Below are 72,089 nucleotides of genomic sequence, written 5' to 3'. Positions count from 1 at the left end.
TTTTAATTACAAGCATCTCTTTAGAAAACTATATTGGTCGGTCCTATATATAAATCCTCAATTTTTAATTCAATGTTAATCAAATGGGAAAAAACAATAATCGACAAGTTCATCATATAAATGCATGTAAAATTTTTTTTATAGATTTATCAAAAATTAAATTTTAAACATTTTGAATATAAAAAATTCTGATATCATGTAATGATATTATGTTTTTTAAAAATTTAAACTAATAAAAAAAGATAATATAAATAATTATATTTCTATTAAAAAGAGACAATTAATATAACTAGACAAAATTAAAATAGAATTAGTTATTATTATGAGTTGAAAGAAAAAGCTAGAGTCTGTTAAAAATGATTAGGCTTTTTAATTAATTAGTTAGCATGAATCAAATAATTAGTTAGATTAGGAAATGTGAAGCAAGTAGTATATTGCGGCGTCACTTTTCTCTCGGCGTTAAAAGAGATTTTATCACAAAATCAATTCTCATCATATTCTCTTATCTATTGTTCTTCATTCTCTACTCTTCACTTTTATAATGATACAAATTTCAAATAGAAAAGTATATGAAACTAAAACTTTGAACCACTCAACTTAAACAATATTATTTAATAATGAATTTTTAAACTTTTAAAAAATCAAATTTTAAATAATTAACATTAATTAAATTTTGGGTAATTAGGCTTAGAAAAAAATAACTTTTTTAGGAGTCTAAACACATTTTTAATAATTACTTCTCTTTTTGTTTGAACCTTCCGTCACCCAAAACACTGCCTCGCCACTATAAAATTGCGGCACGCACATCGCTGCTGGAGGGAGCTCTCGCGTGAATGTTGTAGCCCCTCCATTCCACGATTCGTAGAAGCAAAGACGACCACCGCAACCCCTCTCTCTCACGTTGGCAGCAGCACTGCTGACCACCGCATCGACCTCTCTCTCGCGAGTCGCAGCAGCGCCGCTCGACCATTGCAGCCCTCCCCCCCCCTCCCGAGATTCGAAGTGACACCGATTACCGCAGCGCCCTTTTTCTCCCTCTCGTTTACACCTTTTCAATCCTTTCTACTTTTTTTTTTCAGGTGAACCAATTCATATTCTTTTAATTTTTCTTTTCTAATTTCCTTCTTTCTCCTGCAATTTAATTTAAAATTCAATTATTTTTTATTATTAATTTTGATATTTTTGTGTTCTGTTGTTGTTGATGTAGATTTAGGCATGTCATCATCTTTAAAAATTTCACATAACAACATCATGTAATATCTAAAATTCCAAATCTTTTAAATGCTAACTCTGACAATGATTTACTTGTAAAAAAATAAAGTTGTTTAGTTTTGAAAATTATAGTACTTTAATTGGATGTATGATTTCAGATAATCAAACTTTTGTAATGATTTTGTTGTCTTTTCTTTTGATCAACGGAATGCAGGTCATTGATCTTATAAGAGTGTCACAAAATCTTGCTTATCTTGCCAGTGATGCAGATTTGGTCATCTTAAAAAGGATGGTAAGTTTTTTCTTGGATATTGTTGAAAATTTCTATTGTATTGATCAATGCTAGATGTATTGTTGGGCTTTGATACTTGAAATTAAGTAGGATAATAAGAAAAGTAATGTTTTGGTTAGAAGTTATATAATGATATCAGTCTTTCCTGATTTAAATTAATTATCAATTTACTATATAATGTAATAAGATAGTTCTTTGTTTAAAGAGAAATTTTGCATAGCTTAATAAGCATTTGGATGATTATATTTAAAACATTGAAAACCTTATTTTCTTTAAAATTTAATGTTAGCGGTGTGTTAATTGAGTTATTTGTTCAGGCTATTTTTTTTTGTATATTTTTGGATGTCTTTTTTATATGTACATGTGGATGAAAAATTATTAAGCTACTGCTTCTAAATTTTATTTTTTTGCATACTATGATCTTGTTCTATTCCATTAAAAAAAATTAAAGGTGTAAGAAAAAAAGGAAGAAAAACTTATGTGGCTTCTTATTCTTGTTATGGTTCATATTTTCTTTAAATTCATTTGAATTGCCTCTTTGAAATAAAATTATGAAGATTTACTTATTAATATTTTGGTTACTTATGTATATACCTTTCTTTACTAGTTTTTGGTTGGTGTCTAGTTATCATTATATATTTTTCTTTATGAGAATTCGAAGAGTTAGAATTTGAAAGCACCATAGCTTTTTACTGGTTGAGGACATATGCAGAGTAAAAGAATTATACTTTGCTCTTACATTGTGACATAAGCACCAAGACAAAACCAAGTTTCTAAAAATTTGTTCTAGTTGTTATGTGTTTTAATTTATAGGTTATTTTTGTTTTGGTGGATGTTTAATTTGTTTTTAGCTGGATATTTCTTTTCATTTTATATAAATTTTTCTGCTAATTCAATTATGTTCTCCATGTTATGCATTTTGGTTGAGGTGTTTGTAGCTTGTATGAAAATTATTAAATAGTTTATTGGTCTGTGATATATGTATCATGCAGGGGATTCTGAACCTATAAAGATGTTTAAAAGAACAAATTTGGCAAACAATCAACTCATTCATTATCGACATACATGTCTCTGTAGAAAAATGATTGATCTTAATTAGTATTGCTCATGGTTTTGCTGAGGTATGGTGCTTTGCATGTGTTATAGTAAGTAGGCAACTTGGTTAATTACATTTAAACTATGCTTATGTTTTTTAATTTAATAAGAGGAAGATCAACAAATTAAAAAAATGAGTTGTTAAGAAATCACAACAGCTCCATTTATTCTTCATTTTTACTTTTTGCAAAAGTAATGTATCACATCATCAGAAGATACGCTCAAGGATTCCAAGCTGCAAGATTATATTGAGAAACAAAAAATCTACTTTAAGATGATTGATGAATTTGAACTGATAGACGAAAAATTTGAAGTAGTTGATGAATCGGATGAAGTGAAAAAGACGTGATCTAAGTATTGCAGATAGAAAGTTGTTCTTTGTTTAGCTAGTTGTATAGTAATGATATAACAACTTTTTAAACGATGTATCTTCACCCTCCTCTAACAAAATATATGGTTCTTGTATTATTTTTTGTCATGATGAATTCTTGATTCTACAGTGTTGCAAATTATATGAATAAGTTGAATGAATATTATGATTTCTTTCATTTCATCTTAGCATGATGACAAATTTATCATTATTTATGTAGGATAAGCTATTTTGATTTGTCATTCACATGGCTTCTATTAAAATAACATCCATTTAGTATTGAAAAAAAACATCCGAATGCTTGCCAGAAAAACATCCACTTAGATCTTTATAATAATAATCAGGTATCTACACGAAGAATCATGCCGAGTAGGATTTAAAAAAAAGGCCATGCAATTCTTAAACAAATACAGTCATCCACAACTGCAACACAAGAAAACTAGGATAATATATAAAGAAACCTCCATTTAGTCTAAAGACGAAAGATGCTGCTCTTTAACAGAACAAAAAACTACTTATATCTTGGCTAAAAAAACAAGGTACAAACACCAAAAAATCTGTCGAGGATCTGGATGCTTGCCAGAAAAACATCCACTTAGATCTTTGCAATAATAATCAGGTATCTACACAAAGAATCATGTCGAGTAGGATTTAAAAAAAGGCCATGCAATTCTTAAATAAATACAGTCATCCACAACTGCAACACAAGAAAACTAGGATAATATATAAAGAAACCTCCATTTAGTCTAAAGACGAAAGATGCTGCTCTTTAACAGAACAAAAAACTACTTATATCTTGGCTAAAAAAACAAGGTACAAACACCAAAAAACCTGTCGAGGATCTGGATGCTTGCCAGAAAACATCCACTTAGATCTTTGCAATAATAATCAGGTATCTACACAAAGAATCATGTCGAGTAGGATTTAAAAAAAGGCCATGCAATTCTTAAATAAATACAGTCATCCACAACTGCAACACAAGAAAACTAGGATAATATATAAAGAAACCTCCGTTTAGTCTAAAGACGAAAGATGCTGCTCTTTAATAGAACAAAAAACTACTTATATCTTGGCTGAAAAAACAAGGTACAAACACCAAAAAACCTGTCGAGGAATATTGGAGAACAGAAAAGACACTCACTTCCTAAATAAAATAGAGGCATCCCTACTATTTAACACATATAAACTCGAAAAACTATATATGTAGAAACATCCATTTAGTAAGGTAAAGAAACATCCTAATTCCTAGCAAAAGCAACATCCATGTAGATATTGGTATTAACAAACTGGTATCTACACAAAGAAACCTGTCAAGTAGGTTGATTGCATAAATAGGCCATACAATGCTTAAAAAACTAGATACATCCACAACTGCAACATAAGAAAACTAGTAAAATATATAAAGAAACTTTTATTTAGTTTGAGGATGAAAGATGCTCCTGATTAATAGAACGAAAATCTACTTATATCTTGGCAAAAAAATAATGTACAACACCAAAAAACCTGCCGAAGAATATTGAAAAACAGAAAAGACATTTAGTACCTAAAGAAATAGAGGCATCTTCTACTAATTAACACATATAAACTCGGAACATATATTCAGAAACATGCATTTAGAAGGGTAAAGGAACATATATTCAGAAACATCCATTTAGTCGGGTAAAGGAGCATCCTGCTGCATAATAGGAGCAACATCCACGTGAATGTTGCAAAAAACAAGCAGCTATCTGCACAAAAACATGTTGTGTATAGCCTAAAAAAGTAAATACTTTAAACAGTATCACAAGTGTCTCAAACGGATATAAAATCATGATTTTTCTAGGTATCTTTCATCTTCTGTTGTCTTCCCCCCTTCCTTGGCTTTTTCGTAGGTAACTACGCACGCTGCAGCATGGTCTTCGTACTTGGTTCTATAAAGAGGGTTCTCAATTCCTTAAGTTTGTTTCTGGGCTGGTTGTGGCATACAGATGGTCGTTCAACACCAAAAGTAAAGCAGCTTTCAATTCCTACCCATTGCAAACAGCAACATCGAAACTCTAACAATTGCAACTTCCTTTTCCCTAATTTTAGCAACATCCAAATTTCAATTACATAAAGTCACCAAAATAAAGCAATTTAGAGAACAACATCTAGCAATTTATCAAAATTTAATCCTCCATATAACACACCCTAATTAAAGACGTTCATTTACAAAATCAATCAAGAACCATCCACATACACGCTAGAACAAATATATGTTTAATATGATCAGCAATATATAAATAGAAAATTTGTAGATAAAATGACTCTGTTTCACCATGTGTAGATAACTGAACCCTTTGTGTTTTTCTATTTAAATTGCAAACCACGATGTTGATACAACACATATGAGCATGTACATATAGAGTAAACTAAGTAGTAATTAATCGCCAAAATTTGAACACCATCGAAGACACCAACACTTAAAATAAACAACATCCAACCTTTTTAATGGAAAACAAACGGAATTTTGTAGCAAAAAAATAGTCAAATTTAAAAAAATGTACAATCGAATCTCCACACACATGCAACTCATCCAAATCCAACTCATAAAGATAAAGCAACTTCCAATCTCTTACAATTGCAAATAGAAACTTCAAAACTCTAACAATTGCAACTTCCAATCCCTACTTTCAGCAACGTCCAAGTTCCAACAGTATCAACTCACCAAAATTATGCAATTTAGTGAACAACATCCAGCAATTCATTAAATTTTAATCTATCGTAGAACACACCCTAATTGAACATGTACATTTACAAAATCAATTAAGAACCATCCACTTACCTATTACAGCCGTTTGAGAATGCTTGTAGAACTGAAGTCGGTGACTGAACTGAAGGAGACCTGTCCACGCCTCCAGCCAGCAGGGATGGCCTTCACGTGGCGGCGTTGAGTGTATCAGACAATGGACAACTGGTTGACGCAAATGGTTTTTGTTGCATGCGTGGCAGAGACGCAACTGAAACCTCTGGAAAAGAGCCGTTGAGGATGCACCGTCGTCGTTGGGAGGGTGTGCCGTCGTTGGGGATGGTGCTCGCGGTGGGTGTTGCGCCGCCGTGTGGGATGGTGTTCGTGCTTGCTAATGTGCCGCCGTGAGAAAAAGTGTACTGAGGTAGAGGGTGAGAACCGGTGGGAGTAGAAGGTGTTAGTGTGCAACGATAAAATTTGAAAAATTAGGGCTATAGTTGAGTAATTTGGGGGATGATTTTTGATAAATTGGACTTTGGGGTCCAATCCAAAAAATATTATCAGAAGTTGACTGATCCCACTTTTGGTTTCCTAGTAGAATTCTTTTCAAATATCATTGGCCTCAAATAGTGAAAAAGGCCAGCTACTTTCATATCAGAAAAACTTTGTTACTTCATTTAATTAACTCACGAATTTTTTTCTACCTAATAAAAAAAATAGAATAACTTTTTATGAACTCAGTTGAGAATAATTTTGACTTAGTTCATGGTTTATAGAAGTAGAAAATGCTCTAATAAAAATAAGCTAATAAAAAAACTATATAAATTAATATATCTCTAATATATTCTTACTTTCTAATGTTATGTCATAAAATTATTTTTATTAAAAATTTAAATTAATAGATAAAAGACATTTTTAAAAACTTTCTGAGCAAAGATGGGTTATTTTTTGTTATTAGAACTCTATTAATTTAAAAAAAATTCTAGAAGATATAAATATATATTGTTAGAACTTTTTTTAGTATTTTCTGTATTCTATGGACATCCTGTGTCTTGGAAAAACAAAACCCATATCATGTAGCATTTTACTTGGGATAAAAATTCTAATATATATTTGTTAATCTGTTGATGCTTATCTAATTTTGATTCTATTTAATATCATTTGGAAGACTTGTAAAAACAAATGGTCGGGTGATGAGGGTGCTTTAACATATGTAAAAAGCATTTAGACTATGTTCAAGACATGGATTTTGGTGTTTGTATTTCTGAAGTGATTCTTATTTTGCACATGAGAGTTTATACAATATGTTATTACTAGTAAATTATTAAGAGCTAAATATCATATATTTGTTTAGCACTTAGATATATGAATTATGTTATAGGGGCTATATTTGTGTTGTGCATGGTAATATTTACTCTTTATATATAGATATATGAATTATGAATTAGATAAACAATGAATTAGATCTATGATTGTATAAATATTTTTTGATGCAAAAAGTTTTATTGAAAAGGAAATTTTTGATTGATGTTATAGTGTTTATATACATAAAAATTGTTATTTAGAATAGAAATAAGTTTTATGATAATTAATAAAAAAAAATGTTGATGTTGGAAAGATTATGATAGTTTACAACATTCACTAAATATAAGAAAAAGTAGTCACACAAGTTATAACTTAGTGACAGTTTAAAATAGTCACTAAATATAAAAAAATTGTCACAAAAACTAATAATTTAGTGACGGTTTTAGATTGTTGCTAAAAATTTTGTAACAGTTTAAAATAGTCAAAAAAATAAAATAAAAAACTGTCACAGGATTTAATAATTTGACGATGATTTTAAACCGTCGTGAAATACAACACAAAAACATGTAGACAAGTGTTATAAATTAGTGATAGTTTTATAGCTCAAAAATCGTCACAAACAAATTAGTAACGCTCCTTACTAACTGGTGATCCAAAACCATCATTATGTTAACTGGTGATGCTCAAATCCATGACATTTTTTTTAATCGTCCCGAAAATATTTAGCGACGGTTAAAATTATCGTCAAACATTAAAAAAAACTATCGCAAAAATACTGTTTTATTATAGTAATACGTGTGAATAATTATATCTGTAGCAAACTAATTATAAATGAAATTTTTGTGCATCGTTTTCTAAGAGGAGGGAAGTAATAAAAACTTAGAAAGAAAAGAATTTGTTTGTTAGATGTATAAAAGTTGACATGATATATAGAGGGAAATTATCTTTATAAAAAAAACCCTTAAATTTTCAATATCCAAAGAATAGCAAAAACAATTTATTACTTAAAAGTCTTATATTTAATTTTTATAAGGATATTTTTTATGGAAATTTAATAATAATATTTATTAAGATACGGTCCACTAATGTAAATATCTTACATCAAATTTGAACCATAGAAAGTGAGGATGTATATGTATGAATATATCAAAATACGTCATATCTTTTTTCTTGCATGTGTGAACGTCTAAAAGTTCCTCCTTTTCCTATTAGTGTTGGACTAACTAACTATTGAGTTGAGTGCATGCAACGTAGATAATGTTTGCCAATAATTTCCATTCACATCACTATGAAGCATTACTATTAATTCTTCTATATATGTGTTGCTGAATGATTATATATAAAGTTTGAAGTGATTGCTTGCCACCTTATTAGTCATTAATAGTAGTAAGAATAGTAGCACATTTATCGTATTTGTTTTCTGGTCATATTGCTATGATTCTTCAAGTACAACGTTATCTGTTGTGGGTCTCTTATTGGTTGATTTTCTGGATTCACCATGCAGCATAGTGTGGTCACTTTGATTTCCCCTTATGCTGCAATGATGAGATATTTTGTTTGTTTCTTTACCTAACTTAATGCTGAAAATCTTGACCCTGTACAAGTCTTAAGTCTATTGCCATATATTTTGTTATTTCTAATATTTGAAATCAAAATTTAGGGTTTTTATCTAAATAAAATTTGGATATGTGAAAGTTTTTTTCCTATATTTATATAAATCGTTTTAATCATTTGTACTTTAGGTTATTTCGCAAAAGGAGGCATGCATCTTTAGACGATTTATAAATTAAAATCATTTCGAAAAAGTACATAAATCGTTCTAGAATAATGAGCTTTAGAAAATAAATATAAATCAACTTATGACAAGTCGACTTATATTTGAAAAAAAAAAACAATTGACTAGAACGATTTATTTGTTTTAGACTTTTAGTAAATCACAAAAGAACGGTATAATTTATTCGAAGAGAGTAATCACAAAAGACTGAGACGACTTATGTAAAGAGAAGAATTATAATACTACTTTGCAATTTACGTTTGAGTCATTGATCTCCATTGTCACTGCCATGAAGTTTGACGAGAAAAAACTGAGAAATCGAAGAAGAAGGAAGAGCGGTCTTAAAGGCGGCAGAGACTGGTGGAGCACGGCAAAAAACAGAGCACAATAACAGACAGGTCAGTGACACTTAGAGAGAAAAATGGCTAGCAGTGAGGGAGAAGATATGTACTACTTAAATGGTATTGCGCATATAGTCGAATTTATCAACGAAGAGGTTAATTCTCATATTTTTTTTCTATCTAATTTACTTTATAAACTTAATCGGATTTCATTTTTTTTGTTAGCGATATTAAGGCTTCTAATTGAGTTATTGTATGTTAATAATTTAATTTATACAATATTTTTAATTATTCTAATTATATATTATTTGTTCTTTTTAATAACTCGAAATATATTTTATATATGTAATTGATTTTTACTGTATAAATAGTATAATTGTATAATATATAATAATAATACATAAATGCATAAAAAAATTTTAATGTTATTGTCGCAACAATAAATTCTACTTTTATCTTCTTAATATTCTTAACATTACACCAAATATAAAGAGTTGTATTCATAAATCATAATAGCTAATAATTGAGAGTAAGGTAAAAATTTTGGATTTGGATTCTCTAAAGTTTGAATTTCACTTTAGAGAATAAAGTGTGATCTTTCACCATTTATTTTATAGATATGACCAAAAATAAATATGAGAGAGAAATCATTAAAAGATAGAAAATCACACTTTATCCTCTAAAGTATAAATTTAAAATTTAGAAAATCTAAATAGAAATATTTTATTTTTGTTTATAAAATTTTGGGTTGGTTTGCACTTTTTGTTCATTTGCCTCGCCCATGTAAAAGTTGTACACTAAAATGAAAAAAAAAGGCCCATTAAATAACACAAAAAGTTGGATCTATGTCCCCTTTGTATCACTATTTTCTTTTTTGTGATAGTGTCTAAACACCAGGAATGCCAATGAGCCTTAGCTCAAGTGGCACTTCTCCCCTCTCCCCACCTCAAGGTCTAGGGTTCAAACCCTAGAGAATGCAATTGAGGAAAATTGTGAAAATATGTGAGGAGTGTGTGGGTGAGTTGTGTACCTAGGATTGGGGGTTGTCCAATCCATTGGGGTACCTAGGATTGGGGGTTGTCCAATCCACCGACCAAAAAAAAAAAAAAAAAAAAACACCCTGAATAATTTTCAGGAATGCGCTAGTTTGGACTTTGGATTGACTTTTTTAGTAAAGAAAATTACTTTTTTTAAATAAAATATTTTGATTCAATTTAAAATTTAGTTAGATATATATTTAAAAAAATATTTTTATTAAAAAAATAAATTATTTATTTTTTCTAAAAAGTAGTAATATCTTACTTTCAAACAAATAAAAGCAAAAGATGTTTTTAATATTTAAAATTTTTTTTAAAAGGTCTATTTAATATAAAATAATTTTTGTTTGTTAAAAAAAATCTTTAAAAAAAATATTTTTTTTTCAAAAACCAATCTTGTATTGGACTAAAAGGCAACAAACTATAAAATATAGAGGTATTTCCTTTTTATTATTAAATTTTTGTTTATATATAAGGTTCAAAAGATATTAACACAATGGCTTTATTTTAAGACTTCTCTTTCTTTTTTTCCTTTTTTTTTAAAGAAAAGAAGGGACAACAACATGTATATAGTATAGACACATAGAATACATGAGACAGAGTAGTTTACATATTCAATGAGATTAACATGAAACCATCTCTAAAATAAGAGTGTGTTTGTAAAAGATTTGAAGATTGTTAAAATCTTAAAAATGTCTCATTTTAAAATCTCGAGCCACAAAATAAGGCATTAAAAATATGAAATAACATTTTTCATTTCTGTATGTTTTCCGTAAAAATAAAAATAAAAAATCTAAAATATGTTTGATTTCTAAATTTTTTAAAATATTTTTAAGAAGACATATGGAATACTAAAAATATTCCTTTTGCGTTTCTATATTTTTACTTGGTTTTAGTGTTATTGATTGAAAATATATAAAAAAGGCTATTTTTACTTCTATAGTTCTATTATAGTTAAATACAATTTGAATTTTTTTTTATATGAAAAAATTTCAAGTCCTGCAAACATATTATAGGTTTGCTCTATATAGACTTAACCTATGTTGTTAAAGGATAAATTTTATCAAAGAAATAATATTTTAATTTTTTAAACTTTATTATAGTGTGCTTTAAAAAATTTTAATTTAATGGTTCAACTGAATATCAACTAAAATATATTTTAATTTTAAATTGATACTACATTTTAAAAATAAAACCAACAAAAAATTATATTCATTATTTCCTTTTAGCTTTTACAGAGATAGAATCTAGTTTAACGAATACGAACCAATTGTTTTCTCATTTTAAAAAATTATAAACGAGAGTTATTTTTAGAAAATAAAAACAAAAAAATTACAAACCAATTAGTTCTAAACCACCCAAACTAAAATAAAAAACATCAATATATGACAATTTGAAAATTTAAAGATTAATATCTAACAAATAAAGATGATATAGACTAAAGTGGTCAATAAAAAGAATGAAAATTAATTTAGAGTTTTACTTAAATAATAATACCTCAAGAGAATTTAAAATTAGCATTTTTTTTAATTATATTGACCTTCAAATCTCTTATAATTACTACAGGTATTCAAAATCATATAAAAGATCGAAAAATTGAATTTTTCTTGTTTCTTTGTTTAGGTTTGAGTTTTGGTTCAATTGTAAAAAACTTAAATCAAATCAAGCATAGCAAAAAATATATATATAAAAAGATAATGAAAAAATTAAATAAGATGAATAATAAAATAAAAAAAATTAAAATTAAAATTATAAATTAGATTATTAATTCATTATTTTTAATTTTAGATTTTAAATTTAAAAAAATAAGAATTTATAATTAAACCAAATCGCACTTTACTAAATTACTCCCAACACTCTGACGTCGCTGCACTTCTCAGCTGTTTGGTCCGATGCGACTCAGCCTCTTTTCATCCCGTTTGCGCTACGTTGCGATGTGACATTGCGCCGCAACAACCCATGCATCTTCTTTTCTGCTGTTCACCGGCTGCCAGCCGTACAGGTCTCATAGCAGCCTAACCGTGTGCAATAGTGTCGTCGACGTCTAGCGCCATACATTCCAGAAGACACAAAGTAGTACGCGAAGTACGAAACAAAAAGCCGAAGTCCAACCTGTAGCAGAGTCTGAAGACATTAGGGGCGTCGGTGACACGAGGAGATGGCGACACTGAGCATGAGGTTTGGATTAATAGAGTGTGATTAGGATTAAAAGAGAAGAGATGGTTAAAATTTCTTATGATAGAGTTAAAAGGTTTTTTTTTAACTTGAGTTGGAATTTTTTCCCCTTAATTTTCAATGAATTGAAAAATCAGTTTATTATTATTTACATTGTTGAAATTCATCATTGTTTATCTAGCGAAATTAATCTAAAAAATATCTCCTTGCATTTTGTCCCTGTTGTCGTCTATGTGGATCTCATTCCAGTCTCTGTCGTTTTTTTTTAATTATTTGTTCTAATGTTTATTTAGGATTTTTTATTATAATTTTGTATTATAATGTTTTATTATGATTATTTATTTTTAGAAAAAAGAAAATTTTTGGTAACTAATTTTATTATAGATATATCTATATATAAATATATTGTAATTATTTAGTAACTAATTTTTATTGTGCTGAATAGTTTAATACACTAAAAGATATATACTTTTAAAATATATATAAAAAAAGTTATATATAAAATAAAAAAATGTGATTATTCTTGCCGGAAAAACAAAATGATGACCAATCTAGTATAACCTTGCAATATCAACTAGGGTTGACATCCCAAGATGCTAGTAACTCGCGTGGCACATGTAGTGAACATTTAATAAATTCTGTATAGATGGCAATGAATGGCATTCATGTAAGTCACGATTAACAAGTTTAGTCACTTCCAAGGACAGATTCAAATTCCTCCAATATAACTCAAATCAAAATGAATTAAATATGTACCATTTGGTTAGAGAAATAGATCCTCTCTAATTTTTTTAACATTTGAAAAAATACAGTGTAATCTTTTACTATAAACTTTATAAGTGGAGACAAATTTAAATATAAGAAAAAGCATTAAAGAGTGGGAGATCACAATTGATACCATCCAATTTTTTTTTTATCGAAGAAGATCCACTCCCTTTGATTAGTGTGATTATAATGCCTATAACTTTTGTGGATCCTGTTTTGTTAAATTTTGTTGATAAGGAACTCACACGAATCCTATTTTCTATTAAGAAAGATATGATCTAAGAAAGTGAACCTAAAAAGAAATATAAAAAAAATTACATTGACCTTCTTTAGAAATATATGTACCCTTCCATTTAGACATAGAGTAGAATATACTGGATAAATTTTATCAAATTTCAGTTTTCAAATGTTGAACTTCAGAAAGAGAAAGTATAAGGAGTCAATGACCTAAGCGTACAATGCAATGAAGGTTTAGAAAGTATTAGAGATATGATTATTAGCGTTAGCACTACTCCTTCAGAAATTAGTTTTTTAGGCTATTGGCTCCTTAGCACTACTCCTTCAGAAATTCAAATGTGCTCTATCATCATTTTATCATTGCTTAATGAGCCAATTTTAGTATGATTTGTATTTTAAATTATTTAAGTTTTAAGTTAGTCATTTTAATAACTTCACATCAAAACAATTATATGCGAGTCTCCAATATTATATTCGAACTCGTGACACTTGTTTAAATGGACGAATTAGCTAATCACTTGATCAACCCAAATTAATATAATTGCTAACCTTTTAATGATAAAAACAAGGGTTTAAGCAGTTTTTTTTTTGTTGGACTTGGACTATGCCCAAGAACCCAACCAAAACTACCCGACCCAGTTTCTAAAATGATGTTGCCTCAGTCACGAGCTCCCTGGCCGCCGTTGCTGTGAATGAGACTGAGGGATGTATACGGTCCGATCCGGTCCAAAGATTCAGTTTGGCCTCGAAATGCTTTTGCAGATCTTGAACTGATTCAGAAGTGGCCTGAGACTGTTCCCGAAAAACAGTCACTTAAGAGAATAATTCAACCGGATCTGTGCCAGAGTTCAAATCACTGGACCTGGCCCAGTAAGAGTTCGAATCTCTCTCAATATTAAGGCACGCATAGGCACCACCGGCCACCGTTCAGACACCCACCGGCCACCGTCACTGGCCTCCCTGTGTTTTTCCTCGGAACCGGCGCTGCTCTGCTTCTGCTGGACTGCTTCTCAGAACCGGCTGCTCTGCTTTCGCGCTGCACAGCTTCTCTGCGCCGCATTGCTCGCCGGAGAACCTTAGTCACGACGCCACCAACAGCGGCCGCGAAGTGTGAAGGTCACTGCTCTGCTCCTGCTCCTCTTCTCCTCGGCGCTGCTCCGCCTCTTCTTCCCCTGCTCCTTTTCTTCTCGGCGCTGGTGCTCTTTTGGTGAGGAAGGTCACAAGCCCCTGCTCAGCCGCTCTTCTTCTTCTCGGCGTTGGTTCTGGTAATGCTTCTGAACTTTTTTTTTCTAAACTAGGATTACGGGCTGAGCTTTGTTATTATAATTTATAATGCTAGATTTGTTCAGAACTTATTATTATAATTTATAAGGTTGATTTGTTGTTCTGAACTTCTGATTATTGTTGATTTGTTCTCTTTGTTTGGTTCTGATCTGTTTTGATTTTAATTACATATAATGGTGATTTGTTCTCCATGTTTGGGTCTGATTTGTTCTGAATTTATTAAAATATGTTCTGATTAATGTTGCTTTGTTCTCCTTGTTTGTTTTTTATTTATTCTGATTTTAATTAAAATATGTCAATGTTTAATTATTGGTGATTTGTTGCTGAATACCATCTTAGATTTTCTTTTTTACCAGCACTGTTCTTCTGATGTTTGTGCGTTGCTATTGATGAATTCAAGGGCAGCATGGGAGAATGAAGTTAGAGACAGAAAGTCTCAAAGATGGTAAATGCAATGATGGAAAAGAAAAAGAGAAGGTTCACTTTCTGTGCTGTTAAAGTGATTCTGCTGGTCTTGTAAGTTGACACAGTTACACAACTAATTCACAGATACATGTACACATATATTATTATGGATTCTTTGTTCCTTCCTCGTTCATCCGAGATAAGCCTCAATGTAGTCCCTGAAGTTGCACTCGAGCCTTAAAGTAGTCCTTGAACTTAAAAGTTCCTTAGAGTCATCCCCGAACTTGCACTCCGGAACTCAAAGTGGTCCTTCCGGCCATTTCAACACACGTGGCGCAACTGGAAAGCTTAGCTGGCAGCGTCGTTGACACCTGGGACTCACAGAAACGACGTCGTTTTGGCTGTGGCGCCAAAATGACATGAAACGACGTCGTTTCAGCTCACTACGTGCCTCCCTCAACGTTTCCATAACGTTTTGTCTCCCTCCTCTCTACACACAAAACAAACACAACACAGAGTGTGGTTTCTTCTTCTCCCTCCGTCAATCTCCAATGGCGCATGTGCTCCTCCATTAACCGGACCGATTTCAGTGGAAGACGTTGGCTCTGGAGCATCGCTGCTTTCCTTCATACACAAAGTTGGGCAACCTTGTTTCTCTGAAAGAGGTAAGCCAAAAATAAAAAAAAATATGGTTCCTCTGTTTTTTGATGTTGTTGTTCATCTAATATTCAAAGTTCAGGCCTTTTTTTTCGATTGTAATTGGTGGGTATGAACGCCTCTGTTCTGTTCTCTGTGTTAGGGTTTGATCACTACTGGCTTTCGTAGTGGTTTGGCCAAGCAAAATTGTAGAGTAGGAGTGTTTCTTGTGTTTTGATGATATGAAAACGTGTTCTCTATGTGTTAGGGTTTACTGCTCTTAGTGGAGGAGTTTCCAAACTGTTAATGTATTTGAGGAGAATGACTCTGATCAATGTATTTGTTTAACAGAGTTTGCATGATCACAGTAGAAGTAAAGATTTTTAGGGAGTTGAAATTTTTGTAACTCTGATAATGGATTCTGAACTTGACTGATTAGTGAGAGTGATGATGAAAATTGTAGAAGAGAAAATTCATGAATGGTTTTAAATGATGATAAGCCATTATCTGAAGTTTAGCTAAAATGTGCTTCTGTGCTTTATGTGTTTCATTTAACTATTTTTCTCTTGGAATACACAATTATGATACTAGTTAGCTTTTCATAGAAGACTTTTGGAAACTTTTTTTTTTTGCCAAAAGGTTTTCAATGACTACACTTTTTCGAATAGAAAAAAAAGGTCCTAATGTATATTATTACTATTCTTGAATGTCTTGAAGGCGTGAGGAAGCATTGCCTATATTCAAGAGGAGACTCTTAGGTGCCTTGCTGGAGTTTTCTACTCAAGAATTGCAGGTTCAGGTACATTGGTTTTTGTCAATGATCTTCTTTTCAAATATTTTATTTGTGGCATGTAGGCACAATTGTATCCTTTTGTCTTCTGATTCTATTTTTCTCATCAATCATTTTGGTTCCGAATGTCCATGCTTATCCAAAAATAAATAGCTTCAGTCATAGTTAAGCACACCTCGTTAGTGTTTGAAAATGGTTCCTGTGATACAAATATAGTCAGCACTTATATAATATCAGCTCCATTATCAAATATCTCTAGAGTTCTATTAAAAATGTCAAAAATACTCTGATAAATTGATAATAAGTTATGAGTTAGCCTCATATGATCGCATGACTTAAAGCTAGCACCTCCATTAGGAAAGAACCTGGTGAAAGCATGAGAGTCCATTTTAACTATGTAAAACTAAGTAAACATTTATCAATAACACTAGAATCTGTGGCGATTGGCACTTTCAATACTCATAATTTTCACCTTACAATTTTCAGTCGGATTTTTTAAACCAAAAAATTTATTCCACAATAATTAGAAATTAGGTCAATAATAGTAATTGATTGTCTTTAATGACCAAGGTTAACTTTTTGAACTTTGATGTAGCAGGGTTTGAATTGCCTTGTTAATTTATATCAATTCTACACTTGTACCCATCTGGTTTAGAATTTTGCAACCTCCATATCAGGTTGGGCATTGTATCGTTCCTAAGTCATCCCTCTTATTGTGATTTTTTAGGTAAAAATGGTGAGTTTAAGTATATAGTTACAACATAGAAACCACTAAAAATATGCAAAAGTAATCATAAAATTAATGTATGAATTTTTCTTTTCGATTTCCATTTCTGGAAGCATGCCGCTTTATACACCAATATATTACCTAGCCAAAGTACAATTCAAAGTATCAGCTAAAGGTTCCAAACAAGGCATATTTAGCAATTTAGTAAGTTAACCTAATTTCCATAGAATTTCAGCTGCAGATCAAGCAACATGCAAAGCAACATGCTTTTTAGCTTTATGTGCTTCATTTAACTATTTTTCTCTTGGAATACACAATTATGATACTGGTTAGCTTTTCATAGGAGACTTTTGGGAACTTTTTTTTTTTGCCAAAAAGTTTTCAATGACTACACTTTTTCGAATAGAAAAAAAAGGTCCTAATGTATATTATTACTATTCTTGAATGTCTTGAAGGCCTAAGGAAGCATTGCCTATATTCAAGAGAAGACTCTTAGGTGCCTTGCTGGAGTTTTCTGCTCAAGAATTGCAGGTTCAGGTACATTGGTTTTTGTCAATGATCTTCTTTTCAAACATTTTATTTATGGCATGTAGGCACAAGTGTATCCTTTTATCTTCTGATTCTATTTTCCTCATCAATCATTTTGGTTCCGAATGTCCATGCTTATCCAAAAATATGAGTAATTTTTTTATGTAATTTTTTTGCTGCTATTTAATATTATTGTACTGCTATTATTACTTATTATGAGTAGAAATTATTACTTATTATGAGTGAGAACTATTACTCTTCTTATTTTTATGAGTAAAAAATTGTGTTTTGTTCCTATCACACACATAATGGCTTAACTCGCTTGCTACAGGTGAAGCGGAGCTGGTGATGGATTTTCTTTTATAATAGTATACATTATTCTGTTTTATGAGTAGTGTTAGGAGTGGTTGGTTTATCTTGTGTGTGTGTGTGCTCTTTTGTGTGTCATAGTTGTTGTGGTTTAAAGTGTAATTATTGTGATTTGATAAAATCATGTGATTCGTAGACATTATCCAAAGAATGGATAATGAATCAAAGGTTTTTTGTTTTTTGGTTTTGGGTTGAGTTTGTACAGACTATCTAAAAAAAACTAATAATAGTCTAATAGGTTTTAGTTGAATATTCCATACATATATTTACTCATATTTCCAATCTATTACTAGCAGTGATGTCTGATTTCAAACAATGGGTGTGATCAATTAATTTTTTTTTGTAAATATTGGCAGATGGGTGATCCGTTAATTACGATTATATTTCACCATGGAGGGTCGTTTATCACAGAGGCCGATAGGAGTATGTCTTACAACGGTGGAGAGACTTGTGAGTTGCCGGATATTGATACAGACACGCTGGATGTATTCTTCGTCCGAGACTATCACAAGAAAATTGGGTATAACAAGGTTAGCCAAAGTTGGTGGCTGGTGCCTAATCGGCCTATGCAAACTGGTTTAAGAGCAATAGCAGATGATAATGAGCTGATGGAGATGTGTTACCTGGCTCAGCAGAACAAGGGGTTATTCATGTGTACTACGAACATGGAGTATCTGAGCCTGTGTATATTGAGGAAGCAGAATCAGTGGTTTCTGGCAAGGAGCTGATGCTGATACCAACCATTATCCCCACCCCAAAACCCACCACCAATGCCACAGCTGAACCAATTCCCAGCACAACACCATGCAATCCAACTTCTGAACCAAAGAATACTACTGAATCCACAAAACCAAAAGAGCCACATATTGGCTGCTGGTAACCGAAACAAAGCAGGAAAAAGTCACCATATAACAGACCACAAGCACCAAAATTTAGAAACAAGCCCGGACCACTCAAGAAAAAAAGAAGAAAAGATGCTGATGAGCAGCCAAGTGGGAGTAAGAAGTTAAAGACGAAGATGAAAAGAATATATAAAAAAAGTCGATGTCGTTGTTGTGGCGAAGCAGAACACACGAGAAGGAACTGTCCAAAGAGGACTGCTGCCGAAGAGGCTGCTGCAGCTGCAGAAGCTGCTACTGTTGAGGCTGCCGCTACACAACCCACTGCTGCTAATGGTGGTGAAGGTCAGGCCAACTCTGCTGCCCCTGTCCCAGAAGCCCCAACCGAAATCAATCTTGACCAAAGTCAACCACCCTCGGAAGCAACTGATGACTCTCAACAGGTTCACGAGCTTATATGATTTTAAATTTATCATACTCACATCCTTACCTTGTTTACTAACTATGTTACATTTCTTGGCTGATAGGTTCTACCCTCACCTATTAGGCCGCCAAAGCTCCCTTTAAAAAGAAAGTTAGCCAAGGGTTGTGAAAAACCAGCTTCAGGAAGTATCAATCCACCAGTAACTACCCCACCTGCTGCTACCCACCAGGAAGTAGTCATACATCAAGGAATCCCCTACTTAACCCTATGCAAGGTGCAACACAGGGAACTGCTACAAGGCTTGCAAATTTCATGAGGTTTGTGCCCAATCCTGGATTCAAGGCACCCAGACACAAAAAATGAAGATTAGGATGATTATGTTTAGGGAAAGCAGGCTGTTTTTTTGTATCTATTTTGCTGATGTTGTTTACAATGCCTAAAACATTGTCCCAGTGTTGGAGATTTTAGGGAAAGCAGGCTGTTTTTTTGTATCTATTTTGCTGATGTTGTTTACAATGCCTAAAACATTGTCCGAGTGTTGGAAATTTTAGGGAAAGCAGGCTATTTTTTTGTATCTTTTTTGCTGGTGTTTTGGCTCTATAATGCCTTTTTTGAATCAAACATTACCAATATTAATATGAATTATGAATTATGATTTTATTCAATTGAGTTTTCTCAGCCTTTTCTTTATATATTATCCTCTGTTACAAATCTAAGACTAGTTCAAGTGCTGTCCATTTCTATTTCATTGAAAAGAGGTCCAGGAACAGAAGTATGCATATAATCAAACACTTTAATTTTCATTTCTTTCAAACAAAAATATAGGAACAACTACATGAACAAGGAATGCATATAACATGCATGTCATTTGTTTTTTGCTAGATACAGTTGACCCTGCTGTCTATCCAGCTTTAATACAAGAACACCAATTACAATCAGCAGCATGAACACAAACATCAAAATTCCTCCCATTTTTAGAACCCTAATTTTAGCTTCTAATTTACCAAATTTTCAAGCCATCTTCATCTTCCATTCTTCATCATCAACTGAATGTCTTGTTCTATCATCACATGGCATGGCATCTTCCAAAACTTTATCAACCCACAAAAACAATCCACACCATTTCTTCCCAACGGTCTGCACATCAAAGAAAATTCAATCAGCAAAATTTATATCCTCCAATACAGCATTCAACAACAACAACACTTACATTGTAGTTTGGGCAACCCAGGAACGGTCTCCCTGGATTAGAATCCGTCCCTGACCACCGGAGCACCGGTCTCGACCCGCAGACACACCATTCTGGCAAACGAGCTTCTCTGTTTCTGTTCATTCTCCTCATGATGCTTCCAAATGATCGTGGGTTGTTCGAGCTCCCAGCTGCATTGCTCGTGGTAGCCATAACCGGCGGGTTTCAGAGAGGAAAAAGAGAAGAACACAGCACCAACGAGAAGAGAGTAGAGTGAACAATGTGGCCTTCAAATTTGGGGATTAGGGTTTTAACTAACCCTGAGGGACCAAATTGAGTCGGAAGAGTTTACTCTGCCACATCAGCTAGCCGTTGTGAGTCCCACGTGTCACCAAGGCTGCCAGCTAAGCTTTCCGGTTGCGCCACGTGTACTGAAATTGCTGGAAGGACAACTTTGAGTCCCGGAGTGCAAGTTCGGGGATTACTCTGAGAAACTTTTAAGTTCAGGGACTACTTTGAGGCTCGAGTGCAACTTCAGGGACTACATTGAGGCTTATCTCTCGTTCATCCTCAAGTTTGTTCACATAAAGGTTAGGAAAAGGTTGAGATGAGTGAGAGAAAGAAAGGCCTAGAGAATTCAATTTTGGGATTGATATGACCATAGTCGTAAAAATCGGACTGGACCGGCCGGTTCGACCGAAAACCGGTAAATGGATCATTTGGCCGGTCTGGTTGAGTGAATCGACCGCATAAGGAACAAAACCGGAGAGAACCGTTTGAACCTCCCGGTTTTGAATTAAAACCGGAAAACCGGTGATTTTGTGAAACCCGACCGGTTCGGAATTTTTTTTCCCTTTTCTGAAAAAACGCTGTCGTTTTGTTTCTTTTAAAAGAAAGAGAGAAAAAGCCCTAACCCTGCCTAAACGGCTACCCCTCCCCTGCTGGACCTGGAGGCTGGAGCTCTGGAAGCCTCTCTTCCTCACCTCATCACACCAACAATCTCGAGTCTCAACTTCTCGAGTCTCTTCCTACCCTCATCACAGCAACACTCTCTTCCTCGCAGTCTCTCTCAGTCTCGAAGACTCTCTTCCTCTGCTTCGTCTCGCCGGCTTCACAGTGTGTCCGAGTACGTCGGGTTCGTGGCTCCGTGTCTCTCGTCATCGTCGTCGCGTCTCCTGCGTGCTGCTGCGGTGCTACCTCTCCGTCGCGTCTTCTCCGTCGCTGCTGCGGTGCTGTCTCTCCGTCGCCGGAATCTGCCTCATCCAGGTTGGTCTCCAAACTGTGAAATATGTTCTCTGTTTTTTTTAGTTATTTAGTTGGATTTTAATTTGATGAAGGGAGTGAATAACTGATAGGTTAATGGCAGATTGTTGATTATGTATATATTGTTGAGTTATAACTTGTTATATTGTTGAACTAGTTAATGGCAGATTGTTGATTTTTTTTTCTGATTTGTAGTGGCTATGGTTGTTTTTGTTGATGTAACATTGCTATGCCAGAATCTGTCTCATCCAGGTTGGTCTGCAAACTGTGAAATATGTTCTCTGTTTTTTTAGTTATTTAGTTGGATTTTAATTTGATGAAGGTAGTGAATAACTGATAGGTTAATGGCAGATTGTTGATTATGTATATATTGTTGAACTAGTTAATGACAGATTGTTGATTTTTTTTCTGATTCGTAGTGGGTATAGTTGTTTTTGTTGATGTAACATTGCTGTGCCAGAATCTGTCTCATCCAGATTGGTCTGCAAACTAGATTTTAATTTGTTGAAGGGAGTGAATAACTGATAGGTTAATGGTAGATTGTTGATTATGTATATATTGTTGAGTTATAACTTGTTATATTGTTGAACTAGTTAGTGGCAGATTGTTGATTTTTTTGTTGATGGTGATGCCTTTAATAATAATGTTGCTGCATAGTGTTGAAAAATTTATTGTTGGTTTTGAAATTAGAAAAAAGAATCAATAGTATAATGTGATTTTGAAAGGCTTTTAAGACTTTAATTTGAATAATGTGACCATATATATGAACTAATAACTATATGACAAGGATAGGATTATTATTATTATTATTATTATTATTATTATTATTATTATTACCTGCTATAAGTTGGATGAACATGCCATGATGATGAATTCAGGAGTGATTGAATATTGTCCGAGAACATTAATTCAATTGTAGCAGTACAACTAATTTTAAAGATTATTATTTTTATTGTGTCAAATTAAGATATGTATTTTAAACTTTTTAAATTTTTGACTATTTTATATTTTTTATTTACGTGGGACCAGTAAAGTGATTTATCGGTTGAACCAGTAAACTAGTAAACCAGTAGCCTGACCGGTTTGATCATCGGTTCGGTTCTTACAACTATGGATATGACTAGCATTAGCGTTTACATTTTGTGTCTCCTAGCATCTGGAATTGTGATTCATGGAGAGATTCAAGTTTTTACCCGGTATAATTGTAGCCCAAAATGTCTAGGTTTCATCGAGTCTAGGGCCAGGTTAGGGTCTGTAAAATACGTCCGGTACATATTTTGGGCCGGGTTTGGGTTAGGGCAAACTCCGTTTCACCCGGCCCATGTACACCCCTCACTCCATCCTTGGGAGTCCCGTTAGACCAAAAGCATATGCATATCTTGAATTATTGCCCATGCTCTGCAGGGCCAACGAGCCCTGCGAAGGAAACCCAGGAACCCAGACCCCGATCCGGTGGTAAGCGATGTTGAGAACCTGAAACTGAAACTGAACCATGCCGAATCCAACCGGTTTGAATTGGTTCGGTTTGTTTTAACTGGTTCAAAAATTGAATCCGGTTTGTGGAAAATTGAACCAGCGAGTCCTCCTTTTACACGAATAAATTTACGCCCTTTTCTCCTAGGGTTTAGATCGCGCTTAACCTTCATATATCGAGTTTGGAATAGCCGCAGATCACTCTCTTGAAGCAAAGTGCTTAGTCCTTGGAATCCAAATGATCACAGTACAATGCTATTTCATATTCGTTTTTCTTTTTCATTTGTGTTTTCTGCTAAGTTAATCGTGCTGCTAAATGTTGTTCTTGACTCATTTATATCTTCAGTTTTTTTTTTCTTTTATAATTTTATAATTTTTGTTCCTAATTTTCTGCAAGCTGGAAATTTTGGAGTCATCTTTACAGCGAGTTGGTTGTTCATTGATACCTTTCTCGTGTCTGAGGATGACGAAATTGTTTCAGATCCGTTGATGTTATTTTTCATTGGCCAAGGAATGATAATGGAATGTCAAATTCCTTGTGCTTTTATTGCCAATGGTGCATTTCACAGTTTCACTGTCTTTCCTGTACTTTGTTCAATTCATTGCTTTTTGATACAATCCATTTTTTACCTTGGATGCCGAGTTATGTTATTTGTAAGCACTTTTTGTCTCATACAGCAAGCTGATGCACATTTTTCACTATCAGATGAGGTGGGAGATTTATTTGATATTGTTTCTCCACCCAATCTAAGTGCAAAAGAATGTGGATATGCTTGATGTGTGTGACATTAAGTGGTGAAAAGCATTTCTATGAAGTTCTTAATCTCCAATGCAGTAGTGATTTGGCTGAGAGAAAAAAGTCAAAGACTCATTCTAAACACATGATATTGCTATTTACATGTGAGCATTAATATACCCTTGTGGTTGTATTCATTGGCCATTGAGGGGTTCTTTATAATAATAATGCTCAAATTGAAGTTCTTTTGGAATTAGTCAGGCTTCTTGTACTGTTATGAATGTGCTTGGAGTTTGGAATACATTCCCACATCTCATTTGTCAGTCTCTTTTGATGGACAAGTTTTTGTTTTTGTTTTTTGTTTTTAAACACATGATATTGCTATTTACATGTGAGCATTAATATACCCTTGTGGTTGTATTAACTGTGCATTGAGGGGTTCTTTATAATAATAATGCTCAAATTGAAGTTCTTTTGGAATTAGTCAGGCTTCTTGTGCTGTTATGAATGTGCTTGGAGTTTGGAATACATTCCCACATCTCATTTGTCAGTCTCTTTTGATGAACAAGTTTTTGTTTTTGTTTTTGTTTTTGTTTTTTTTTTTTTTTTACCTAGCAAGCCATATATTTCAAGACTTAAGAAACACTGATATGTTAGCTCTCTAGCATAAGTGCACGAGCCAATTTTTGTATGGATTGAATTGGTGTCTTGGAATTTGCTAAAGTGCTTAGGGAGATTGGTTGATTTTTATATGGATGTCAATAAGCTTCAGCATACATGTTTCATGTGAAATTTGGATTTTCCTGTTGTTTTATGATGCTAGATGAATATATAATGGCATAATGCTTATTCCACCTATGTTCACCAAAATGGAAATTATATTACACATTTTTGTCAAATATATAACAGTTTTTTGAAATCTGATTGTTGTTGGATTGTTTGACATTCTGCAACATGGTTATCAAGCTGGAGAGTTAACATATATTTGTTGAGCTACTGCAGACTTGAATTGTGGACTCAGTCCTTATGCCGGATAGAATATACATTGACAAAAGCATTTGTAAATAAACATAATTATAGTACATAAAATTTTCATGATTTAACATTTTAACTTTATAATGAAGAGAACAGAAGACATAACTTACTAGCATCTTAATTGCTGCCTAGCAAAATAAAATATCTTATATTTTAAGCTCCTACGGATGCCTTCTTCAAAACTGAACAGAATACAACTGATAAACATTAAAACATATAAAAGTATAATAATCCCGATACATGTTGAACAAAATTAACCAGTACATTCCTAAAGAAAAACTATAGGTAAAATTAGACTCCCAAACTTGTGTATAATTGAGTTTGATATAAAGACAATTTGTACACATTGATTTGCATTTTTGCTTTTGTTTTTTTTTTTTTTTTTTATTGTAGGAAAGCACATATCTTTTCTCTCCCCTTTCCATGCAACAATTAAGGGTTCATATAATAATTTACTCCCCAAAGGCAGGAAAGTTGACTGCTCCAACCATTGTAATTTTCAAAGTGAGTCTGCACTTCAAGAAGTAGAGTTAAGCGTTTGTGGGAATTTAAACTATGTACCCACAGAGCATGTTATGCATGTTGTGCTCTGTTCTTTGGAAAATGTATGGCATCTTGTCAAACTACATAAGTGAATCCTTTTACCACAATAAGTCATCCTTTTTGTTCTGAATCATTTTTCAACTTAATTTGAACCTTTTTCTTTGTCAACACTTGATTTAGGCTTGTGAGTTACTGTTCTTGATATCAAGGCTGAGGGTTTCTTATCCTTCATGCTCTTATCCTTTTGTTTGTGTTTATAATTTTATTTATTTATTGCAGTTCTGTTCAAGGTCTTGATTGGAAAAGTTGAACAGAAAATAAACCTACTGCTTCTTCAGTGTTGATGTGGCCAAAGACATACAATTCTGTTGTAGAGGATTGTGTCTCATCTTAATTCAATTAGCTGGTGCTGTAGTAACTCCAAAGATCTTAAGTGAAACTTTTTGGTGGTACTTACGTGTACAGGTTAGGTCTTTTTCCATGTGAGCTCTTCTCTGTGTGTATGCGCACCCCTTTTATTATATCCAGTAAATGTCTGATACAACTTTTAAGCACTCGTTAAACAATCAGAATTTTAATGATTTATTTTAGAAAATGCAAATGGTGGTGTGCTTTGACTGAACAAACACTGCCTATATTTCATAGTTAACTAGCCTTGAATAGATATCCCAGTAATTTCGCCCGAAAAAAATGATGATTATTAGCATGATTATTGCCTTTTCTTTTGGGATGAAAAAGCAGGAACATTAGTATGTCTTTTCAATTGGCCAAGTTGTCATCTATGAACTATGATGCAGGAGCTGAAAACAAATGGCATATGTGATTCATTGATCATTTAGTTAGTGATTCTCTAATCTTTCACCTGTTTCAAATTTGTGGTGTTACTCAGTTTCTCCATGAAGACTTGGAGGCAATTTATTGGACTGTGTATATATTTGTTGGTGTGGAGTTCATTTATATCATCTCCTGTAAGCTATCTCATATCCTCTTAGTTAATTTGTCTCTTACTCTCTTCACTCTCCAATAGTATTTATTTTCCTATCAAAATAAAAAATACATTACATGTTTGTTTAGTGCAATTTAGAATTTTAGATCATACCTATACAGATTTGTCAGTTGTGCTTGGTCTATTACCTTCTTGGTTTTGTACTTTTGTACCCTTTAAAGTGAGAATCTTGTAAATCAAGGAATGGGATCTACACTCAATGCAATATATTTATACAAATGGAAACAATTTTTTTTTTAATTTTTTCAGTGTAAGAATTCTCATTGGAGAATTCTAGTCCAAGTCACTTCTGATAGACAAGCAATAATCGAATTTTATGATTATTATCTTTGATACACACAAGAAAGAATTCAATGCAATCATGCTCGTGCTCATATGGACACCCACATCATGCCCTTGTTTTCTTTTAATTTTGGCAAATTGTGTTTTGCAATTCTAGATTGTGGATTCTGCAAATTCAAACTTCAACAGTGGAAATGACAGAACCTTTCATCCCATCAAGAAATTTGTGATGCAATCTTATTTTGACAGGCACATAGAATTACATGATTCAGTTTTTGATAATTTTATATCTCAAGAAGACAATGCTGGTTTGTGTCAAGTGCTTCCAGAAAACCATGATTTTGTGCCAAGATTGTCAGTTCTGAAGCGAGAGCTTATTGGCGAAGTTCTCATCGTCATGTGTCTACATTACTAAAATTTCAAGCTCGGCATCAGAGTCTTCGTAACTTTCCTCGTGTGACTTCATAATTATTGAAAGACTACCTACCGGTGTTTTTGCTGATCCATTTGAACTACAGCGACTTGATCAGCGTGGTGGTATGTACTTTACATGCTTCAGAATAAAAAGGAAAAGAAATTCATAGTTTCAGGACTATCACTTTTTTTAAAAAAAAACCTAATTTTTAGACACAAAAAAAAGGACTATCATTCTTTCATGCCAATGAACTTTTTTCTTTCCCTGCAGTCTTCAATGATGTTGATGTCTTTGGTGATACAAATCTGGAACTTCCTTCCTTCTTGTCTAATCGTTCTGCCGTTGAAATACATTCGGTTGTTGACCCAAATAAATTTCTAGAGCCAACTGATATGAAGATTGAGCTTCCATTGCATGCGCGATATCAAGTAAGAGGCTATTAAGTTCAATTACCCTTCTTTTTTAGTTCCATTTTCAATTAGCTCTGTGTAGTTATATATTTTTTAATCTAATGTTTTAAAAAATAAAAGCTTATAGTCTTGCATTTGCTATGATATATAGATGGGAAAGTCATTGTTTTCTATTTGCTTCTGTTATTCACTGGTGCTATATGCGGTGCAGGGGCGAAGCTAGGTTGAATTTTCAGGGAGGGGCCAAAAATTAATTTTGCAACAGAGAGTAAAATAAAATTCTTAAGGGGGGCTAAACTAAAATTTGTACACAACTTAGAAAGAAAATTCTTCGTAGTTGTACATGGAAAAGAACAAAAATTAGTTTGCCTTGAATATTAGACTATTCTTGTGTTGCCTAATTTTCTTTCCTTCTCCATCTATTGCAGCCTCTAAATGAAAGTGGCTACTCCACAGTTGAACTTGGTATGCCTGATATTCTGGTGCGCTGCAGCACAAAGGAAAGGTCAGAAAATCAAAATAATTTCTTCAAATTGACCAACAATGATGCTGATGTTATATATGAAGCTGATGTTCTTTGGAGAATTCCTTCTGGGAAAAAGGCACATTCTAACCTAGTTTTTGTCATTACATTTAGTGCAGCATTGTTATCAACTCTTGTAATTGTTCTCTCGTCATTAGAATATTCTAAGAGCAGAGTGAGAAAAGATTCCAAGCAATCTTAGAATTTCAGAAGTTCTTCCGCCAAGAATTCTGGGTATTGACTATAGTGTGTCTTGTCCCTTCTTTTATGGGTATTGACAAAGTTTAGGTGGCTTTAGTATTGGTCAGTCTACCAATGTCAGAGTATATGTCTGTGCTTATGAAAAGAGTGTTCATAGCAATAGAAAGGACTCTAATCCACATTCTTTTGAGATATGTTCTGAACATTGGCTTCTTTGCTGACTCTTGTTGACAGTATATCTGGTCTATAATAACCTCCCAGGCACAATGGCTAGGATGGATTTCTATGTCTCTTCATCCGTGTTAATTCTTTGGGAATTCTTCGGCGAAGAGTGAAGATTCTAACTAAATTTGTAGACGATTTTTTTCTATTATAAAATGAGTAATCTTCACTCTCATTGAAAGGTACAATGCACCATAACATTATCCTAATTCCTCCCCAAGACCCCTATGAAACACGACATAATGAATTGTCTATGGCCTGCCTTCTTATGCTACTTGTTCCAAACAAGGCCTAAAACTTTCGACTTACAGCAATATTCTAGTTGATGAACTGAATTTTATTAGGTTAGTAGTGGTGGGTCCTGTAATATGACAATCACAAAACTAGAGGTCACATTGCATCAAGAAGGTGTGCAAGTTCATGTATAATCCCATGAAGTCTCAAATGTTGTTACCAAATAGATTTTGATATTGTTTAGGCATCTTGACCTGTTGCATTATCAAAAAGTCAATTTCAATCTCTTTGGATCTCAAATCAATTTCTGATTCTGATCAATTTTGGGGGGTCAAAGTCTAATAATAGGTACTCTATTAGTTGCTTCTAGATCCACATCAAAGAAGCGAACTCTAATACGAAGTCTAACAAATTAAAAATGCTGAATTGAAATATCGATTGTCAATTAGCTGTTGAATTAACTTGGACTCAAGTCAGCTTAGAGTGTCACCCGTCTAAAATGTCTTAAAATGCACCACGTGAAACTCATGTACGATAATGAAGAATTAAGATAATAGAATGATTCACTGTTACGGAGTAGGTACTTCAGAAGCAAAATAATAGTGCATTATTTTCCATATTTCATGAAAGTAGCAGACCTAGGGTCTTTTCTTCTTTGACCTCTTAGGTTGAGGGAGAATCAAGATTGGTTTCAATAAAATAATTATATTAGTCATTTGTAGTTTTTATTAGGAAATTAGTTATCTATTATAAGAAGTTATATATATGCTCTCAATTATGACTCTCTCATGCATAATTTAAACTGTCACTTTCTATTAGGTCACACTCTATTATCTGAGCTTTTTGGGTATTAATCTCATTTTCAGCCTATATCTAATTATCGCCTTATGGCTTATACAAACGTTTCGCCCCCTATCAGATCTTTTATTATGATTCTATGAATTTGTTGAAACAAATTTCATTATAAGATTTTGCAGAATTTTACTGTTGTACATCTTTTGGAGAAAATGTTTTAAATAAAAGAAGAAAAATCCTAAGTGCTTTCTTTTAAAAAATGCCTTTGAAATATTCAATAGCAAAGCCAAACTAGCTTGGTCTATTTATGTATTGAAAAATATGAATTATAAGAAAAAGAATACTCAAATCTTTTCCAATTCTTGAAGCACGTTGTTATTTTACCAAAAAAAAAAGTGTATAGAATTTCATATAATCTAAATTTTACGAGAGAAAGAATAGACAAAATACATATGAATTTTCACGCGGTAAACTAATGTATATTTTAATATTTTAATTAGTTATGTGTACACACTAATATCAATTTCTTTTAATTATTTTTACTCTTTTGTTGCCTGAATAACTTTGCTGGACTGTCAGATAGCATGTTATTTGTCATGGTGGCTTTGTACAATGCGTGACTTGGATTTAATAAATAAAAATAAATACAAGATTAAACGTTAAAATGAAATTTCTTAAAATCTTTTTCGCGTTAGTTTATATTGGAGATTTGTAAATCCTAACGTATCAAAATGTTAAAATACCAACGAAGAAAGAACATACCTTAAACTTGTGTCAGTGCTTGTGGTGGCTCCTCTTCTGCGCTAAAGAATAGAAAAAAGAAGTTCGACTACAACAATGACAAGTGTTTGCATGGACTTGATGCAGTGGTGCTTGAGTCTGCGACAGAATGGAACTTAAGGAGATTGTTTTTTCGTTGTCTATTATAATGATTTCTTATTCTGTTTATGATGATAAATATTATGTAACTTATGTGAAATGTTCTCGAATTTATGAATGACAAGTTAAATTGAAGTGTAATTTCATTTGGGCTAATGAAGTTGATGCTAATAAATTAAAAAATTTAGGAGAATAGTAAAAAAAAGCAAATGGAAGTATTTAAAAAAAAGCAAATGAAAGGATGAAGAAGAGATGAAGAAGATGTTGCAAACAGTTTATGAGATTAATCAAGAATTGAAGAATATTATAAAATGAGATTACACAATGCATGGAACCACCATGACAAATAACATGCTACTTGACAGTTACTACTGCCTGAAAAGTTACTTAAGTGATAGAAAGGTAAAAACAACTAACGGAACTTGATAGTGGTATTTATACTTGACTCATTAAAATAGAGTGTATATTAGTTTATTGTGTGAAAATTTATGTGTATTTTTGTCCATTCGTTTTTTCACAAGAACTTAATATTTCGTGCAAAGCATTTAGATAGCGAAGACAACACAACGTTATAATACTAATTTAACACACAAAAAACAATACATAAATAAATTGAAATTAATACAACCACAACACCCCCTAAAAATATACCATAAGTACCTCATCTACTCTAATTTAGATTTGTTTATTTCAATTATATTATGTGTATATAAAAAGATAAATATATAATGGTTAATTTGTAAACTATTTATTATGCATATGCAACATTTTTAAATTTTTTATTTAAGATGTGATATGGATACTATAACTTGGCCTCTACAAGATATAATTCAGAGATTGGATAAAAAAAACGTTAGAACTTTCACGACTCATAAACAACCACCATTCACGTTGCGCATAATTCAACCGCTATACCTATACCTCAACCACTACTTGATTCATTTCATATTACTCGATAACGGTAACATAATTCGAAAAACAAGTCAAACAAATAAATATAATCATTTAAGTAAAACATAAAAAAAATTTCACACATCACTCCTAATTGCTCGGAAAAATAATAAAAACAGACATTGAAATTTCAAATATAATCGCATTATAACCCACTCACGTTTTCACTAATATCTTGGCAACCGAAAATATTAAAAAACGGTCACTATATAGGATAAAACAAGATAAAAAGTAGAATACATCTCACTCTTATTCTTTTTTTTTTTTGAATTATTAATAGCTTGAGTCTCGGATTAACTTTACATTTATCTGATATTTTTTGGAGCCTGATATATACCCCAATCCACGTTTTTTCTTCTGTGACGAATTATAGTTCGAATAGACCCCTTACTAGCAAGTACAAGATACATTATTAGTTAGGACAGCAATCACAAGACACAGGGTGTTTTGTTCCCATCCTTATACTTCGTTCCTTATCCTTATATTCGCTTTTATTTTTATTATTATTATTATAGGCGAAAGAACCCAAGATTGAGAAGTTTAAAAGTGGTAAAGGATACGATTTTTTTAAGAATTCTTTTCAAGATTTGAACCTTTATAAATGTCTCTTGGGAAAAAAATTAAATTTCTGAGAAGTTGTATTCAGAGGAATTTTCTCACATTTATAAATATGGTTTTTTCCTTAGTGGTACTTTTGTAGATCCAAGCAATCTTCCCAGCCTGTTGAAAGAAAGCACGCCTTAAGAAGTAATAATAATGAGTAGTTTGGAATGGTTAACTAATATGAGTTTTCGGCTATATAGCCAATGGAAAGAACATATGAAAATGATGATGGTCCATGTCATGGAAGGCCAAATTCTTTGGTTCTGGACACCTTATGTATAATATTTTTTAATAGTGGCTTATTGGAAACCAAACCTAGTGATCACTTTTGCTATGCACACTACTTAGACCATATATGGAATTGACATATTCAAGTAATTTTGATATTTCTTGGATAAAATCCCACACATGACACACCCCAACAAAAAGTGAAATAAATAAATAAATAAATAAATAAATAAAAGTGATGGTGATGTTACTCATACATATGCATTAAGGATTCATATAGAAGGACAAATATGACACTTGGTGTCCTAGGAAAGCTGGGTATAGCAAAATCTTATCAAGTTTGACATTATTACATTATTAAAACTCATATTTCATTATTTAAAAACACTTTATACTGATGCTTAGAGCTCTAGAGTAGGATTTTAGGTGTACTAATTAAGAACGATAAAATTATTTAAAACAAGTTCAAAACAAGTTTTAATTTTTAAACCCTTCTTTTTAGCCATTTTTTCTTTTTAAAAGGAGTGGGGTTTGAAATTCTATATATTACTTATGTGATTGTTCTAAAATAGAACAACTTCATAATGAAAATTGCCAATATGCTAAAAATTGTTTGAAAAATTAATGATATTAAACTTTATAACTTCACTAAAGTTCTCGTTTTAGTTAAAAATCAGAACGAAATACATTGTAAATTAAAGTACTTTACCACATTTTTTTTGTTAATCCAAATATCTTCATTATTTATATGATCATCAAAAGTTAACTACAAGGGAAAACTAAAATATATAGCATTCCAATTTCCTTCTCAACATCACTGAAAACCTAACCATTCTTTTTTTTTTAGGTAAATGAAAACTTAACAATTTGATTCATGTATGTATGCATGATTTTGTTGCAAAAATTACAAATATAAATTAACACTAGTGTTTCATGAGAAGTAAAGTTGTATAAGCAGAAAGATGCCAACTGGGAAAAGAGAAAGAAGATTCATCCAAGATTTGGTAGCAGCACGTGTGGAAGACAATTTGACGGCGTGTCCCTCAAAATCTTAATATCATAATTATATATTCATTTTCAACCACAGAATATCATTAATAATAATTTTTCTTTTGGAGCACCGAGCTAGCAGCACTAACAAATGCAACAGCAACTAGCACAACAGGAAAATAAATAAATAAATAAATAATAAGAAGATTTTAACAAGTTTGTCAGTTGTCACTATGAATATATTTGATCTTTTACACAGGATAAGATATTGAGAATAAGAAGATATAAATAATAAAGACAAAAAAATAAATATTTTTATATTTTATTTGATGATAAATTAAAATAAATTATAAAAATTTAATTTATTTATATTTTTTATTTAAAAAATTATAAAAAATTAATAAAAATAATAAAAAAATAAAAAATAAAATATATTTTTATTAATATTTCTAAACACAATATTTTTAACTATATTTTATATGTTAAATATAATTTTGTTAGTATTCCATGCCTATAAACAAACACCACATATAGGTTGTTATGTTGTGCGCAATTTGTGTTTTCTTAATTTTTTTTTAATTCTAAAAGTTTAATTTCTGTATAAGTATAAAAATAAATAATTTTACACTATTTTTTTAATTATTTAATAATATATTAATAAAAACATTTAAATCAATGAGTGTCAAATATTTTCGTTAAAATAATAATAATGCGTAATCAAATATTTTTATACAATGAAAGATTTATTTTTTTTTTCTTAAAGTTTTTGGGACGGGAGTGGATATATAGTGGCCACAGAGCACACAAGCAGGTAGTAACCAGTAACCACAAAGCACGCTTCCTGCTTCTTAGTTGCCACAAAAGTCATCAATAGTGTGTCAAAATCGAAAATGAATTTCTCTCACCATTTATTTATTGATTTTTATTTCTTAAAATACTACACGTTTATTTAACTAGTATTCTAAGGACAATATTAGTTAAACGAAAAATAACTAACTTTAGTCAAATAGTTTATTCGTCTGTTTAAATAGTGTTATATTTTAGGGAGCTATTTTGATAAAGACGATTAAAACGTTTTTTTTTAAAGATATTTTTTAATAATTAAAATTTAATACATATAATCGATTAAATTGTATTATTTTTGTCAAAATTAGATTAGATAAATTAACTTGACCAAAAAATAGTGATCAAATTTTCAATCGGTTTAAATTAATATTATTTTTTACAAAAAATGACTATATATAATACCCCTATTATATAAATCACTAAAATACTCTTATTATATATATTAATTTTGAGAATCCTAAATTCTAGCATTTTTCTTCACTGTCGTCATTTAGGTAAATTACCCTATATATATAGGGTAATTTACCTAATTAAATAAATTGTGTGAATCGTTTACCCGTATACACAAAACAGAAACTTCTTACGTGTATGTGTAATTTCATTTTTATGTAAACCGTGGGAACCTACCACGGTTTCTAGTTTCAACGTAAACCGTTGAAGGCTAGGAGGGTTTATGGTTGGAAGAGATTGGGCATAATCCGTGGCTACCTACCACGGATTAAGAAGAAAAAAACTTAGGCATAAACCGTAGTTGCTTCCCACGGTTTATGAAGAAGGAGGTCTTGAACGTAAATCATTATTCCAACTCTCATTTTTGTTTATCACTTTGATCCATAACTACTATTGTATTAATTTTCGAGTTATTAAAAATTTGCTAAAGGAATTTTTTTTCTTCTTTGATTTAGATATCTAGATGTATACCTATTATATAGATCCTTATTATTTTTCAGACTTACTTGTTAAGTCATATTTTATTGCTTTCAGACAAAATTTAAGATATCAAATATTCAGATTTTTTGTTAATCAAATTATAAAATTTGCCAACAATTATAAAAAAATAATATCAAATATTTTATATCTTCTTAAAAGAGTAATATTATATGGACACTACTATTTTAACTACTATTAACATATACAATTGAATATAAAAATATTATATTATTGTTAAATATCTTTCCTATTCTTAACACTTATTTGTAATAATTCTTAATATTTTTCTAGATCTAATATGTCAACTTCTATGTCTCCAACTAATAAAATTATTAAGATTTTCTTAAAATTTCATTTAATTTCAAAACAAAATTGTAATTTTATATTTTTTATTTTTTTAATATTTTTAGGAAATTAATTTTTATGTTTTTTAAATTATAAATTTGAGATAAAAAATAAAAATTTTAATAACTAATAAATTATTAATAAATAAAAATAAAAATAAAAATTTTATAAGTTATTTATTTTTTAATGTATAGAATAATAAAATTTAAATTAATTTAAGTATGATACTAAAATTATTATGTTGTTATTATATGTAACAATTAAGATAAAAATTTATAAATATTTTTAAATTTTTTTATTTTTTAATTTTATTTAATTTGAAACAGATATAAAAATTTAAATTTAAAGAACTATTTTTCTTGCATAATTTTAATTGCTAATTTTTTTTAATTTTATATTTAATATGTTAAATCATATTTTGTTCTATTATTTTTTAAAAAATTTTCATTTTCATTTTTATTATTTTTTATTATTCTCCATACACATATTTATCATTAATTTTTTAATTAAGTAAAATAAAAATAAGTAGAGAGTACTACATGTACTTCATAGAACAGATAAAAAGACAACATGAGTAGAAGTTATGTGTAGAATAAAAAAGTAACTTTATAAATAACAAAAAAAATTAACTAATAATTACATTTTTGACCAAATTTAAGTCAACAATTATATTAAACACTATTTATCAATAAGATTAAGATGGAAAAATAGAAATTGGACACCAAACTCTCTTATTCACTTTATATATTGTTGTAGATTGTTATTGTTAATAGAATTATTCCTGTTGGTATTGTTGCTATTTCTATTGTGACATTAATCTCTTCACCAGCTTGAATCTCACTCACATATATATAGAATTTCTTTTCTCATAAACCGTTGCAGCTAACAAAGATTTATGCCTACTCAAACTCCTTCATAAACCGTTGCTGCTTACCATGTTTTATGTGTATTTGTCTCTCTTAGTAAACCGTGGTAGCTTGCTACAGTTTATGATACATTCCATTCACAAGTAAACCGTGTCTAGTAGCCACGGTTTATGTATTAAATTGAAACCGTGGTTGGCTTTAACAGTTTACATAAACATAAAAATGCACATGCACGTAAGAAATTTCTATTTTGTGTATATAGATAAAGGATTCACTCAATTTATTTAATTAGGTAGATTGTCCATATATATATATATATATATATATATATATATATATATAATAGGGATATTGTAGTCATTTTTTATAAAAAATATTAATTTATACTGGTTCAAAATTTAATTTATTAATTTTTTGACTAAATTAATTTGTCCAGTCTAATTTTAATAAAAATAACACATTTTAATTGATTATATACGTTAAATTTTAATTTTTAAAAAATATCTTTAAAAAAAGATGTTTTTATCTTATATATACAGTAATTTATCGACCAACAAATTTTTTTTAATAGAGTTTATATTGCAACAAATTAATCTTTTATTTATAGGTTTTAAACTCGAATTTTAAAATTAAAAAATGATAGAAATACTTCTATTTATCTTTTTTTTTATGCTATTTAATTTCTGTAGTTGATTTGATTATTCGGATAATAAAATGCAAATGATGATAATTTTGCCTAAATAAAATAAAAAAAGTGTATTACATTTTGTATAGAGTAAATCAGTAAAAAATTAAAATATTGAAAAAAAAATCTTTAATCAACTAGCAAAACCCTAGCTAATCATCATGCATATTCTTTAAGCTCCATTGAAGGCACTATATCTTATCATCATGCATGCATACTCTATAAATTCCTCGAATATCTTTTTGATCTCTTGTTTCCTAGTTTAATTTTCTGTCTTTAATTATTTGTTAGGAGAAATAATATTGATGGATCGCTAATTCAACTTTGCTCAATAGTAATACAATCGGTGAATCTTACTTTGTCACATCAAAATTAATATGTCAACTCAATTATTTCCTTGCTATAATTAGTTTATTTATTTTTCTTCGAAATTTTCAACATATTGAAATTTTTGTCTAAATAGATTAATTAATACGATTTAAGTCATTTGGACTTTGAAATTGTTGGAAGAATTATTTCATCACGAGGAAGAATAATCTATACTGGTGTAAGTGCAAGTTAAAGAGTCAAACAATTGAAAATTGCATAACATATATTATGTAAATTGACATTTTAAGTTTGGATATCCTCTACTTTTCCATTCTATATATATGAACAATGATAAAATATATGGTGATAATCTACAAGAAAGCGATATATAATGCACGTACCAAACGCACTTAGCTTGTGCCACTAAAATAAAATTCTTCACAAGAAGTATATAAATTTTGCATCAAAATCTCTGGAATTCGTATAAATTAGGGTTAAGTACGATTTCGGTTTTTAAGGTATGAGTTGAAATTTTTTTTTTAAATTTTTTTTGCATATAAAATTGTCATTAAAGTTCAATTTAATTTTAAAATCGTCTTTTGGACAATTATACCCTCACCTCACCCTATCACCATTTCACTCACCTGTCCCTCTCGATCCTGCTCTGCTTCTCGGCTTCTCATCTCCCTCTTCCCCTCCCTTCTTTCTTTCTCTCCTTTTCAAAGAATCACACAAAAAACAAAGACGAACAACAAATTCCAACTTCAACTTCAACATCTCCAGCAACCAATTCATTGGCCACTTTCATTGGAACTACTCTCCAACAATGGAAGTTTCAAAACAAAATCCACAAACAAGGAAACAACGAACAACAATGAAAGTTTTAAATCAACAAGCAGAAATAAAACAAAAATGAACAATAAATTTGCATTTTAAAGAACAATAAAATTAACAAATTAATAAGCAGAAATGAAAAAAATTTGCAGTTCACAGCATCAACAAGAAGTAGAAAACAGAAGCAACATTAGAAGCAGAAAAAATACAAATAGAAACAGAATTGAAAATAGAAGCAGAAGCATAATTAAAAACAGAAATAACAACACAAATATAAGCAAAATCTGAAGCATCAAAAATAGAAGTAGAAGAAACAGAAATAGAAGAACAATATATTAACAAAATCAGAAACAGAATTATAATTGAAAATAATGTGATTAACAATGGATTAACATAATCAGAATTGGAAACAATAGATTAACAAAATCAGAATCAATGTGATTAACAATGTAAATAAAAAACAGAAGCAGAATTGGAATCCTAAGCAGCGGTACGGAGTAGTCACCATCGAGTACCGTGAAAGAGACGAGAGAGCAGAGCGAGAAAGGGCAAAGAGGAAGAACAGATCGGAGAAGGAGAAGGGGGCCGCTGCGCCATCGCCGAGCTTCTAACGCCGTTGCCAAACCGCCGCCGTTGAGTTTAGCAAGAAGAAGGACGACGAAGACAGCGAGTTCGTTTGGGAGAGAGCAACCTAGGGAGAAGACCACGCCGGAGTGGGAGATACCCTTTCTTCTTCTCATTTGCGTCCTTTCTTCATCCTTTTTCTTTTTTTTTTCTCTTTTTCATTTTATAAATCTTCTTAGTTAGGAATAATTTGAGAATAAAATTTAAAATTTTTGTAAAAATGACAATTTTAAAACTAAGTTAACTCTTATGGACAATTTTATATACAGAAAAAGGTTGAGAATGAAAAATTTTTTTAGCCTATACCTTAGAGACCAAAATCATACTTAACCCTGCAAATTAAGTAATTCAATTATATATATATATATATATATATATATATATATATATATATATATATATATATATATATATATATATATATTAAACATGATCTATTATTAACAAATTTAGCAACACTACAATAAAATCACTTTTAGTAAAGATAATATAATAATTACTAAATGTCTTATTTTACTTATATTTTTGTGTCAATTATATATTTATTATTATTATTATTATTATTATTATTATTATTATATGTTATAATGACAATTATATATCTTTTGAGACTAATAAAAAGATCTTTGTCAATAATTATATAATTATTGCTAAAATTTTTTAACAACAAAATATAAAATAATTAATATTTAATTGTCGATAAATATATTAGTGATTATTTTTATTATTATTAAAAAAATATATAAATAATCGCTAAAAGTGATTTTTTTAATAGTGATAGCTCAATTAATTATCCTAGAATATATTATGTAACATGATCTATTACTAACAAGAATTCAAAAAGTAAAAATAAAATCTTCCCACAAGACTAGATAACCATGATTTTTTTTCTTGTTGATAATGATCTTATCTGCTCAAATGGAATTTCTTCCCACAAAATTAGCTAACCATGATTTTTTTTTCTTTGTTAATATTGATCTTATCTGCTTAAATGGAATTTCCCCATTTCGTGCAAATTATTCATGTGCATAGTAGGACCGCACTAATCTTCAATTTCTGAAGTAATGAATATTATTGTTTACTCCTTTAAAAAATAAAAGTTATATAAAGTAAAATAATTGTTATTTTAAAATATCTTTAATATCAAGATGGAGTTAATTATTTTTTTCAACATCACCCATATTTGAATTATCATTAATTATATATTCATTTATTGAAGAATAATTTTGCTTATTAATATAATTATAAACCTTGTCAAAATAAATTTATTAGTTTTCTTAATATATGTGTTTTATAAATAATTATTTTTAAACAATAATGTTAGGAACTAAGATGATTTCAGCTAAAAACCAGCTAAATGCTTCTCGGTGAATCTAAAACCTCTATGTGGATGGTGTTTATGCTAGGTATTAGGATATTTTTTTTGTAAATTAGATGGTTCTGAATCTATTTTCTAATTTATCATGTTTTAGGCATTTAGAGAGAGAAGAAGAGTGAAAAAACGAAACCTAATTAAATCAGTTTCCGTAATTCACATTGCAATGTTACTGAACATATCTCCTCTAAATTTGAATGTGATAAAATATTTAATAACCAATATTTTAAATTATAAATAAATAAAATTAATTACTATATTTATAATTAATTAAGTTGTTCCATTCTTGACTAATTTAAAGTTAGTTCTATATATTTTTCATTTTTAAAACGAATGAAGTACATAACAAAAAAGACATAGCAGGTTTGACTTCTTTAACGAGAAGAGATATAGAGAGATAACAGTGCCCTTAATTAGTTTGTTGTTGTAGTTATTAAACTCATTGACCCAATATAATGGAGACATTCCATAAAGGTATGTTTTTGCACATGAATTGAACTTTGCTATAAAGTTCATGAAAATGATGATACAAAGTTCAAAGCTTCAAATAATAATACAAATAGCACCTTCATGCTTCAAACAAAGGTGCTTTAATTTTCATCCTTTGTCTCCACATTTATCATGGGAAAGTTGATAATACTCATTGCTCTTCGTGCATGTAGCTAGCAACAAGTACTGTAGACACTTGTCATTCACATATTTGACAAAATTAATTAACTTCTTTTCTCTTTTCATTGCATTATGTTGTCATCTCAACTAATTTCTATTTCTATGATTCACATTTTTAGCCCCCTAAAAATAATAGGCACATACCTAATTAAGTTATTCTTTTGCATTGATTATTCTTTAATTTTAATACACAATTAGTATACAAAAATTTTATATAAATAACCAACCGTGTATTATTACATTAATAAGAATAATTAATTTTTGAATTTATTACTCAAAAAGTGATTTAAATGCTTAAATTTAACTAGATAATCGAATAAAATTTTTTATACGATCAATGTATTAAAATTAATTTCTTTAATTTATAAATTTAAATGTTGAATTATAACTATTAATAAAAAAGAGAATTATACATAAAGTTTTAAGGTTTTAATTGATGTTTATCCAAAGTAACATAATAATGATCTCAAATCTCAAACATATCATAAAATATTTTATGCTAACATATATAAAACGTTCATCCCTAAAATATTTTTTCATATGCATTATCTACCAATAGCTAATAACCTAAACCCTAGTAACTAATAACAAACTATTTGATCCTGCTAGAAATAATGAAATATCTAAATAAACTAAACTTATTTGTTCATTTGCATTATTATGTCACTGGCTATTAGTTAGTGAACCAACTTGAGTTGGTCAAGTGGTCAGTTTATTCGTCCGTTTAAGTAAATATCGGGAGTTCAAATTTTGCCTTATATATGCAGCAACTTATTGGCCAGCAGCATACCCTTAAATGGAATTCGAATTCGCGACGAATTAGTCATTGACCTGTCGAACTAGAAATAACGTGGACAAAAAAAAAAAAAAACTACTAGCTAGTGCCATTCTTATCACTATTTATTACCAACTTACCATTACCACCATTACTACCACTCTCCACAACTATTATCACTATTGTGATCATCCTTATTTTCTTTGATAATTAAAGCATTCACTACCACCATTGCAAGCAACTAAATATGTTGTTGCTTTCATAGCTACTATATAATGTTCACTATTGATTCCACACAGCACACACCCTTTAATTTCCATCACTGTTGCTTTTCCAATTTCCCAAAAACGTGTACATGAAAGATTCTCCAAACATGAAATGAAATCCTTGTATAATTAAATTGAAATTTCAGACCCACTAAGAAAATAAATAAATAAAAAAAAATAGAAGGAGTGAGTCACTTATCATGATTTAACAGGATGAGGTAAGTAGAAAAAGGAAAATTTGCCTTTTATCTTTTTGGCACATGAAAGAATTGTTGCACATCATGAGGAATAAGGACACTATAGTGAATGAGGTACTCATACATAGGACAATGGCAAAACTATAAGAGTGGGTTCTCCACAAAATTCTTAGTGGAATTAAGCCACGCTCAACTTAACTACAAAACACCCTTCTTCAAATACTTCTACAATTGCATGGGTCCCACACTTCCATCTTCAACCCTTTTCACCATGCTTTTTCGATCCATTCTTTTTTTCTAAAAAAAAAATTATTTTGCAATCAAATTCTATTTTATAATATTTGTAAAGTCCCATATAAATTGAAAAGAATAATGAAGCATCCGCTCAAATACTATGGATACCTCTCTTTTGTAGACTTATTTGTTGGGTTAATCGTGGGAAGCTCTCAATCACTGGAAAAATTTTAGGGAGGAATCAAGTAAGATAATATAAGATGAAAATACACCACATCCAAATCAAAACCTTAAGGTGTTAAGTTAATGGGTCTCTTATTTTATAAACTCCTCATTCTTCCTTGCTTTCTTTGAGGTGAGACTAACTTCAACACTCCTCACATTTGCAACATTAACAATAATTGTTAGTGTTGTAAGTGTGAGGAATGTTAAGTTAGTCCCACCTCAAAGAAAGTAAGGAAGAGTGAGGAGTTTATAAGATAAGAGACTCATTAACTTGACATCTTAAGGTTTTGAGTTGGATGTGGTGTCTTCTCATCTGTATCAGAGTCGATGGTTTAATCGGTCTGATTTTAAGAAGTATTCAAGGTAAAGCATCGAAAGTCTTCCCGGCAAAAGTGATCCGGGCGGTGTCTCACATTTGAGGGAAATATTGTTATTGTTGCAAGTGTGATGAGTGTTGAAATTAGTCCCACCTCAAAGAAAACAAAGAAGAATTTATAAGACGAGAGACCCATTAACTTAACACCTTAAAGTTTTGAGCTAGATGTGGCGTCATATCATCTTTATGTTCTCACAGTATTCCTCTCCAAATTTCTCCGTTGTGGAAAGCTCGGCACGGTTGGCCAAATAGCATTTTGATGGATGAAAAAAAAATTTACTATTACTTTTACCGTCAAGAACAAAATCGTAAAACTTAAAATGTTAAAATGGACAATATTTATAAGTTGAGATGTTACAATAATATTTATTTTTATCAGTTCTGTCATTTTTGTATGCTTTCAATTAAATTCTAAAACTTTCGTATATTTTTTTTTTATCATTAGATTAAGTTGGAAGTCCATAATACTATATTTTCAATTATTGTTTCATATTCAACTAGTAGAGTCTAATTAACAAAGTTGATATACATAACCAAGTCTACTTAAGCATTTGATTATAACGTGTTTGATTTTTTATAATATGTAATAAAAATATTTTGTTAAAAATTAGATTTAATTTAACAATTCAAAACCCTTAGATATTAGCAAATAGCAACTCATTACTATTGACAATAAATAATGTAATTCCGCTGAGAAACAATATACCATTAGTTAACATAATCTAAATTTAGCCAATTCTTTTTTTAAATATTCCCAACTGTTTTTCACATTTTTTTTAATTTTCTTTTCAACACCACTCTTAATATTGTCATAACTTTATTCTTCACTGTCAGTATTCACTTTACAACTTAAAGCCTTAAACATTAAATCCTAATTAACCTTCACTACAAATAAATTTTCAACATTTTGTCCGTAATACGACGATAATATTAAAATGCTAGAAGGTTATTAAAATAATAGACGACATAATGTCGATTTTAATATTTTATTTTTAATATTTTTATTTTATTTTATTAACAACAATTTATCTATAATTATTAATAGAAAATTTAACCGTCAATAATTACATTATTTTTTATAGTAATTTTTAAATATTAAAAATAAAAAATATTAAAAATAAAATTAGTTGATGTTGGTTAATATAAAAGTTAATTTTTATGTATTTTTTAAATAATAATTGACTCTAAAAAAAATAAAATAAAAAAATTGGAGATTTAAAATTGGGAGGGGGATTGACATGAATAGTACCCCCACTAGTAACACATAGACAGAAACACATTGTGGGTGGTATTATCAAAGATTGGCTTGACCACAACACACCATATAAAATGAATGGGTGGTCACTCATATAATTAAATAAAAATATCCAACATGGTTAATGGGCCTACCAAATTATCCTTTGTATCCAATGAAACAATAACATGTGTATCCGCGTGGCACTTTTTGTTGCCCTCGTGTGCATGCTTTTGTGGGTCCCACCCACAATCAGCACCACCACTGCATGCACCAAAATTGGATCAAAAAATTTCATTGATTATATTCCTACCTCCAACAACTTTCCGCGCGTGCTAATTGGTGATTCCTACTTCTTCATTGTTCAAGCAGGCACCCAAAAAGTTGTTTAAATTTGTCCACACATGCATAACAACAAGAACAACATCAATGTCTAACGTTAATGGATAAATATGATTATGGATTACCAGCTAGGCTTTGCCAATGGCAATGGCATATTTGTAGCCACCACAAAAGAGAAAACCAACCAGCACCATTCTAGTACATTGGTACACCAATGTGTACCACCAATCCTAGAGAGTTACATTGTTTTGGGGTATTAACAAATATCAAGTATAGATAAAATAAATTCTTTTTTTTTTAATTATACTATTGGTTTCGAGATTAAATTTTAGAAATGACATATATTGTAAGACGATTTAAATAATGTCATGAAATCATTTTTGTCAAAAATTTAAACCGATAGAAAGAGATAACATATCTTTTTAAGTAAGAATGTTTATTTTGGATTTACGTAATTTTTTATATAGACTTTTTTTATTTTTTTATTTATTTTATGCTATTTTTTTTGTTCAACAAGAATTGAATTATGGACCTTTTGATTGTAGAAATTATAATATCATGTCATGGAACCACTTTTTTCAAAAACTTAAACAAATAGAAAAATGTAACATGAATAGTTATATCTCTAACAAATGAGAATCGATCTTATAAATTATAGAATATATATTCAAACAGATCTCTAAAAAATTTTGCATTGGACATTTTCATTCCTAAAAATTTTTCTTACATAAATGTCCTTAACCTTTATAAAAGTAAGACATATAAGTCATTTCGTCACATTTTTAATCATCTATGTGTCTAAGTAAAAATCTGATTAAGGTAAGAACTTATATGTCCTATTTTTATAAAGTTCAGAAATCTCTATGTAAAATTTTTTTTTTGAAAATAAAAATGTCCGACAACTATTTTTTTTAGAGATCTATTTAAGTATATACTCCAAATTATAATAAAACATTTACTAAATATATAAACCAGATACAATATATAATAGTAGAAAGCAATTATACAAAGATAATTTATTGAATACCGATTAAAGATTAATAGAAAAACTAATTATAAGATTATGTTGAGATACCAATTGTGATATCGAGGTGAAATTTCACATCTATTGGTAATTGATTAAGTGAAGATTTAAGTATGAGAAGCGAAGTCCTACGTCAGTTGAGAGTATAGATTACAGTTTGGTTTGATAAAATTTGTTGAAGAGGTGTTTGTATTTTTTAAAAGTTTAAAATTTTTATTTTGTGTTTGGTAAATCAAAAAAATTATATGTTTGTGTTTGTAATTTTTAAAAGATTGGGTATTTTTAAAAGCACTTAAGATAGAGTTTTTTAAAGTTGATTTGTACTTTTTAAAATTTAAAAGTCTAATATAACCTTATATGTTAACTAATTTTTAAATTTAATGCTTACATTCATGTCTATTATAATATTTTTAAATTTTAAAAATTATTTTATCAAATATAATTGTTGTTGCTTGTGATGATTGAAAGCTATTTTTAATTTGATTTACCAAACATAAATGCTATAATTTTTAAAGTCATCTTTTGAAAGTTAACTTTTATAAATTACTTTTGAAAAGTAAAAACTTTCTTAAACTAAGTCCACGTAAGTGTATCTAAAATCTATATTGTCCTATAGATATTACATGTTTTAAGATTATGCAAAATATTAGGTTTTCTCCAACATTTAAAATTTTATATTTTTTGGTAGTTAATAACACTTGTTTGGAAGATTTATTTTATTGAAAAAAAATTGACCTTTAAAACTTAAAAGTTGAAATTAAAAATTGTTTAGACATATTTTTTAGTTTAAATGTAAGTTTTTCTTTTTAAAAAATACTTTCAATTTCTACTTTGTATATGATCATAAGACGAAGTTTAACAAAGCCAATCTTTAAGTAGTTAGATATTTTGAAACTCCCAATATTAGTAAGCTAAAGATGGGTTTAGTTTGTATTTTTATTCTTTTTATATTCTTAATATTTTTTATTTTTATTATTTTTTTATAAAATTCAAAAATAAAAAATATTAAAAATGATTTAAGGTTTTTGTCATCAATTATTAAAATGAAACTAATACACATTGAGTAAAGTTCTATGAAATTGCATTTTTACTTTGTAATAGGTTACTACTTAAAGTGCACACTAAAAGAAGAGTGTAACATTTAATTAAGTTGCATAAGAGCAACTCCAATGCTAAGAAATAGAGTTCCTTTTTTGACATATGAGGACTCAATTACCATTGGAGTGAAAAGGAAAAGAGGGCTCTTCACGGGGATCAAGGTTGAGAGTCCCTCTAAGCAGGGACTTACAACAACCAATAAAATCATGCCATGTGATAAGTTAATAAAAAAAAATATATTAAATATATATTAAATACTTATATATCTATTTAATTAATTATTTATATTAATTATTTAATAATTAGTTATATTAAATTATAATTAATATAAATAATTATGTTAAATCAATATCAAATATTATTTATATTGTTATATTAAATCATAATTAATTAAATTTATTTTACATAAAAAATAAATTTAATTTTTATATATTATAAAATAATTTTTAGTTAAATTATTTATTTTTATTTATAAAATTTAAAATACTAATCAAATTTAAGTTATTTATTTTAATATTTTATAATATTGAATTATTTTGAATTTATAAATTTAAATAATATTATTAAAAAATAATAATTATTATATTAATTTTAATTATTTAATTAATTAATTAGGTGGAATCACAATAGGGATTAAAGTTAGTTCCTTCTAATGGAGAAGAGAGAGATTCATTGAGTTCCTATTTATTGGTTATGACGCAAAATCTGATGTGGAGTCACTTTTTATGACAAGTGGGCCATAAATAGGGACTGAGATGAGTTCCCTACTGGAGATGGTCTAATGATAGTTTAAGTGCAATAATTTTGGCTATTGCAAAGGGCAGATACTGGTTGGTGAGGTCCAAATGCTGAATTTGGAGGGTGCATTAATGTGACATTGGTATGATTGTCGGTAACAGAATAATTACTTATGTCGCCACTAATTCCATATACTATAGCTAGTGGATCATGCTATTAAAATATTCATAAATAATATTCATAATTTTCATAATTTAATTTTATTCATCATGGAGTAGCTATAAAAGGAGAGTGCATCCCACTATTGGCACACCCCAATAACAATTTCCATCACTACAATAAATACATACATTCTTAGACTATATCATATATTTTTCTCTGAATCTCTTTTTTGCAAAATCAATTAAACATGGGTGAGGCTCCTCAACTTCTCTATGTTAATGGTTTTTCAAAATTTTGCCATGAAACTCAACAAACCCATGGCAATGGTATTCTTCATAATAATAATAATAACCACCATGAATTCTCAAGGTTTGGCCCTGAAAATCAACAGAATGGAAGTAATGGTAACTATGATTCCTCATCATGGTATGAGGAAGTCATTGATGATGATCTCAAATGGTCCTTCAAACTCAATAGGTTCGTAATCTTTTATCTAATTTACTCTCTAATGCACACTCCAAATCAATATATATATATATATACTTCTTTCGTTCTCTAGTATATGTCACTGTTACTTTTTATCTAGTAAATATAAGGTTTAATTATGTTTTTTTCTTATAATTTTATCAAATTTTTAATTAGATTATTTTAATTAGCTTTTAACAAATACAATATTCGCTACTATACAAATCACTTTTAAAAGGCACTTATTTTATTTTTAGCGTCGATAAAAATAATCGCAAATATATTTGCCGGCAATTAGACATTGGCCGTTTTATACTTTATTGCTAAAAATGTTTAGTGGCAATTATATAATTGCCGATAAAAACCTTTTTAATGGTCGTAAAAAATATATAATTGGCATTATAATATATAATAATAATGACAAATATATGATTATTGCTTCAAAAGCATAAGCTAAATAAGATAGATAGTAGCCATTATGTTATTGTCACAAAATGATTTTTGTTATGGTGATTTTTTAGAATTTTTATTTTTCTGATTGATGTTTGATGAAGAATTATGAAATATTCTAAAGTATATATTTTAGGATTATTACATTTTCTTCTAAAAAATAATAACTAATAAGAATTAAATTATAAAATTTTATAATAAATCGAATATATCTGAATTAGAAATAGCTAGAGTCTAATAGACTTTATATTAAAATTTAGGTTTAGTACATTATAATAGTAAAACGAATAAAGATTTTACAATCATTTTTAGTATTTTCTTTATTGTTTGAAAGTAATTTTAGTTTCAAGTAACTTCATCAACCATTTTTTTTTTAATCTTCAACAGGGTCCTCCACAAAGGGGTTAGCAAGTACCAAGACATAGCTCTTTTGGATACAAAGCGTTTTGGAAAGGTTTGAATTTTTTTTCCCTCTTCTATTCTAGTTATATATCTATGTTATAATTATTTAATAATTTTTGAACATGTAATTTCGTTTACTCTGTATCAATACCAATTATATTATTATTAGATTTTATGATAGCTCATATTCTGTTGCAAAAAATCTTTTTATACACTTATATTATGTTTAAATAATGTTATTCTTTCCATTTATATTGTGAATAGGCTTTGATGATTGATGGAAAGATGCAGAGTGCTGAATCAGATGAGTTTATTTATCATGAATGCTTGATTCATCCCTCCCTTTTATGCCACCCCAAGTAAGTATTAATATTATGTATAATTTTTTTTATGAAAACCATTTTTTGGTCATCAATGATTTTTCTCCTTTTAGATCTTCTTGAAGTATTATATGCTATAAAATATGCCTAAGATTTGCATTTAGGAGTAATGTAATTCTTAAAATTTGAGCAGACAAATTAAATTTGTAGAAAATACCTAAACTACTAAGATAGCGTTTGATTTCAAATATTGAGATAAAGACTGAAAGACTGAGATTTAGTATTATATTTATTGGTCCAAAAATTGGTACTAAAATTTCAGTCTTTGTTCTCAAAATTTCAGTATTTTAGTACTTTTAAAAAATGAAAATACAAGGAACTGAAATTTTTTGGGACGAAGACTGAAACTTTAATACTATTTTATATTTAAAATATTTCCATTTCAATTAATTAATACCAACTTTACCTTTTGTGCAAATTAAATTATAACTTCATTCTTATTTCAGTCTCTACTTCTCATTTTACATCAAATACAATACTGAGACTTATTTCAGTCTCAGTTTCAGTCTCTTTTTCAAACGCTACCTAAAAAACTTGTATAATTTATTTAAGCTTTTATAGTTCAAAGAAAGTGATAAGTAGATTGATTTGATTTCATAAACTCTGTCAAAAATGTTTATACTAAAATCATTAACTAGGCGACACTGACTTCATATTCGTTTTAAAAAATTGTTAGTTGCAAGATCACAAATATTTCACATGCTTTATATATGCTTCTATTGGTGGGCTTGATTGGGTTTTTGCTTTTGGTGAACTCTAGCCTTTGACTAATATGAAGAGACAAAATATTGAAATGTTTGTTGTAATTATTTTTATGAGATGTTGTATCAACTTATTTACTATCTATTATTCAATAGAATATTATGATTTATTTAATAGCAAATGATAATTCAGTTGATCATATATCTTTGAAAAAAAATGACAAATACACATATCATAATTTATCACAATAAAATAAATAAAATTTTTTATTGTGGCAGCCCCAAAAAGGTGTTTATTATGGGAGGAGGTGAAGGTTCTGCTGCTAGGGAAGCTCTCAAACATAAGACAATAGACAAAGTTGTCATGTGCGACATAGACCAGGTTACTTTCTACATCCTAGCTATCCATAAAATTTAAAAAGTTTTTATATATGGATAGGGTGACAATTTAAAAGAAAAAAAAATTCATAACAATAACTATATATGATGTAGATATTGAAAGCATGGTGCATTATTAATTCATTATAAATAATTTTTTTCTGAATTGTTGTAGGAGGTGGTAGATTTCTGTAGGAAATATTTGACTGTGAATAGGGAGACATTTTATCACAGGAAGCTTGACCTTGTCATCAATGATGCCAAGTAAGTATATATAATTGAAAAAGAATGTAAAAGTGTCGCTAAAAATATATTGTTAGATTATTAAACTAAGAGAATTAGTTTGATGACTAAAAGTGTTTTTATAAAATATTTCCGTGTTAAAAGAAATGAAAAAAATACTAAAAAACTAACAGAATATATTATTTTTGGTCAGCAATTAGTTATTAATATTTAAAAATATGGTTAAAAATATATTATTAAATTATTAAATTAAAAAAATAATTTAATAACTAAAAATAATAATTAAAAATAATAAATTCTGCTATATTTCTTATAAAAAATTTGACTATGAATTTTGCATTTTAAGGGCTGAGTTGGAGAAGAGAAAGGAAAAGTATGATGTGATTGTTGGAGATTTGGCTGACCCACTTGAAGATGGGCCTTGCTATCAACTCTACACCAAATCCTTTTATGAGAAAATCTTGAAGCCCAAGCTCAATGATCATGGCATTTTTGTCACCCAGGTAAATTATTATGATTATTAAACATATAAGATTTCATAAGATAATGTTCTTTCTAAATAATAAGTTTATATTTTAAAAATAAAAAATATTGTACTATTTTGTGCAGGCTGGACCAGCAGGTATATTCACACACAAGGAGGTCTTCACTTCCATATATAACACAATCAAACAGGTCTTCAACTGTAAGATGATCCAATTTAAGACCCTTTTTTATTTTTTCAGAGGGTCAATCTTTTTATAGCTATTTATTATTATTATTATTATTATTATTATTATTATTATTATTATTATTATTATTATTATTATTAAAGATATTATTTTCATTAAACTTAATACAATTTTTTTTCTTATCCTTTGTAGATGTGATGGTATATTCCACTCATGTACCATCTTTTGCTGATACATGGGGATGGGTTATGGTATGTGAAAATTAAAAAACTATGCTTATTTTTCTAATTAATTGTAATTGTAATTAATAATGAATCAATCTTCTTTATTACATGATCATATATGCTAATTCAATTTAGGCTTCTGATGAACCATTATCAATTGGTGCTGAGGAAATGGACAAAAGAATCAAAGCAAGGATAGATGGAGAATTGCTTTATCTAAATGGTGCTTGGTTCCAATCAGCTGCTACCATGAATAAGACTGTTTCACAATCGTAAGTTCATTCCTTCTTAATAAAATTCCTCCTTTTTTTTTTGTTATTACTTAGTTAACACTCTAAATTTTAAATACTAAACTCTGAAACCAGTTTAATAGTATAAAAATAAAGTGTTGGTTAAAAATATTGACTTTCTAATATTTTTCAGTATATAATCTATGATTTTACGTGTTCAAAAAATCAAAGTATTCAAACTGTTTTTTGTCTATCTTTTTATATAATAGTTAAAAAAACTACATATATAGCTTAATGTTGAAAATTAAAATACAAGGTTAAATTACTCTATTAATATTTATAATTTTATTAAATTTATAATTGAATTTCTACACTTTAAAATTTTTAATTATTGAGTTCTTATACTAATTTTAAATTTATATCACATCTTATTATTACAAAAATCTTTAACTTAACAGAATATATTTAGCATATTCACTAGTGACACTATTAGAAAATCAGTTTTTAGCAGCTATTTATTTTATTTTTAGCGACAATAAAAATAATTGCTAATATATTATTGATAATTAGACATTAACCGTCTTATATTTTGTCGCTGAAAAATTCTAACAACAATTATTTAATGCCAGTAAAAATATTTTTAATGGTCACAAAAAATATATAATTACCGTAAAAATATAAATTAATAAGTCGTACAGTAGTTAATCACTAAAAGACTAAAAATAATTTTTGTTATAATGTGATATAAGATGGAAAAAAAATATTTTTGTAACGTTTACTGTTAAAAAAAATCTAATTACAAATATAAAACTAATAGAGATCTAATAAAAAATTTTCAAAATATAAAAAATTTATTTATAAATTTAGAAAAATGATAGCAACCATCGAATTGATTTAACCTAAAATATATCGAATTATGAGATTTGACAATAATTTAATGGGTGGCGCAGGTTGAAGAACGAAAGTCACGTGTACACAGAAGAAAATGCTAGATTTATTCCTGGGCATGGTGTGGCTTATCGTCTCTAAAGTTTGGAACTATAAATATAGGGAAATCCTTGCATACTCTTTCAAATACTGCATTAGTCTAAATTTAACTTTAGCGTGTGTTTGTATTAGTCTATTAGAGTAAAGATGAGAGAAAATTTTCACAAATAAATTTCATGTCGATAATTCTCTCCCATTTTTACTCAAACCAAACGCATTGTAAAGTTGATCCGAGCCAACATTCAATTTTTGTAATACATGCAATAATAATAATGCATGTGTTCATTAGTGTTAGAGTATGTAAGAATTTGCTTGTACAGATTTACAAAGGTTGAAGGGCTCAAAATTCAAATCAATAAGCACAACAAATATCAATCAATAGTTTGGAATTTGTTTCAATTAAACTTCAACACAATGCTCCTACTTTAATACTTGGACTCAAAAGTGATGATACATAAAATTAATTAACTCAACTAATTTTAGTACAAATTTCAGGAATTGGTAGATCATAATAAACCATAAAATATAGATCTTTTAGGGCAAAGTAAAAATACCTGCCCAATATTTTAAAAATAAAAATAGTAAAAATATAAAAATTCTCATTCTCAAATCACTTGCTCTATACCCTCAAATCCTCTTTCAAAGTGTGTGAGTTATTAGTTTTTTAGTGAATTATTATTACATCATCAATGTGCACTTATTAAGTATACCTAATAATAATGAATACTTAATTAATTAATTAATTAAAGAGTTGATATAGTTTGATAGAGCTTCTTCACATAAATTTCAAGGGTACGTGTGATAGCTTCAAAAGATGGTCTTGTTGATGGGTTTGCATGCCAGCAAAGGTTAATAAGGTCAATTAGGTCTTCCATTAGGTTAGAATCATCATCACATGGAAGCATTGGCCTCAGCTTATCCTCCACAACTCCCATTGCAATCTAATAATAAAATCAACAAACACTACCATCGTTTCACTATGCTAATTGACATAATTAGCGTCTAACAACTTAATTATTGGTTATATAAACCATAGATGTGATTGTAATACTGTAATATATCATAAGAACAAAAATTAACTCAAGATTATTAATGTGATGTGATTATTATTATACCTTGGTGGGACCATATTCTGTCTCAATGTATGGATGGTTTCCAGTTAGAAGCTCATTGAGTATGATTCCAAAACTGTATACATCACATTTTTCATTGTAAGGTTCACATCGGATCACCTCTGGTGCCATGTACACATATGTTCCTAACCATAATAAACATATATAAATTAAAAACAGTATCATTATGGATGAAAGAAGTATATTTATATTTTAGGCTCAAATGCACATTTTAAAAAAAGACTAATTATATGGTGCCCACTAAAATTATGTCAATATTATCAAATTTGGTCTTGGTATATAACTTTAAAAAAATTATTAATATGAGGTCCTTTAATTTATGATAATGTTAAAAAGACAAGAAAAAAGACAGAACCTATCTTATTTAGTATTTATTAATTGTTATTAGAGGTAAAAAATTTTAGGGTAAAGTATTAAATTGGTCTCTTATATTTGGGTATAATTTTATTTTGGTCCTTAAAGTTTAAAGTGTTCTATTTGAATCCAAAAAAGTTTTATTTAACTTCAATATAGTTCCACCAGAGGTCAAAATTAAATAATTAACGGAATGTTCTATATGAAAATAGTACAAGAACAAAGTCGATAATCTGGAGAACAAGTACAAACTCTAGAGGCACAAAATCAACTATAGATGCATCAATACATTTATTTATCATTTTTCTTTCAATTTAAATAAAATATTTTCTATAGAACTAAGGAGAATGATAAATAAATATATTGATACATCCATGATTAATTTTGTGCCTTTGGAGCTTGTACTTGTTCTCTATATTATCAACCTTGTTCTTGTTCTATTGTCATGTAGGACATTCCGTTAATTATTTAACTTTGACCTCAAAGTGGGACTACATTAAAGCTAAATAAAATTTTTTTAAATTCAAATAAAATACTTTAAACCTTAAGAATCAAAACAGAAATACATCTAAATATAGGAGACTAATTTAATACTTTATCCTAAATATTAAATAAAGTAAATTCTGTCTGTTTTTTTTTATATATTAATATTAGACAATTAATTTTGACATTAGAGACAATATCATTGAAAAAATAAGTTTATTGGATAACTTGTTTCCTTTTTTGTTATGTAAAATTTTATGATAAGTTATGCAAATATATTGTGAAAATGAAATTGCTATATTATGACCTGTTTCTCCAGTGAGAGCCATCTCCTGATCGCCTAAGAATCTGGCATGACCGAAATCCGCAACCCTAACATGCAACGCATCGTCTAAAAAAATATTACTAGGTTTGAGATCACGGTGAATAATCTTAGGGTTCTGGCGATGCAAATATTGCATGGCTTGTGCAATCTCCAATGCCATGACAATCCTCTCTCTAAAGGGTGAGAGTGGCACCACTCTCTCTTTGCTTCTTGTATTGCCAGGCCCATGCAGATACTCTTTTAGATTCGTGGTTAAGTACTCGGTTACAATCCATGCTTGTTGGGGAGGGTCCAAGCACGCACCCATTAGCTGAAGAACAAATCTATGGCGTTGTTTGGAGAGGGTTTCGAGTTCTTGAACGAAGAAAACGACGCCGTTTTGGTTTGTGTGGAAGAACTCTGGCGATATGCATTTCACTGCCACTTGAAATCCTCGCCATCTTCCCTTGTATATGTCTGCGGTGCTTCCTTCCCCAATTTTCTCTTGCAACTCAATCTATGTAAATAAGCAGGTTAAGTATAAGGAAACTAATTAGGAGCGTAGCCAATTAGAGTTAACTAGTTAAATTGGAAGTCTATTATATACAATTTTTTTATTATTTTAATTTTTTAAATTTTAAAATTAAAAATACAAAGAATTGATTTGAGTTGACTTATATTAAGTTGCTCTCTAAATTTTTTTATATTCAAATTTTCATTAATCTCGTTGTCACTGCCAAAATATTTTATAATAAGTACGTATCCGATTTTAATTTTAATGTACTATTAATTGTAAAGTATTATATACACCCGATTATATTGTACACTATTAATAAATATAACTACCTTTCAGGTCAGTTATTTGAATGATAATTCAAATTAAAAGAATAAATACAATTAGACCCTAAAAAATGTGTGTGTCATTATATTAAAATTAAATTTTTATTATAATATAAAAATATTTATTTTGAGTGGACTATTGAAATTTATTATTTTTGGCCATCCTTTAACTATTAATATTTAAAAATATGAGATAAAATATGTTGTAGATTACTAAATTAAAAGAACTAGATTAAAAAAAATCAATAAATAACTAAATGATGGTAAAAAACAATAAATTTTAATAACCCTAACATTTTTTTATAGCAAAATGAAATACTAACCTCAATAGGATCAATATACCATCCATTGATTTTGGCTTGATCTATGATACGAGCAAGATGAGTAGTGGTAGTAGTAGTGGGGATTTGAACTTGAGGGCTTGCAATAATGGAGGATGAGCTTAAAGCATCAGAGAGAGGAGGTTGTTTAACAATAAGGTCCAACATTCCATTCTCTTGTGCTATTTGAAGGCAATATCTCAAGTAGTCTTGTGTCCTTTCCATTCTTTTCCTGTACATTACTCTTAGTTCTGCTTGCTTTTGTACTTCCTTTTCTAAATCTGCCACCTAATCAGTTATTATTATTATTACTTTAAAGTCTTGGTTTTTATATAAATTTTAATTATTACGAATTATAACAAGTGTATAGGTGGTTCAATTTCTCCTAGAGCGTACGTTAAATTTTCTCTAAGATATCATGTCAAAAATGTTCAAATAATTGTATTTCTTTTGTTTTTGGTCAGGGACCCAGGCCACCAACCTGGCCCAGACCCAAAAGTGAAGCCCTATTCCCAAGGAGCAATCAAGAGTGTTAAAGTTTGAACTTAATGGGCTTAGGGCTAGTCTATTTATAAAGACCCACAAGGAACACTATACCTTTTCTTTCTCTTTTTGTTTGGTTATAACTTATTCTAAATTTAACACGAGAATCAAACTTGACCCAATATATGTTACCCAAAGGTAAGAGTGTTATCGGTTCAATTTGGTTTGGTTTTGGACCAAAAACTAATCGAACCAATTTATTCGGTTTTTATAAATACCAACTAATCAGATTGTTTTGTCTGTGTAACAACCGAACCGAATTGAATTGAATTAAAAGCGATTTGGTTTGGTCAGTTTTTTTGTTTTTAAATCCTAACTAACAGAAAATTAATCTCAGTAAAATGATGTTCAAAACAATCAATAAACTGAAATAACATTAAATTACATTCAAATTCAACACAATTTAAACTCATTCCAACAACTAAACATAAAATAAATACATTTATTAAGTCTAAAATTTTCATTTTAATGCATTACTAAGTCACTTTTTCGATTCGGTTCGGTTCGATTTTTGTCGAGTCAACCGAAAATAAAACTGAACCGATCGATTTAATTCAGAAAAAACCAAAAAAATCAATTTTTTTTCTATTCGATTGTTGTAAATTTCGACTCAATTTTGGGATAAATTTCGGTTCAGTTCGGTAACTTACACCCCTACCCAAAGGTCGGAAACCGACCCGTCCACCCTGCTTTCCACTATAATTTTTCTTTTAAAAAATTTATTTTTTTTATCAAATTAATCAAAATAAAAAAATTATAACTTGATAATCAATTAATTATAAAAAAATTTCGTAAATTCTTACGTCTAAAAAATTTGATTTAAAATATAAAAAAAGCTTAAGTATTTTGTTTTTATGTAAAAAAAAAAATTATCGTGTCAAATCCTGTAAATTAAATGGGATAGATTTGATCGGTCATTTTTGTTATAGACTCAATTTTAAAGTTTGAATCACTTTTTTGACGGGTTAAATATTAAAAAAAAAAGATACACACAATTTAAAAATATAAGAGACAAAATTAAAATAAATCAAATATTAAGAGTACTTTGATTTTTTTAAACAAAATTGGCAAAAAATAATATACTCTGCCCTATTATATTCGATGTTAAATGAAATGAAATAAAAGAAATGCAATGCGGGAAAAGTATACCTACCTTAGATTCGAGTCTTTGGTGATTTTGTTGTGAGGTTGACACTATGGATCCATTATTAGTAGTAGAAGTAGCATTATTCTTGATCGTGACATTATTATTATTAGTGAATCCTCGGCAACAACCAGAAGGTAAAGCAGGGCTTGGTGGCTCTACATACTTCTTTTTATTATTGTCCCTTATTGAAGAACTTGCCTTGGATGATGATGATAATGGTGATTCCCTAGGGGATAATGCTCCTTTCTCTTTCTCACGAATTTGAGGGCTCTTCTTCAAGCTCATGATGATGATGATCTCTCTATATGACCCTAATAATTAAGATAATGTGAACAAAATTGAAATATTGGGGGGACCCCAAATGAAGTCATAAGGTGTCACTTATATATTCATGTGGCAATTATTGTTTGTTTTGCATCACAATTTGGACGGATTTTGCGATGAACATGCATTATTTTATATAAAGAGTTTATTTATTTATTTATTTATTTTTACCTTTGTTAGTTTGGTTGCTTAGCTTTCATGTATGTGCCTTGTTTTGTTTTGTTTTATAAGGCGAAACTGTGGAAAGTGATCAAGATCCAGCAATGGTTTAGGAATAAGCAAGGGAATAAATGCAAGAGTATATATATATAGATCATAGAACAAGAAATTCCAAGAATTAAAATCGTTGCTATCTATAATAAATGTTATGGCTTCTATCACTATAATGGGACAAAAATTTCAAGGTGATGGCTCACAATTTGAGCGGACTTTACTACAAATTAAATCTTCTTATCTTCTATTCTTTGCTTTTGTTTTGTTTTGGTTTGTTTTGTTTGTTGGCGAAAACTCAAGCGCAGTCGACCTCACGTGAAGTTAATAGTTGAGAGTCGTTAGATAAAAATTTAGTCAAATCAATCAAATCATCTAACGCCTCTCAGTTATCAACTTTACGTGAAGTCGACTACAGGTAAGTTTCTATCTTGTTCGCATTTCATTTTTATCCATTAGTTTGGCAAGTAGCTAGGCACCTATTACGTTTTTTTGTTATTCATTTGTAATTTACTTACTTGAAGTTTGCATTTTGTAGTTGAGTCTCTTAAATTTTTATTTGAATCTTTTTGAGAGTTTAAATTATCGGCAAAAAAAAAAAAACTCACCAAGTAATTAACTTAACTAGTCGCAAAAAAAGAACGATGCTAAACTCACCAACTAACTAACTCAAATTGAGAACCGAGGTTGACCTTATTATTTAAATAAAAAAATGAAAATTAAATCAACATTATGCCCATATACAATATAAGACGAAATCATTACAAATAAATAAATAAAAAATTAGGCCATGCTAGATCTGAAATGGAAGTTCAAAAAGTATGGGCGTAAAAGATCTTGAAATCTTGCAGATATATATACAATTACGTCAATATATATGATTTATTATTCTATGCAATTTTTTCCCTTAAATTATAGCATTGTTGCTTAAAATAAATGGTAGTGTATATTCATGCTCTCATCATTTTTCTTAAGAGCATTTTAGACAAGTCATATATCTAGTGTCTTAGTTAAAGTGTGCAACTTGCAACATGCATAAAATGTACGTTTTTAAGATAGTATAATCCTAAATTCTTCATCATCACCAGAAGGATAAAAAAATACCATCTCCAATTCAAAATTTTAAAGTCTCAAATTAATTTGTTCCCTATCTTATAAATTTTTTATTTCTCTTTTTTATTTCTGATGTGAACTTAAATCATTACAATCATCACACTTGCAATTTTAATATCTTGCATTGTTTCCTTTGTTAATTTTACTTAGTATCAACATCTTTTAAATTTTTAATATCTTTACAAAAATTTTTTACTCTTTTTTTAGCTACAAAAGTTAATTTGCGAGAAACAAACTTACTCGTAAATCTCTCGCTAATCAGTCATTTTTCTCAAGTTCGGATATTTTATAACCGCTCATTAATTTTGTCGTTAGTGCGTCACTAATTTCTCGCATGTTAGTGACGGATTAATAACAAAAAATATTTCTCACAAAAATTCGTCGCTAATTTGTCAAATTCTTGTAGTGTACTTTCTCTAAATCAAGTCATATCCTTATCAACAGTTATTTTATCCTAATTAATGTAGGTTATTAAAAATGGTTAATGAAGCATCCTAACCACAAGAAAAAAAAAATTGAAAAGAGAAAGATTATTCTAAATTCTAATATTGGGGGGTGGCACAAAACCCATGCATAAATGATGGTGATGTTGCTCACATACATTTTGATAAGTTTGCATCATTTGGTAGTAGGATATAAAATAATGAAAGGAAAGTGGTTAAATAATGTAGTAATTATAGAATAGAAATAGAAGTGTGGAGAGTGAAATCCCCTTGGGATCGCCAATGAATATGACTTGGTCTTTGTCTTTGTTGCTTTGGCTAATAAGATAACATAACAAAGCAAAAAGACTAAAGAGTGTAGTGAGTGACCCCATAACCTTTTCTTTCTTGCAAAGAGTCTTGGAGATCCACGCTTGACTGCTTTGGTTAGTTACAACGTTATCTAGGTACCTCCTTAATCCTTATTATAAAACCCTCCAAACAATAAATAAGACCTAATTATATTAGCTGCCTAACACCCCTATATTTAATGTTAGATAAAAAATATTTTGGTTATAGTTTTTTTTTTTTTGGTGATAGTTCGAGACAAGATGATATTTGTGATATTTTGTTAAAATAATATCTCACAGTTTAATAAACTTTTTATTTATTTGACGGAATGATTAAGAGATTATCTATGATTAAATTTTTTACAACTTATCAATAAATATAATTTTTTTAGTGTGAATAATTTATTATTTTTTAACTTTAGCATGTTGAAGATTAATTTATCATAAATTTAAATTCTATTTTAAGATTTATTATTAAATAATAAATTATTGTATACACAAAATAATATTCGAATTCTAACGTTTATTTAAACAGAGAAATAAGAAATAAGTTAATCATTCGACAAACTCAAGTTAGATTAGTACACCAATAACTATGACTAAATTTATGTGTTCAGCAGCTTACATTATGTATATAATAAAGCACTAAACTTTAATAGCACCTATTGCATTATTGTATACAACAACATCTGAATAATTGAAGGAGATATCAATATACATGAAATGAACTTGATTTATATCATACACAATTTAAAATGTGAATGCTTCGGTGTAACATTTGATCCCATAAAGTGTGAAATGAAAATTTCAATTGTAATATTAATGCAATAGAAGAGCGCATATATTTTATTGTATGATGATGAGATGGAGCTTTTGAATAGAGTTTTTTGTCGTGAAGTATGCATGATTCAAATTAGTACATTAAACACCGAAATTTCGTGGCATAAGCTAGGTAGTCCCCACAATGTTGTGTTGTGATTAAATCATAAGCATAAGGTGCCATATTATAAATAATAATAATTGCTTACTTTACCAAGAACAGAGAGTGGCATGAATATGATCATGATTTTGAAGAAGAGTGAGTGAGTGTACTATGTACCTAGTAATGCCCAAAAACAGAGGACACCCTAAATTTGCAGTGTTTGCCTCTTTCCTTACCTTAACTTCTTCATCCATCATTAATTTCCTCACTATGTCTCTGCTCCATTGCCTTCTTTTTTTAATCTTGTAATAACTGCTGCTTACCTTCTACCCAAAATAGCATCAATGCTACCTACCATAATTTCAGACATTATTTTCTTTCTTTCTTTTTTCTTTCTCCCTTTAAAGTTAACCTTTTGGGAGACATACATACATAGTCTCATTCTTTTATATATATATATAAAAGAATACTAAATGACTATTAAAATTTATTATTTTTAATTAATAAATAATTAACAATATTTAAAAATGTAGACTAAAAGTATATTATTAAATTATTAAAATAAAAAAATTAGAATAATGACTAAAATACTGATAAAAAATAATAAATTTGTTATTTAATTTAATTCAGAATTGGGTAAGTTTATAAAACTATTTTTTTACCAAAGATAATAGATATATTTTATTCAATAAAAAAATAAGTGTCCATTTTATATGACTACAACACAACAAAAAAAATGGAGACTCTCAAAATCATTACTAAAATTAATAGTTTTAATAAAGGCGAACATAATTGCTAATAGATGAAAAAAGAAATAACCTAAAAAAAGAGAAAATTAATAAGACTTACAAACATATAGCATGTTAATAAAAAAAATATAAAAAATGGACAAAATGTTATTTAAAATAGTATAAATACAGAAATCTGTAAATAATTGAAATGTAAACACTTCTCTTTCTTCTTTTAGTATTTTTTTATCTATCTATTATTTTGTTAGTTTATTGTTGGTTAAAAAAAGTTGGTCTCTAACAAAATGGATCTTATAAAATTATTTTCCATTATTTATCACTCCAATAAAATTAGGAGTTTATTTGAATAGTGAGAAAAAAAAATTCATGCATACCAATATTTCAGTGTAATTGAATAACAACATAAAAAGAATCTTGCTCTGTAATTAAATTGTTCTGACACTAGTTGATGTTCTAATAACTTTAAATTTCTTTTGGGTTATTGGGATGTTTCTTTCAAGACAAAGCCTTCAATGTTCATGAATTAATGTTGTTGTGGCCAGAAGAGGAAATGGTGGTAGCTGATTCTACAAGTTACAAGGGAGGTAAATTAAATGAATAAATAAATAAATAAGCATTTTACAAAGTACAAGAAATTCTTGTTCCACATAGGAAGAAATCAAAGATCAAAAAGAAAGAAAGAAAAGCAAAAGCTTGAAATTTTCACTTTCTCTATTCCCATGGAACGAAGATCTGCCTCTCATTTTGCTTTGGTTTTCATTCTCTTATGTTGATTGTGTCAGTTGCTATCACAATCTGAAATGTTTTTGATCGGTGATCATCATCATCATCATCATCAAATAAAAGAATGAACGAATCCCCACTCACTTTAATTTCTTTTTTCAGAACAAAATCAATGTCCTATCTATCTATCTATCTACCTATTCACTTTTGCAAAATCACTCTTTGTTCATTCAAAACAAATGCTACATTCTATGACACCTACTTACACACTCACACATATACCTAGGTACACTTTCATATATTAGGCAACATATATATAAAAGCTACCTTATATTATTCTCATATCAATATCACATGCATATTTCAATTTCTCATATCTTAAGGTTATTTTTTAAGGAGAGGATAACGGAAAATTTTTAGATGTCTAATAATTTTAATGGTTGATTTTAATTAATATATATTATATATTTTTTATAATTAAAATTATTAAAATATTTGATATTTTAAGTACACTTAAATTTTTTTATTAATATTATGTTTTATTAAAAGAAATTACAAACATTGAGTGGCATGTAACGTAACTTAAATTATACATATTTTTACAAAATAAAAAATATAGTATACAATAGTATCTAGTACAAGTGAAATTTAACTTAATGATGTAACAAATGTGTCTTTTTTTTTATTTTGTTATTTTGGATGTTTAAATTGAGCTGTGGAGATATTTAACTTGTACTTTACTTAGCTTGTAGATATTAAAAAATTGCTCATTTAATAACAAATAGTATAACCTACTTACCTACCTAAGATTAATGTTTAAATATTTAGTTAAGGTCTTGTTATAAATGAATTTAATGTATAAAATCAAACATTACTTAAAAGTTATTTTACAATTTATATATAACTAAAACTTCACATTATAGAGGATGTCCCAATTCTGTTGACTCATATATTGTAAAGGAAAATGGTTTGTATTTTGCAAGAAAACACACACTCACACTATTCATCGTTTATATTAACTTTTTTTTAACTGAAGATAGAAAAATTCAAATCTGCAATCTCTTAAGTAAGTATGGAAAGACTGTGCTATTTGAGCAATAGCTCATTGACTTCATCATTTATATTACTTATTCTGTTTAATAATAAGTTTTGTATAGATACTCCAAATTAAAGAAGACAAAAATGCAGAGCAGCAACGTTGCTTACATTTGGTTATAAAATTCACACCAATGCTTATACCATCAATCAAGCTAATTAAGCCATTTAATCTTTTTATTTATTTAAATTAAAGCTAAAACAAAAGTATACTAATATTGTGAACTAGCGCATATAGAAACAGAGTTCTGTCAACAAATATTAAAATACCAAATCACTTGAAAAACTATAAGAATCATGTGCTTAATTAAGGTAAAAAAAAAACAATAAAATCAATTTGATATGATAATAAAAAATAGAGAAGAAAATTTCATAAAGAAGATTTATGTCCAAATTTTCTTCTCTATTTTTAACCCATACAAATGAAATTAAAAACTCATCCTAAATAAACAAAAATGAAAATATAAAAATTATTGTACAATAACTAATTAACTACACAGCAAGACCATTAGCAATGGCACGATTAGTGCTAACATGAGTTGTTTCATACACAGGAAGCTCAGCCAAATGATCAAGCTCAAACAGATCCGAACTTGCACAACTTGCCACGTCATCGTCATCGTCGTTGTCGTGTTCATCATCTTCATTTGCATTATTTATTTTGCTATTATTATTTTTATGCAAATCCATTAAAGCTTCTGAAACCAAATTGTTCTTGTTCTTGTTCTTGTGGTACTCTTCCAAGAACTCCCTTGCAGCTTCTTTCACCACCTTGCTCTTCTCTACGTTGGTGCTATTCTTCCATGTTTTTGTGGCAACTTTATTATTGATTCCTTCTTCACCCACAATCACGCTCACGGGGTAGAATCGAACCGTTCTTTTCGCCCCGTTGCGAAGCTTTTCCCTTTCGGAAGTTAGAGTCTTGCTCAAACAAGATTTAGAAGAAGAAAGAGAAGAATGTGTTGAAGTTTGAACTAACTTGGCTTCTCTTTCTTCCTCTGGAATGTCGTTTGGTCTATGTAGCCGACCAGTTTTACTCAAACAAGACCTCGAAAATGAACAAGTAGAAGGCAATGAAGTTTGAATTGACTTTGGCTTTTTTGCATCGTTGTCCACGTTTTTATAACTGTCGTTTGATTCATGTAATCGATTCTGATAAATATTCTTTATGTCATGGTTGGTGCACTTTGTTTTCTTGGAAGTAGTGAAGATCGAGTTGAGAAAGCTAGTGATCTTAGCACCGGGTGAAATCGGTTGCTTCACCTTCTTGAGATTGTTATAGATCTTCAACGCTCTTGACTTGGATTTCATGGACAATGATTCGTAATCATCTTCGCCACGATCGCCGCCGATTAGAGCGCCTAATTCGGTTTTGAAATCGTGGCGAAAGCTGTGGAACTTTCGACGATTATCGTCTCCTTTCTCCTCGTCCCTCAAGGACACGCTGGTCTTCACCGGCCTCAGAGGCAAGAAGCACGATGAGGACGAGCGCGTCCTTGACGGCCTTGTTGACTCCGTGTCGGAGGATGAGAATCCCGCGGAAGAAGAAGAGGACGAGCTGGAATCGGAGGAAAGTGACGTGGAACTGAAGCACGTGACGTCATTGTCATAGTCACGTGACGTGCTTCTTGTTGATGTTTCCTGTTTCTTGTTCTTCTCTGTTCTTGAAGTTGTTTGTGTGAAGAAGGTGTTCATGTGATTGGGGGTATTTGTGTAATTGTGTTGTTCGGATTGGTCAATGGAACGGTAGATTTGGTCAAGGAGGGTTGAAGAGAAAGAAGGATTGTGAAGGAATCTGGTGCTATGGTGGTAGTGTTCATGATCTGTGAGTGTGTTGTTCTTCATATTGAAATAGAAAAGGGTAAATTTGGAAGAAAGTTGAGAATGAGAATGGAGAAATTGAGGGAAGAGGGGAACAGGGTAGAAGGAGTTTATAAAGGGGGGAAATAGGAACATCCATGTGACACATTGGTCACTATGGTCTATGCTTATTTGGCATTCAACTTCACTCTCCTTTCTTTTTCCAACATCATGTTGCTTCTATACTTCTTTTCTTTTTCTTTTTTTCTTTTCTCACAAATCCCTAAATTTTATGCTTTTTTTCTCTTTCTATTTATGGACTATGCTATCACTTCTAAATTTAATTGAATATTCTAGAGTTAATCTATGTGTTTTATTTGATTATCATGAATGAATCTTTTAATTGAATAATTGTATTCAGTAAATCTCAAATTCTAAATATTATTTAATTTAAATGATACTTAAGTATTTATCATTTGTATTAAACTTATATTGGTTCAAACTCTCTAAATTCACATATATTTTTTTAAGTTCAATGTAATTTTATTTGGGGAAAAAAACTATTAAATTTATTGTGTTTGCAGACTTTAAATGATGAATTGAATAAATTAACTTGGGAGTTATCAGTTATGTCAATATTTTCCTTTTCTCCTTTAATTTGATCACTCATTACCCAGTTTGAATTTGTACCTTTGTAGCCGTTGATCAAGATGAAATGAAAAGAAGAGTTGCATAAAAATAAGTGTTTTGGTATGTGTATTTATTTTTGGTAATGCTTTAAATTCAGGAATAAATCATCGAATCATGAATTAATCAAATGTGATTTTAATACCTAATTTTTTTGGTTTGGTATCCAAGGTTTCCCAATACATCATTATCAATAAATGAAAATGTTAAAATGATTAAATACTCTTTATGGGGTAAGCAAAGTGAGAAAGAAAAATGGCAAGATAATAAGTTTGTTTGGGTGTTATTAATGTTAAAAAAAATTTTAAATGTGTTTAATTAACAAAATTTTAGTAGTAAAAATAAAAATACTAGCAAAATTAAAAAAAAATAAAAGCTATAATTTATATTTTTTAAAATTTTTTTATTCAAAAAAATATTTTTAACATTATAAATAAACAAAAGTTTTTTTTATATTGTACTAAAATATAATTATTAAAAAAATATATGTTTTTATATAAAATATTTAAACATAAAATTACATTTATTTTAAAAAAAAATCTTTTAAAAAAATATTTTAAAAAAAAGATTTTTTTTATAAAAATTTACCCAAATAAGTCCAATAATATTTAGTTGTTGTTGAGTAAGATTAATAATATGCATAGTTCTTCTAAGAAATTAAATTAATGTTATCTGTTACAAATACAATAGGTCTACCAAAAAAAAATGGCACAAGAATTCGTTTTTCGGTTAGAAAGAATAAAATCAGGTTCTATATTAAAATAATGTTCCTATCTTCCTTTCTTTTTATTTTTTCTGGGTGAGATTCAATGCTTCTATATTATATCAATTCATTATTGTATTTTTATATATAACCTACGAGGGATGAACATGCGATAATCTTGGTCTTATTTATAGTAGTTAGAACATAATTTCAATTACAATTATTGGAAGATAGAGAATTGAATTAGATATGAAAATTATTAATCTGATCTGATTTTTCTCAATGAATATAATTTATGACATGATATAGAAAAGTTTTATGATTAACAAATTTAGAAGTTGAGCATTATTGTTCTTAACTCTTCTATTTTAATTTAAATTTGACCATTTTATAATTTTTTATTTTATCTGCCATATTCAATAGCTTAGCATGTAGAATAATGGATATCGTTTGGCAACCCTGGCACATGTATTTGCACAAGAATAATCTAAGATGCCGTGATAATTATATATTTTTCTGTATCCACTAAAAATATTTTTATTAGCAATTATATAATTGTCACTCAAATTTTTTAACGATAAAACATAACACAGTTTAATTGCCTGTAAATATATTAATAATTATTTTATTATCATTAAAAATAATTTTTCTATCAATATTAACTCATTTTTAATATAAATTTTAATATGTATTTCATATTAATAATGATTGATTTTAATATATTTTTATCATGATTAATTATTCATATTCTTGTGAATGTAGAGAGTTTTATTTTTGTTTTTAGTTCCTAATTTTAGATAATTGTGACTCATTTTTTTGGATATTGGGTAATTGTTGGTGTAATGTCTAGTTATTGGATGTTGTGGTATTTTGTAAGGTTCTAACAATTCGTAGAAGGCGGATTGCTTTAGACAAATTTTTTTAAATATAAAAACACAATACAAGGGAGTGTATTGCATTTTTTAAATATTTAAAAAGACAGTACAAGGAGGCGTATTGTGAGAAGAAGAGTGAGATTATGCACTTCATTTGGTATCATCAATAGCAACGAAGTCACGGAAAGAGATCATACACCATGTATTGACCATACAAGTATTCTATGGAGAGCGCGCATGGTGCCTGGACACATGGGTGGCGCAGCGGGAGAATCGGAAATCGGCGAGGAAGGCGGCCGAAGGCTGAGATACGACCAGCCGGTCGGTGCACGGGAGAAGGAGTATCAGCGGGCTGATGAAAGGAGGACCACTGTCGAGGAGGTTGCCTATGCCAACAATGACCGACGACTGCAGGGGAAGGAGGTGGTCTTGAACGCAGCAACTGAAGATGCTCCAAGGACGCGGACTGCAGGAAATGGGGGACAGGGAATTGATGATGGGGTACTCCGACGATGTAACGATCCAGAGATCAAAAGCCATTTTAGAGGAGAAATAGGATTGAGACTAGAGGAAGGAAAAATCTTGGTGGATGCTACTGCTCAGAGTAAGGGTAAAGGACGAGAGGAAGAACATGAGAATGACGCATATTCAGGCTCAGAGATGGGGAATCTAGACAGTGAAGAGCAGAGGTTGACTTGGAAAGAAGAGATGGCAGAGAACAAAGAGGCCTAGAAATTAGCTGTAGAGTCAGGTGCTCAGTGCAGTGATGAGGATGATATTATGGCAATTTTGCAAGAGCAAAACAAAGTCATGGCGTTGAAACAACGACATGCCAAACAAAAAGAAAAAACTCAAAAAAGCCGGCCAAAAAATCGTAAACAAGTGTGTAATATCTTGGTAAAATGATTTTTAGTTCTTGGAATATAAGGGGGTTGGGAGGTGCTGCAAAAATTAGTATGCTAAAGAATTTTAAAAATAAATCTAGGCTAGAAATGTTGGGCCTGATAGAAACAAAGAAGGAGGTCATGACTAAATTTGATGTTGCTCGTATCTGGGGAAGTGACAGAGCGTGTTGGGAGTTCGTAGGTTCGATTGGGTCTTCTAGAGGACTGTTGCTAATATGGAATGAACCGGCCTTTAAAATGTATAATTGTTATAAAGGGGATAGATGGTTGTGTTTAGAAGGAGTTGTGGCAAAAGATAACTTTCATTGTGCTATCTGTTTGGTGTATAGACCGCATAAGAGAGCTGAGAAAATCTCAATGTGGAAGGAGTTGAGTTATATTGCAAGATTATGTCAGGTGCCGGTCTGTTTTTTGGGGGACTTTAATGAAATTCTGCTCTTTGAGAAAAGGAAAGGAGCTACTACTTTACCAGCATCTGCGGTAGAGTTTAGACCATGGATAAATGATATGGAGTTGGTCGATTTGGAACTTAATGATTGTAAGTATACATGGTTTAGGAGACAGTTGTGTAGTCGTATTGATAAGAGTTTGGTTTCTTTAGGGTGGCTTGATATGTACCCGGAGGTGCGTCTAAGGAGTGGGTCTAGAGATTTATCGGATCACTGCCTATTGATCATGGAAGACATCAGAAGGTTTGATGGTCCAAGATCGTTCCGTAGCCTGGACTCGTGGTTCACACATGAAGGGTTCTTGAGAATGGTGAAGGAGGAATGGAGGGGATTAGGAGATGTACAATTCCTGGAGAAGATGAAAGCACTATCAGAACCTCTACGCTTATGGCATAAGCAGCATTTTGGGGATATGACTGAGCGGATAAAGAGGTTTGAGGAAGAAATACGAAAAGGTGGATGATATGGTTAGTAGTGGACGGTACGATGGTACAATAGAGGCAAGGAGAAGGGCGTTAGTGAGGTGCTGTGAGAAGTGGTATATAAGGCAGGATATGCACTGAAAGCAAATGTGAAAATCTAGATATGCCACTAAGATGGATAGAAACACAAGGTACTTCCATAATATTGCTTCGGCGAGGAGAAGAAATAACCGGATTAATTATTTTATTATCACTAAAAATAAAATAAATAAGCGCTAAAAATAATTTTTCTATCAATATTAACTCATTTTCAATATAAATTTTAATATGTATTTCATATTAATAATGATTGATTTTAATATATTTTTATCATGATTAATTATTCATATTCTTGTGAATGTAGAGAGTTTTATTTTTGTTTTTAGTTCCTAATTTTAGATAATTGTGACTCATTTTTTTGGATATTGGGTAATTGTTGGTGTAATGTCTGGTTATTGGATGTTGTGGTATTTTGTAAGGTTCTAACAATTCGTAGGAGGCGGATTGCTTTAGACAAATTTTTTTAAATATAAAAACACAATACAAGGGAGCGTATTGCATTTTTTTAACATTTAAAAAGACAGTACAAGGAGGCGTATTGTGAGAAGAAGAGTGAGATTATGCACTTCATTTGGTATCATCAATAGCAACAAAGTCACGGAAAGAGATCATACACCATGTATTGACCATACAAGTATTCTATGGAGAGCGCGCATGGTGCCTGGACACATGGGTGGCGCAGCGGGAGAATCGGGAATCGGCGAGGAAGGCGGCCGAAGGCTGAGATGCGACCAGCTGGTCAGTGCACGGGAGAAGGAGTATCAGCGGGCTGATGAAAGGAGGACCACTGTCGAGGAGGTTGCCTATGCCAACAATGACCGATGACTGCAGGGGAAGGAGGTGGTCTTGAACGCAGCAACTGAAGATGCTCCAAGGACGCGGACTGCAGGAAATGGGAGACAGAGAATTGATGATCGGGTACTCCAACGATGTAATGATCCAGAGATCAAAAGCCATTTTAGAGGAGAAATAGGATTGAGACTGGAGGAAGAGAAAATCTTGGTGGATGCTACTGCTCAGAGTAAGAGTAAAGGACGAGAGAAAGAACATGAGAATGACGCAGATTCAGGCTCAGAGATGGGGAATCTAGACAGTGAAGAACAGAGGTTGACTTGGAAAGAAGAGATGGCAGAGAACAAAGAGGCCTAGAAATTAGCTGTAGAGTCAGGTGCTCAGTGCAGTGATGAGGATGATATTATGGCAATTTTGCAAGAGTAGAACAAAGTCATGGCGTTGAAACGACGACAGGCCAAGCAAAAAGAAAAAACTCAAAAAAGTCGGCCAAAAAATCGTAAACAAGTGTGTAATATCTTGGTAAAATGATTTTTAGTTCTTGGAATATAAGGGGGTTGGGAGGTGCTGCAAAAGTTACTATGCTAAAGAATTTTAAAAATAAATTTAGGCTAGAAATGTTGGGCCTGATAGAAACAAAGAAGGAGGTCATGACTAAATTTGATGTTGCTCATATCTGGAGAAGTGACAGAGTGTGTTGGGAGTTCGTAGGTTCGATTGGGTCTTCTAGAGGACTGTTGCTAATATGGAATGAACCGGCCTTTAAAATGTATAACTGTTATAAAGGGGATAGATGGTTGTGTTTAGAAGGAGTTGTGGTAAAAGATAACTTTCATTGTGCTATCTGTTTGGTGTATGGACCGCATGAGAGAGCTGAGAAAATCTCAATGTGGAAGGAGTTGAGTTATATTGCAAGATTATGTCAGGTGCCGGTCTATTTTTTGGGGGACTTTAATGAAATTCTGCTCTTTGAGGAAAGGAAAGGAGCTACTACTTTACCAGCATCTGCGGCAGAGTTTAGACCATGGATAAATGATATGGAGTTGGTCGATTTGGAACTTAATGATTGTAAGTATACATGGTTTAGGAGACAGTTGTATAGTCGTATTGATAAGAGCTTGGTTTCTTTAGGGTGGCTTGATATGTACCCGGAGGTGCGTCTAAGGAAGTTTCAAAAGGAAGGCATTTATTCAACTAATTTATTTGTCCAGGTTTTGCAAGAAGAGACTATGGATGAGGAGCTTCTGAGCTCCAGGTTCACAAAAGACATTTGGAAAGGCCTAGTTCCGCCACGAGTGGAACTGTTCTCCTGGTTTGTTTGGTAGGCCAAGTCAATACAAAGGATCGGCTTAGTCGACTGGGTGTCCTACAACAGAATGATACTATATGCATGCTATGTAAGAAAGATGTTGAAAATATACAACATCTGTTTATTACCTGTGAGTACTCTTGGCAGGTGTGGTATGCTTGGATATCGGCGTTTGGACAATAGTGGATTATGCCCGACACTGTGAAACAATAATTTGAGAGTTGGAGAGCTGTCCCAATAAGGAAAGAGATATGCAGGTATTGGCTAGTTGGTTTCTTCTCAGTGATATGGACTATATGGTTATGTAGAAATGATGTCATTTTTCACAACAAGACAACAGGGATTAGAGACTGCATGGATCAATCCTTTTCATATGCTAGAGAATGGTGTTGTAAATAACTCATGTTGTTGATGACAATGTCGAAGATGACATAGAAATTG

General features: G+C 30.1%; 3 protein-coding genes and 1 pseudogene across 3 annotated transcripts; 2 read left to right on the top strand and 2 right to left on the bottom strand.

Annotated features, from left to right (window-relative positions):
• The first annotated feature begins 21,404 nt into the window (after positions 1-21,404).
• LOC112697640 (uncharacterized) lies at positions 21,405-28,679 on the top strand (annotated as a pseudogene).
• An 18,637-nt stretch (positions 28,680-47,316) lies between these two features.
• LOC112697639 (thermospermine synthase ACAULIS5) lies at positions 47,317-52,974 on the top strand. The gene is made up of 10 exons (XM_025750895.2): positions 47,317-47,921; positions 48,747-48,813; positions 49,026-49,120; positions 50,122-50,224; positions 50,396-50,484; positions 50,810-50,966; positions 51,073-51,148; positions 51,327-51,385; positions 51,494-51,630; positions 52,539-52,974. Exons 1-10 carry the CDS (start codon positions 47,692-47,694, stop codon positions 52,615-52,617), a joined length of 1,092 nt encoding a protein of 363 aa, XP_025606680.1. The 5' UTR covers positions 47,317-47,691; the 3' UTR covers positions 52,618-52,974.
• A 315-nt stretch (positions 52,975-53,289) lies between these two features.
• On the bottom strand, positions 53,290-57,996 carry LOC112805949 (serine/threonine/tyrosine-protein kinase HT1). The gene is made up of 5 exons (XM_025848266.2): positions 57,706-57,996; positions 56,013-56,297; positions 54,853-55,366; positions 53,691-53,833; positions 53,290-53,516 (listed from the first exon to the last, which is right to left on the bottom strand). The coding sequence occupies exons 1-5, from the start codon at positions 57,982-57,984 to the stop codon at positions 53,319-53,321; spliced, it is 1,419 nt and encodes a 472-aa protein (XP_025704051.1). The 5' UTR covers positions 57,985-57,996; the 3' UTR covers positions 53,290-53,318.
• A 6,103-nt stretch (positions 57,997-64,099) lies between these two features.
• Positions 64,100-65,452, bottom strand: LOC112697638 (protein BIG GRAIN 1-like B). The gene has a single exon (XM_025750894.2). It carries the CDS (start codon positions 65,450-65,452, stop codon positions 64,100-64,102), a length of 1,353 nt encoding a protein of 450 aa, XP_025606679.2.
• Between the last annotated feature and the right edge of the window lie 6,637 nt (positions 65,453-72,089).

The sequence above is a fragment of the Arachis hypogaea genome, chromosome 16 (genome assembly GCF_003086295.3).
Source record: "Arachis hypogaea cultivar Tifrunner chromosome 16, arahy.Tifrunner.gnm2.J5K5, whole genome shotgun sequence".
NCBI classification, from domain to species: domain Eukaryota; kingdom Viridiplantae; phylum Streptophyta; class Magnoliopsida; order Fabales; family Fabaceae; genus Arachis; species Arachis hypogaea.
This window is presented reverse-complemented; position numbering and strand designations above follow the sequence as displayed.

Excerpts from the sequence above, each read along its gene's own strand:
- LOC112697639 (XM_025750895.2), top strand. The coding sequence starts at position 47,692 with ATGGGTGAGGCTCCTCAACTTCTCTATGTTAATGGTTTTTCAAAATTT. Across the intron at positions 50,225-50,395 it reads TCATGTGCGACATAGACCAG|GAGGTGGTAGATTTCTGTAG; the intron begins GTTACTTTCTAC and ends GAATTGTTGTAG. Across the intron at positions 50,485-50,809 it reads CTTGTCATCAATGATGCCAA|GGCTGAGTTGGAGAAGAGAA; the intron begins GTAAGTATATAT and ends TTGCATTTTAAG.
- LOC112805949 (XM_025848266.2), bottom strand. The coding sequence starts at position 57,984 with ATGAGCTTGAAGAAGAGCCCTCAAATTCGTGAGAAAGAGAAAGGAGCA. Across the intron at positions 56,298-57,705 it reads ACCAAAGACTCGAATCTAAG|GTGGCAGATTTAGAAAAGGA; the intron begins GTAGGTATACTT and ends ATAACTGATTAG. Across the intron at positions 53,517-53,690 it reads CAGAATATGGTCCCACCAAG|ATTGCAATGGGAGTTGTGGA; the intron begins GTATAATAATAA and ends TTTTATTATTAG.
- LOC112697638 (XM_025750894.2), bottom strand. The coding sequence starts at position 65,452 with ATGAAGAACAACACACTCACAGATCATGAACACTACCACCATAGCACC.